This window comes from Ostrinia nubilalis, chromosome Z (genome assembly GCF_963855985.1).
Source record: "Ostrinia nubilalis chromosome Z, ilOstNubi1.1, whole genome shotgun sequence".
Taxonomy (NCBI): domain Eukaryota; kingdom Metazoa; phylum Arthropoda; class Insecta; order Lepidoptera; family Crambidae; genus Ostrinia; species Ostrinia nubilalis.
The window spans coordinates 15,092,261-15,143,076 of NC_087119.1; the positions used below are offsets into that span (position 1 = coordinate 15,092,261).

The 50,816-nt window shown below is 36.6% G+C and overlaps 1 protein-coding gene across 1 annotated transcript; it reads right to left on the minus strand.

Annotated features, from left to right (window-relative positions):
- Positions 1–18,201: 18,201 nt before the first annotated feature.
- Positions 18,202–38,639, minus strand: LOC135086477 (nuclear receptor subfamily 2 group E member 1-like). The gene is made up of 9 exons (XM_063981201.1): positions 38,614–38,639; positions 38,141–38,274; positions 35,549–35,664; positions 24,752–25,210; positions 24,517–24,678; positions 23,650–24,063; positions 23,404–23,550; positions 21,922–22,144; positions 18,202–18,490 (listed from the first exon to the last, which is right to left on the minus strand). The coding sequence occupies exons 2-9, from the start codon at positions 38,263–38,265 to the stop codon at positions 18,433–18,435; spliced, it is 1,704 nt and encodes a 567-aa protein (XP_063837271.1). The 5' UTR covers positions 38,266–38,274; positions 38,614–38,639; the 3' UTR covers positions 18,202–18,432.
- Between the last annotated feature and the right edge of the window lie 12,177 nt (positions 38,640–50,816).

Genomic DNA, 50,816 nt, shown 5'->3' on the forward strand with positions numbered 1-50,816 from the left:
AACAAAAATATTATTTGCAAATTAATAATGTAGAATTGTAGAATAAAGTCTACCGCTACAAAATTATTTTAATCCACAGTCAGACTAGCTATAAATTTAACAAAATATCAGTTTTATCGGAATTAATTAATTTTCGAATCGAGTCACACGATATCATTCGATGACTTTGCGAATGCAGTACGATGATACGATTACTTTTACGTTGCGGCAATCACTAAAATTCGCTAAAATGACACTAATGACGTTTAAAAAGTGGCACGCTCGGCTTCATACAAATTTTGACACATGCTGCATCTATCCATATCTGTGCCATAAACGGACCCTAAAGTTCTTTTTTTCTGGCCTGGATTCTCGGCTCGGTTACAATTTAATTTTGGACTACCATTTACAGCAATGTTCTAAAAATACCAATTATCTACCAAAATCTACTAAACGATTTCGCACTACTAAATCATCGTTCTCTTTGCCTCAAATCTACCAAAAAAGTAGAAATCTACTAAAAGTGGTCACGCTGCCGAAATCCCGCTTTGAGAAGAACACAGATCACTATATATAGATGACCCACGCTGAACTGTCCCGCCAAACTCAATGACCGGGGGGCGCTACCATCGTTCAACTATATGGTTTCCAACATGGCAAAAATCTGAACCAGCGGTCCGGTATTGACGGTGGCGCCCCACTGTCAATGTCATCGACAGGACAGTCCAGAGCCCCGATTACGGTAATTTTTAACGTCAACAATCCAGACACGCTTCTCGATTCTGCGATACGATTGGTCGTTCAACAGCGTACGTCAGCTGTTTTGACCAATCGTATTGCAGAATCAGAAACGCGTCTGGATTGTAGACGTTAAAAGTTACCGTAATCGGGGCTCAGTATTTTGGAACTATACCTATGTAAAGAACACAGATATGGATTAGAGTAGATACAGCAAGTTGATCGTCAAAGCGTGCCATTCCGATATGTCCAAATGGACATACATGGTCGAGTGATGTTCATGTAATCCGATTACAACAATCGGTTACGATGATTTTACGAGGACAGTAGTACGAACACGGTAGAAAGAAGAAATTATTTACGGATTGAGAATTATAATTAGCAGCACAAGTAATAAATAATTAATTAGAATAAAGTAGCAGTAGAAGAAGTATAAAGTAGCATTGTTTTTAATACATATCCTGCGATGTACTCTTCAGAGTTAAAACCATGGTCCCTGTATGTGGTGCACTCATACTGATCCCAAGGAACCGTACTTACTCATAACAATAAGACACACATTGATCCATGTATTCATGCACTTGACTTTATGTCTTAAAACGGTGGTAGGGTAAAAAAATAACGAGATTTGACGATTTGTAATAATTAATTTATTTTAAAAAGGTAAGTAAAGATGTTTTTGGTTTTGTATTTAACAAATTATCAGTTTTATCGGAATTAATTAATTTTCGAATCGAGTCACACGATATCATTCGATGACTTTGCAAATGCAGTACGATGATACGATTACTTTTACGTTGCGGCAATCACTAAAATTCGCTAAAATGACACTAATGACGTTTAAAAAGTGGCACGCTCACAGATATGGATAGATGCAGCATGTGAAAAAATTTGTATGAAGCCGAGCGTGCCACTTTTTAAACGTCATTAGTGTCATTTTAGCGAATTTTAGTGATTGCCGCAACGTAAAAATAATCGTATCATCGTACTGCATTCGCAAAGTCATCGAAAGATATCGTGTGACTCGATTCGACAATTAATTAATTCCGATAAAACTGATAATTTGTTAAATACAAAACCAAAAACATCTTTATTTACCTTTTTAAAATAAATTAATTCTAACAAATCGTCAAATTTCGTTATTTTTTTTACCCTACCAGCGTTTCAAGACATAAATTTGTCAAGTGCATGAATACATGGATCAGTGTGTGTCTTATTGTAATGAGTATGAGTAAGTATGGTTCCTTATGATCGGTATGAGTGCACCACATACAGGGACCATGGTTTTAACTCTTAAGAGTACATCGCAGGATATGTATTAAAAACAATGCTACTCTATACTTCTTCTACTGCTACTTTATTCTAATTAATTATTTGTTACTTGTACTGTTAATTACAATTCTCAATCCGTAAATAATTTCTTCTTTCTACTGTGTTCGTACTACTGTCCTCGTAAAATCATCGTAACCGATTGTTGTAATCGGATTACATGAACATCACTCGACCATGTATGTCCATTTGGACATATCGGAATGGCACGCTTTGACGATCAACTTGCTGTATAGCTACTCTAATCCATATCTGTGGGCACGCTCGGCTTCATACAATTTTTGACACATGCTGCATCTATCCATATCTGTGGTAAAGAATGTCAAAATGAATGAATGATGTTTGTGGTTTTATGTCACATTGACTTTGACAGTATCTGTCACTGCATTTTTTTAATATACAGCTTATTGTCACCTCAAAATTCAATGAGATCGTACATCTTCATTCAGCAATTTGAGTAGTAATAGAAGAGTAAACAATAATGTAGCTCCTTGTAGCTCAAGTTTAATTACATAAACGAATTTCCAAAATGGAGCCGTGTAAAACTCTACAAACAGACCACGTTACGGACAGTGTTGCCAACGAAGTATCAAGCTCCCCACCAGAATTGACCTCTAAAATCACCAGAAATCCACTAATAAAAATCGCACCATCGTAAAAATCGCTAAATTTTCCACTATTTTTTTGTCTGGCAGATTTGTGGTCATTTTGAAAGAAAACAATATTTTTAAGATATATTTATTAAGAAATAACATTAAAATTACACATTATGTAATAGAATACAAAATTATAGCAATTTTTTAAAAGATATCCTTGAAATTAAAGTATGAAGTCATCTTCAGATGATTCGTTTCCGGCCGCATCATCATCGTTAAGCTCCGATTGATACGACTCTTTGGTACCAATTAATTTTACCACACTGTTTGGGATTTCATAGTCGTTGCAGCATTTTCCTACCAACTTCATACTGCAGCGTACTCGTAATATAGCACTTAAAAGATTAAATCCCATCCTGTTTCTCTGCTTGTTTTTTATTATATTCATACTGCTAAACAGTCTTTCCACATCGGCGTTAGAGAATGCGGCAATATTAAAAGGTTTATTGTCATTTTTCTTAGGTCTCTTTACTCGCTAGCTCGAACAGTGTTGCCTGCACGATGAAATTAAACTCCAAAAACGATACGAGTGGACCATATAATCGTTGTTCAAATGTTTAAGAAAAAAAAGCCTTAATTCTTAAATTCCACTAGATAAATCCACTAGCCACTAAAACCCATATTTGTCCGCTACACAGTGTTTTATTTTGGCTTAGAAGCGGACATCCCTGTTTTATTAATTCAATCGTTAGATATTACTATTATGTATTAAATTGATGAAGGAACTAGTAGTTGTATTTGTTTAGTTTCGAAGAAATATTCGATTTTGTGATTTTATAAAAAAAACAGTTTTAGAAGCATATTTTCTAAAAAAATTACATTAAGTCAGAATTTTGTAAATAAATTTACCTATCACTATAACGTCTACCTTTATGCAAAAATAAATGGTTATTGCTGCAGTAATTTAGGAATTATTTAATAATTTATGATTTTCAGAAAACATTTTTTTCTCCGTTGTCCTAGAAAATTGGCAGCTATATTTACTTTATATTGATGCATGGTATAATTATCTATAATACCTGAAAATATTACTTGCCTATCCCGTGGAAGTTGGAAGATATTTTAATTTCTATGAGTTTAGAAAATTTATATGTAAATAGGGTTGTCATCTGAATATTTTTTAGTTTTTTAAATGCCGTCCGTAACAATACGGTTTTAATGCCTTTGTTAGATAACTATTGAAATTCATTGCTTTTACCATTATTAATTTGTCGGGTCGAGTTTGATAATTATAGAATTGGCCCTGTGGCGGCTTATTGGAAATCCTATCGTTTTCGAAACATCGATATATATGTTGCAGTCAAAACTCATAATCGATCAAAACCACTTTTGACTGCAAATTTCAGTTAATAGTGGTTTTGACTGATGGCCTTAGTCAATATTACTTTTGACAAATTTTTCTAGTCGTATCATCCAACTTCCACGGGATAGGCAAGTAATATTTTCAGGTATTATAGATAATTATATGATGCATCAATATAAAGTAAATATAGCTGCCAATTTTCTAGTGTAACGGAGAAAAAAATGTTTTCTGAAAATCATAAATTATTAAATAATTCCTAAATTACTGCAGTAATAACCATTTATTTCTGCATAAAGGTAGACGTTATAGTGATAGGTAAATTTATTTAACAAAATTCTGCCTTAATGTAATTTTTTTAGAAAATATGCTTCTAAAACTGTTTTTTTTTATAAAATCACAATATCGAATATTTCTTCGAAACTAAGCAAATACAACTACTAGTTCCTTCATCAATTTTATACATAATAGTAATATCTAACGATTGAATTAATAAAACAGGGATGTCCGCTTCTAAGGGAAAATAAAAGACTGTGCGCTAGTAGGTAAGTGAAAACCACCAGATTTAGTGGAAAATCCACTAAGTTGGCAACACTGGTTACGGAGCGTAAAATGTATGCTGTGAGCGAGCCAAAGAGCATAAAAGAGTCTGTGAGCCTGTGATTTTGTGTTTATTACAGCTAGTGCGTGCAAATAGTGGGGAACGGGATGACAGTCGTAAAACGGCAGCGATCCGGTTACGATTCGGTACGTACCACAGTTCCTTTTGTACCCTTTGCACCACCGGCCTGCACCACTGGTGGTGCAAAGGGTATTTTTAAATCCCTCTTGCACCACCAACAAATAGTGCTGTGCTACCATCGACTGTAAAACTAGTAGTAGACTGTATGTAATAATAAATTAATCAAAATCTACCTAAAAGTTTTAATTTATTTATTGCAGTGCAATAAACGCATTGAAACTTCGAGGGGAATTCTTGGCGGGAAATTGAAGCGTCATGTTTAGCAGTTTTGTTTTTTTATATTTGTGTTTAGCCTAATAATATGATAGTCCAGTCAATGAATGCTTTAACAACGGTGTAGAGAGAAATCCCTGGAACACAATTTCTGACCTCGGGTCTTTATTTAGACTAGTTAGGAGGTGAACATAGTAAAAGTCCCCGCCCTTAGCCCTTAAGCCGGCGGGGAGAGGTTGGTTTAAAGGTACCACTTTTCGGTTTTTCGCTTAATCCTCGGAAACTATACGTCCTAGTGACATGGCTACTATGAACCAAAAAAAGCTTATTCAATTTGCTACAGGTGAGACAGTCAAGTTTTTCTATATCTTGTATAGTTTTCGCGGTATCTGCTCTAGAAGGTCTGTAATATTGGAAATTTTAATTTTGTCTTACATGTTCCCATCAGGAGAAAATCGACTAAATCAACGTTAAGCAAACATTATAGACATGCGGGAGCATGTTAAGCCTAGTTCCAGGGAGGGGACTGCATCGTGCGTATATTTAGACGAACTAATTGGTGCCACTTTTGACTCCTCATCACTCAAAAAGCGCTGTGCATTAACACTTCAAATTAGGCTCATGTGTTGAGACTTGCAAGATAAACATCAGCTTCAAATTTCATAAATATACCTCAAATGGTTATTTAGGTATTGACGTTCAAAAATCGACATTTAGGACACTAAAATCTATCTATCACCTGTGAAATGTTAAAATTTACTGATTTTTTATTTGTTCCTTTGTATTTACACAATTACCTATCTGGATGCCAAAGGACATTGTCAGAAACCGCCTAAAAAACCGCCCAAAAACATTAACCCATCATAATTATTTTCTATTTTTTTTAATACATTAAGCACCCTTTCATTCTAATGGACACTTAAGCATTGAAAAATTAAATAAATAAGTCTTTTAACGTTTATTCTATAATACTATTACAACTTCCGGACGTTTTGGTGCGTGGCATGGTCTAAAACCTATCAAGTTCCATAATTTTTGCCGATAAAATCTGTACGAGGCATTACCGTACTTTATTGCTGGGAGTCCATGTATAGTGATGTTCCTGCGGCCATCATAGACAATAAAATATCGATTTTGAAAATAAAATAAATCGATTAAACTGCTTTGAAGACTAGATTTGCGTTAAAAGCTAAAAAGATATTGACAGTTTGACACTATTACAAGAAGATATCTAAAGTGTCCAACTGGTCGAAGGTCGTAAATAAAATAAAAATAATTAGGACCATAAACTGATATTCATGGTATCATAACTGTAAAAGTGTCAGAATCCGATGTTGAATCCAATGCCAGTTGAAGTGTGAGAAACATATATATATTTTTTTTATGTGACAGGAGGCAAATGAGCAGACGGATCACCTGATATCAACCTAGTATAGTTGCCAGTCTCTCATAATCTATGCCAATGAGGGTTTTCGCGATTGAAAAATCCGCCAGATGGCAATACGTAGACGTGAGGTCCAAATGCTGCATGATTGGTTATTTTTGACATGACATTGACAGATATCCACCAATCATGCAGAATTTGGACCTCGCGTCTACGTATTGCCATCTCGCGGATTTTTCAATCGCGAAAACCCTCATTCATAGCACATGTATAATAATAGACCAAATGAACTTTTATAGATTGTGAAAGAGAAGATAAAGATTTTATTATTTTATTAAAATCTTGCCACGAGGTAGTTTTTCAGTAGAAACCAGGATTGGATAATCGCTACAGGCAAGTATCAGAACATTTTATAAATATTTTTAATCGATTATATCCATGTGAATCGTTTTAATAAATTGTCATTTTACTTTTTCAATTAAAACTTTTTCAATCCCTAGTCTTGTCAAACTGTCATAATGTCAACAAATTATAAATGTCACGTCAGTTGACTCAATTTCAGTCTTCTGTGCGTTTATTGTATTTTTATTTCAATGAAATAGTGCTAAAGGGTTAGTACTAAAACTGAAAGCCTTTTTTCAGAAAGAAAACCAATGTGGTGCCCTTATTATTCATGCTGTTTGAAAGTTACAAGTCAGTGATACAGAGTTGCCGACATTATAACTCCGTAGTGATACCATACCAAAGAAGAAGTTTTCCTAAACACTTGTGTTGTTTTTATATGTGATCGAATAAAAAGGATTAATTCTACTGCTCAAATGGAATAACTTATCCCAAGAGACCGAATATAAAAAAAACCTCTCCATAGAAATTATCACCATCACGAGGATGTGAATTTTTTTGAGAATTTGATATTGGTCCTGTAAGAAAAGTAGTTGTATTTCAGTAGTAGAATCAACCCTTCTTGTTTCATCAGCAAGAGTAACTATAAAAACGCCCTGTAGGTAGGTATTATTAAGCTGAAGAGTTTGTTTAGTGTCAAAGACTGTCACACAGTGTAACTTAAATTGGCATATTATGATAATGAACATAAAAACTTAAATAAATATTTATGTTAATATTTTTTCTATTTATTTATTTTCCCAAAGCTTCACAGTGACAGCTGAAACAGCAATACTGTTAACAAAACAGTAAAACTAAACTTGGAACAAACTGTTACAAATATGAGGGGTTTAATATTTTACAAATTAAAATAAAACCGCATGTTGCTTTACTTTCTCGTATAGGTAATAAATGTAATTAATGGCTAGATTATTAATGTTACTTTGTTACCCTCAATAGTGAGGAAATCTTATAAAATGGTAACCCTGATTTTTATTGTCATTCAAGTGCTCTTTCTTCGCATAGGCTTCTGTGATTTGGCCAAGGGCCACACACATTGCGATAACATTATGCGACATTGATTTGACAGCAGCGGAGTGAAGTCTTGCGACTATGCAAAATGATACCCTGTAATCGTAGCGCATACAGACATAGACTGGGCGGGGCACATAGCTCGTAGAGCTGATGGCCGCTGGGGCAGGAAAGTTCTTGAGTGGCGACCACGAGCCGAAAGACGTAGCGTGGGCAGGCCTCCCACTAGGTGGACCGACGATCTGGTGAAGGTCGCGGGAGGTGCCTGTATGCGAGCGGTGCAGGATCGGTCTTCGTGGAAATCCTTGGGGGAGGCCTTTGTCCAGCAGTGGACGTCTTTTCGGCTGAAACGAACGAACGAACGATACGTATTACCACTATTTACCAGACATTACTATTTATTGCATACTCGCCGGATTACACGTAGGAGCACGCGCGTAACAGCTTCGGCCTTGCATTATTATAAGATCTTGTTCCGCCCTTTTACGAACTTCCTCCGTGAGGATATCCCCGCCGAATTCTATGATGAACCTATCAAAAGTCATATTCTGCAATGTCAACCCACCACAAGGTGGACCGACGACCTGATAAAGGTAGCGGGAAGGCGCTGGATGCAGGCCGCTACCAACCGTGCGATGTGGAAGTCATTGGGGGAGGCCTATGTTCAGTAGTGGACGTCCTGTGGCTGAAATGATGATGATGATGAAGAAATGAATGAAAATGACAAATCTTCGCACGTGTATAATACCGTGCCAAAGTAATCATATAATTTTGGCACCTTAATAACTATTGCCGTTTTTGTTGTAAAGATCATGCAGCGCTACTTACGGATATTATTGGAAAGAAAACTATGTGGGCTCTAGATCTGAAGCCGCTTTAACGAACACGAAGTGCTCATACAATGCGGCGTATTTTCTTCCAGTCTTTAGTCAGGACTTTAGTCGAATTAAAACCCCGGTTGAACGTGATATAGCCGCACTAGAATACGATGCTTTTTTGCATAATCGCAAGACTTCGTTCCGGTGTCGACCGAATGTTATCATGATGTATGTGGCCCAGGGGTTACCGTAGCCGCTAAGGTTTGAAACTTCTTGCTTAAAATATTGTAGTCTTTGGCATAGACTACGATGGTAGTCATGGAGATAGGAGTTTGTTATCTCGTGTCAGATGTAAATGGTGAAAAGAAAACTCATGATTCGTGGTATTTTTATGTAATATGTAGGTATTTTATAAAAGTGGAACCCCGAGTGATCTCCAAAACCCATTCTATTATTATATACGATTCGGCTTCGATATCTATAATACAATAGGAGTTTATTTCATGTGTCAGATGACAAGGGTGGAAACAACCTACGATTCATGTTGTTTATTTACGTGCAATATGTGGGCATATTGTAAAAGTGGAATGCCGAGTTGTATTTCTAAAACTTGTTCTATTATTTTATACTATTTGGCTGCGACTCGGCGTGACGACAATACAAAACATTTTTCGCGAATCGGTGTTCATACATTCACACAATACATTAGACGCCATGTTGTCATAAACGACATATTATAAAATCGCTGTGATTTAATATTCTTAATCATTAATTTTATGGCAAGTGTCCATCAGGAATCATTGTTCTTACACACAGAATCGTATTATTTCGCTTTCGGGTAGTAATATGTCAAAATTGTTGGTTCTTTAGGCGAACAATGTATGGAGAACGAACATTGTCCTTTGAACTTTCAAGGTCATCTGGAAGTGGTTAGAATTTGGTCTTATAGGTCAGCCATGTAGATTTTTAGACGATAATACCTAAAGAACCGTTTGAGGTATATTTATGAAATTTGAAGCTGATGTTTATCTTGCAAGTCTCAACCCATGAGCCAAATTTGAAGTGTTAATGCACAGTACTTTTTGAGTGATAAGGAGTCAAAAGTGGCTTCAATTGGTTCGTCTAAATATACGCACGGTGCAGTCCCCTCCCTGGAAGTAGGCTTAACATACTCCCGCATGTCTAGAATATTAGCTCAATGTTGATTTAGTCGATTTTCTCCTGATGGAAACATGTAAGACAAAAATAAAATTTCTAATATTACAGACCTTCTAGAGCAGTTGCCGCGAAAACTATACAAGATATAGAAAAACTTGACTATCTCACCTGTAGCAAATTGAATAAGCTTTTTTTGGTTCATAGTAGTCATGTCACTAGGACGCATAGTTTCCGAGGATTAAGCGAAAAACCGAAAAGTGGTACCTTTAAACCCCCCTCTCCCCGCCGGCTTAAGGGCTAAGGGCGGGGACTTTTGCTATGTTCACCTTCTAACTAGTCTAAATAAAGTCCCGAAGTCAAAAATTGTGTTCCACGGATTTCCATCTATAATGCTTTATTGACTGGACTATGATGTGTGATGCGTTGCTGTATGCATGGAACAGCGTTTAGGAGTTGTTTACCTTTCATCATCACCTCATCAACATGAAATGATGACTACAAGACACAAATACTTGAATAACTTATGAATAAAATAATATGAAAAACTTAACACGTGGCTATAAACATTTCACTTCAGACCCACGATACCCCGGGCCTACATACAACGAATAATTAGTACCAGGGCAACATAACCATAAAGGAGCTATTTTATGATACATGTTTATATCTCGGGCCTACCAAGAAGAATTTGATATAGCTCCTTTATGATTATGTTGCCCTGGTACTTTAATACATAATTTTTAGTAAATTTTTTTGAAAACATTTAACAGCCTTTGTTACTCAGAAAATTATTTGGATTTTCATAGTGAAATATAATTATGTTATCAAATCTGTCCAGTAGTTTCGGAATCTATTCAGTACAAACAAACAATCAAATATTTCTCCTCTTTATAATATTAATATTATATAAATTATAATTATAGATAATCGTTTTACAGTTAATGGTAGCGCGGCACTATTGGTGGTGTAAAGGGGATTAAAAAATACCCTTTGCACCACCAGTGGTGCAGGCCGGTGGTGCAAAGGGTACAAAAGGCCACAGTTTGGGGATGGGCTCTATTGTTGTTATGGGGTTTAATTTATAAAGCGCCATGATTATTTATTTCAACTTGCTTGTTTATTGCAATCTTACACATGCAAAATATAAATTACAACGGAGCACATCAAAACAAAACTTTTCAGTCGGCCATTTTTCCACAGAGAGTGACCATAGACTTTGAGCTAGCTTTTTAAACTCTAAACCATAAATAAATGTTTAGTGTTGTCATTACTCAACACTCTTCCTCAACATAAACATTTATTTACATATTCATACAGTCCCAAACCTTCAATTAAACTATAGAATACATTTTTACTTAAAGGCTTAGTTAAGATATCAGCTAACTGATTTTTAGAATTAACATAAACAATATTTATCAAATTTTCTTCAACCTTTTGTTTAACAAAATTAAATTTTACATCAATATGCTTTAATCGCTTTATATCACAACCTTTCAACGATTTAATTGTACTCTGGTTGTCTTCAAAAATAGTTACAGTTGGAACATCTACATTTAGGTCATTTAGTAATTTAATCATGAAACAAGCTTCCATTACAGATTCACACAAACTAACATACTCAGCTTCAGTTGTACTAAGTGCAACACTACTTTGCTTTTTAGATTTCCATACAACAGTATTGTTATAAACTTTAAATAAATATCCAGATGTTGACTTTCGATCATTATCTCTAGCAAAATCAGCATCTGCATATCCAACAAGTGGTTCACTTAAGTCATTTTTAGTATAAAGTAATACAAAGTTAATTGTCTTTTTAACATATCTCAATAATCTCTTTAAAGCACGCCAAAGTTCGGCATTAGGTTTTGATTGAAATCTACTTAAATAATAGACAGATGTAGCTAAATCTGGTCTTGATCCTACAGTTGCATACATGAGAGAACCTATGAGAGATCTACATTGTTTTTCATAAGACAAGTCAATTTCCAAGTTTTCATCAAATTTAAAGTTATGATCCATAGGTGTGTTACAGCCTTTACAATCTGACATATTAAACAGTTTTAAAATTCTTTTAAGATACTTTGACTGATCAATAAAAATTCCTTCAGAACTCTTTCTTATAGAAATACCCAAGTAAGTTAAATTATTATCCCCTAAATCTTTCATTTTAAATTGAGCTTTCAAAAAGTCTTTTACTGAATTGATATCTTTAATATTTTGTCCAAGAATTAATAGATCGTCTACGTATAAAAGTAAGTATGTTTCCCCTTTAATATATAAACAATAGTCATTATCCGAGCGTTTAAAACCATAAGAAGTAATAGTCTCATTGAATTTTTCATACCAATATTTAGGTGATTTCTTCAGTCCATATAACGATCTCTTGAGTTTGAGTACACAATTTTCTTTAACATTCATTCCTTTTGGTGGTTTTAGGTATACATCTTCGTCAATCCTCCCATACAAAAAGGCTCCTTTCACGTCCATTTGGTGTATAGTATAATCCCTCTTAGCAGCTACTGATAACAATGTCCTTAACGTTTGTAGTTTCAATACCGGTGAATAGATGTCTTCAAATTTCTCTTCCTGTTGGAAACCTCTAATGACTAATCTAGCTTTACATAATTTACCTCTTTCTGTCTCTTTCTTTGTAAATACCCATTTTCCATCTAATATCTTCTTATCTTTCGGTTCTGGTACGATTTCAAATGTCTCCGTTTCTTCTAAAACTTTAAGTTCCTCTTTTACAGCTTTTAACCAATCATTTTTGTCCTCTCTCTCTTCAATGTCCTCATATCTTACCGGTGTATCTTCATGTTGACTGCTTAATAATGCAAATAGAGCTTCATCACTTTCTTCGTCAAAATCCGCAACATAGTCCTTCTGCCATAATGGTTTCTGTCTTTTCCTTTTTTGTCTTTCTTGTTCTTCCTTTTCCAGTTCTTCACTTTCTTGCTCATTTTCATTGTTTTCAGAAGTTTGGTTCTTTTCTTCTTCATTCTCTATACTAGTTTCTCCTCCTGTTCTGTCTGGTTTCTGTTCTTCATTTTCACACTCTGTATAGTCAGGGATAAAAATTGTCTTTTCCGGTTTCTTTAGGTTTTCATCAAATATCACATTTCTTGCCGTCACTGCCATGTTATTTTCTTCATCAAATAATTTGTATCCTCCTACATTATATCCAATCATTATCATTTTCTTGCCTTTGTCATCCAATTTCTTCCTCAATTCTTTAGGAACGTGATTGTAAGCAATGGATCCAAATACTCTCAAATTCGAAACATCAGGTTTTCTTCCTTCCCATAATTCACTAGGTGTAGTATCTCTTCCTGCAACTGGACTCCTGTTTGTAACGTACGTAGAATATAATACTGCTTCTCCCCAAAATTCTTTTTTCATTCCTGCATCTATCAATATTGTTCTCGCTTTATCCATGAGGGTTCTGTTCATTCTCTCCGCCACACCATTCATCTCCGGATTATAAGGTACTGTATGCTGCATGACTATTCCATTTCTGTTACAAAAATCCCTAAACTCATTAGACAAGTATTCGCGCCCATTATCCATTCTCAATTTTAAAATGTTACTATTAAAATGTTTAGTTACCATGTTATAATAATATAAAAACTTTTTGAAAACTTCAGATTTATGTTTTATCAAAAATACCATAGTGAAATGTGTAAAGTCATCAATAAAAGTGACAAAATAATTTTTGTCATCCCAAGTGGTTGGTGAAATTGGACCACATACATCAGTATGAACTAACTCTAAAGGTTTCTTGGCTCTATAGCCTTTATGATTGAATGGCTGTCTAGTACTTTTACCCAATAAACAAGATTCACATAAATCACTCTGTGTCGTTTTATTTTTTAAGTCCGATAAACCTTTTACCATGCAATTTTTCGCCAATAAATTTAAATTACTTGAACCCAAATGACCAAAACGTCGGTGCCACAATTCATAAAGATTTACATCAGGTTTATTAATTAAATAACAAGATTTTACTGAAGTTACTAAAACATTCACTGTGTACAAAGTTCCAGAATTATTACCAATCATTAGTATGTAATCTTTTTCAAAAACTCTTACTTTACCTTGAGAAAAACTGACAGTCAAACCAGCATTTTCCATTTTTGATACAGACAATAAATTTTTTCTTAAGTCAGGGACATAGTAAACATTTTTAATTATGCATTTATATTGCCTGTTGCCTACCTTACTAATTACCTCTATGTTGCCAATTCCTATTGCTTGTAAATTAATACCATTTTTGGCAGCAGCAATGAGACGTGGTTTTGTTAATTGTATATAGTCCACAAAATGTTCTCTTGTGTTAACTAAATGATCTGAACACCCTGAGTCCACACAAAATTGTAGTTCGCAATACTTTTCTGCACACTTATATTTTTGCACACTTTCTTCACACTGATTATTTTCACTCACAAATGCACTAGGATTATTTTCCGTATAATTACTTTCCTCTCTCCGTTCTTGACTCTGGTAGTTTCTCCCTCGGCCATGGCTCCATCCTTGTCCTCGTCCTGTATTGTTGTATCCTTGTCCTCGTCCTGTATTGTATCCTTGTCCAGTATAGTATCCTCGTCCTGTATTGTAGAATCCTCTTCCTGAATTGTTATTTCCTCCTCTATATGTTTGTCCCGATCCAGTAGTATAATTTCGCCCTGTAGAATAATTGTTTCCTTGTCCTCGACCTCTGCACTGGTATTTCTTATGGCCTGGCTTCCCACAGTTGTAACAATTGAAGGCACTCGAGCTCGTCTCTTTGTTGTTTTCATTAAACTTTTTCTTCTTTTCTTCCTCTGCGAGAAGTCTTTTCATGACTGTGCTCAGTTTCAGGTCTCCCATTGTCTCTAATGCGGTGACTACGCCCTCGTAGCTTTTTGGCATAGATAAAAGTATGTAGTTAATTTTTTCCTCGTCTGACAAAACTGATTCTGCCTCCTCCAACTGAGTGCAGATTTCTTGAATTTTGGTAAAATGTTCTTTCAGTGGTTTGCTCTCTAGATACTTTATTTCGTTCAGCTGTCTTCTCAAAAACAATTTTCCTCTTGCACTTTTTTCTTTGAAGTTTTCCTCTAAGTTTTTGTACATTTTAAATGCACTTTCTTGGCGTACATATTGAAGATGACTATCAGCCACTGCGCTAATTATTAGAGCCTGTGCCCTTGCTTCGAGGCTCTTATTTTCGGCTTTCTTGGAGAAATTTTCGTCAATCACAGCGCCCAGGCAATTTGCCTCATTTAGCATACTTTTCATTCTAAAAGCCCAATTCGAAAATCCTTCCCCATTGAATTGTGCAATGTTATATCTGTTGTCTTTCGAACACGACATGATGACGATGATATTCGTAGATGTAATTTTCGGTACCATAAACCTTTCCAACAATGTCCTCCACTCGTGGATGCGATTGAACTTAATTTCTTGTGACAAATTCTTCTGGGCCCATAACTATTGTTGTTATGGGGTTTAATTTATAAAGCGCCATGATTATTTATTTCAACTTGCTTGTTTATTGCAATCTTACACATGCAAAATATAAATTACAACGGAGCACATCAAAACAAAACTTTTCAGTCGGCCATTTTTCCACAGAGAGTGACCATAGACTTTGAGCTAGCTTTTTAAACTCTAAACCATAAATAAATGTTTAGTGTTGTCATTACTCAACAGGCTCCAACAACAAAAAGGAAAATACATAGGTAGAATCATTATATTCAGAAAATATAATATTAACAGTTACAGAAAATAATTTCATTACGCTAATATAATAACTACTGTAGTTATACTTCTCCGGAATCCATTTACTACAGGAAATACGAAGAAATATAAACATAACCAATAAATAGAGACGAACACAATTAGCCCCAAACCGACAAACCAAAGATCATTTATAAAAGCCATAATACTTATAATTATTGCGAGTAGTACATCAACAAAGAAATATACGAGACAGAACCATAGATACATTAGTATTAATTTTTCGTTGTAAGTGAAGGCGGCTACTATGAGGATGATGTGTATGGCAGCCATGAGCACGCCCCCTGCCGCGTAGATGTGTATGAGATACGTCGCCGCGTCGTCGTTTATTCCGTAAGTCTCGAATACCTTGTCTCCAACGGTGAGCAGCAATATGTAGTACATGCTGGGTAAGAGCCCCAAGAAAGCAATTATGATCGTGCCGACCTTTAGCGACATGCAAAAGCAACAATGATTTGCAGTGAGGCATAACTGGTTCATAATAGTCTTCATATTGAATAATTTATATTCCTGGGGACAGAAGATCAAATCTACATGACGTTACGAATAACTTAAGTACTATGTATTTACTTACGTAATTAAACTTAAACAACAATAGGGAGAAGTGATATTTCGCGTTGTTTTCATTTAGGCACGAAATTCATTTGGTTAGTAGTTAGTTCATTTAGCTGCGAAAATCATTTTAAGTCTATTGGTGTGGATTGTTGTGTAATATGTAATTAGGAAAATTTACATACCTGTCTATATCGCACGCTGCATCTGAGTTATTATTTTTGTTAAAAGTAAAAGAAATGATAAAATTATTTACTGTATTTACTACACCTGTTCCATTAAACTCATACTAAGAAATTAACTAATTACTCGAGTAAGTATTTGTACATTTCAGAATTTACTTGCGTTGGTAATACTCAAACGAAATTTAATTAACATAGTAGCTATTTCTAGCGCTTAGAATTATTATTAATATTCTGTATAATGGCTTCAATGGTGCGAATTTATAGCACAAACAATCAATAAATTAACGTCCCACGACTTTGAAACGTCAAGTGCCAAAAAATCCAAAAATCAAAACCTTGACAACTAGTTATTCTTCTTCTTTTTTGATGATGTTGGCAATACACGTCGAGGTCGACTTGATTTGTGCCATTTTCAAGTATTTACCTATGTACTGTTTTGCTTCACTTGCCCACACTCATGTAGGTTCACGAACACTAAATGGTTACCCCATAGATACAGTTCACTCCTTCTATTAAAGAACGGCTGTAAATTAGTAATGTCGCACTGAGTTGGTCCACCATTATTACACATTAATAGTCGCCCAAACACGAATTTGAGAAAATAAAACAAAACCGCTAACATGACGCTTCAGATTCCCGCCAAGAAGTCGACAGCTAGTTCGTCTTTTATTTTGGCGACGACTTGGTATTGAGAACCATGATTTCGCCAATGTCACGTATAAGCTTTGACGTTCAAACGAAGCTGACGTAACGGGGAGCAACTGCGAACCGCCTTTGAGTAAAAGTTGACAGAAAGCAACTTTTTCTTATACGCTAGCTATAGATGACCCAAGTCCCACCAAACTCAATGACAGGGCCCAACTAGCACATTAGCAGGTTAATGGGATGATATAAGTCAAATTGCCGCCTATAGTTCAATTAAGGTTTTATAATTGATTTTGCGTAGTGTTCTAGCTGTTTTACAGAATTTATTAGATTTATAAAGGCCATTAGCTGTACTACAGTCTTTACATAAATGATATCGAGTTATGAACCCTATAAAAGTTTTAGGGAAATCAAATTTACAGATTAAAGCTGTATTTTTTACAGCTACTAACTTTTCTCAAGTGTTGTGGTCTTATAGTGTATTAAAATAAGGCTGAAGATGTAAAAGAGAATTGATCGTGTTCGTTTTAAAACTTTAAGCTTGATAAAAGATTGTCAAGATTGTTAACAAATAATAATCTGTTTAGTGGAATATTTTAAAACCTTAATAAGTACAGTTTTATAAGACTCTAGATCAAAACTTTATAACAGCTTTTGCCTACAAAAGTAAGACAACGAAGAGCGTTATTAATATCAAGGCTGTACTACGGCTAATTGTAAATCCTTATACAGAATACGCTTACAGGTTTCGCGACTGGTCTGTTAGTGTTCATAATCATGGATCGTAAATCATGGAAATACAGAAAAAGAAGTAGTGCAATTAAGAAAAAAGTATTAAAAGAATATTTAGCCATCACAAGCCAGATAATTAACGAGGAAGAATCGAACAAACGAAATAAACAAACCGATTTAGACAAACCGGAATCTGGTCAAGCGTTGACGTTAAATGTGGAGGGTTCCGTATACTTAAAATCACTCAATCTGATAATAATTTTCAACAACACCAGTCCGATTCGGAAAGTTCAAGCGAAACTGAGTTTGCTCTTTCTAGCTATACAGTTTATTACATTTATACTGTCGACTAAACCGCAAGATAAATAAATACTTTCTTCCAAAAAATTACCATGTAATTGAAATAAAAAACATATCTATTACATCAAACAGTGTTATTCATATTCATGGGTATAAAATTACTGGCTTGACGGATATGTTCATATATCCTGTAAAATCATCTAGATTAAATATATTCAAGACTTATCTGCCTAGATTCGTAGGTACTGAAATAATCTTTGGTCCTCAAGATGTAAAGTTGAAACTAGTTTGCTCTGAATATAAGTCTCGACTTTATTTATTGCCTCTGTTGCACACGTTATAGAGATTAGGTACAAGAAAAGACTTGATCAATATTATCATCAATAAAAATGTAAATGAAAGGAAAGCTACATTGTCATGACATATTAATAAATAAAATCGCATCCTATATTTTATTCTTAGCATTTTCATTTTCACTACGAGGCAAGTTTGCAATATTTTCAACGCTTTCTAAAACATTTTCATCTCTTGATAAATTAGCAGAATTTTCATTTTGTTCGCGTACAACCTGTAATGAGATCAGATTTAAATTTAGTTTGTCACATATCGTCATAAATTATAGCCTATACATACGTTATTCTGGGTTAAAAAATAATACTAAAAAGTTTCATCAAAATTCGTTCAGTAGTTTTTGCGGGAAAGAGTAACAAAAATACAACCATTTAGACATCCAAACTTTCGCATTTATAATATTAGTAGGATTAGTAGGAAGTAGGATCTAAGTACATACCTATACATGTATTATTTTCGTATTGCATTGTATTATGATTACACTCGGTTGTGTGATTGTGTGTGATCCTACGTATGTAAATGTTTGCAACTCAGTTTTCGATCGTGGTTCACCCTAAATATACCTAATAACTGTTGCAACATGGACCTATGTAGCGTTTTTCTATTTTATGTATTGTACCCTAAAACGCTGCACTATTAGGCTTAAAATGTAATCTTGAAAGATCTTCATACAGCCAAAACCTTACTAAAATCTCTCTTCTAAACATACACCACACATTGCCCTTATGAAATATTGTTTAAGATTTTTGACAAGCTTGTGGCTTTAAAAGCCCTGTTTTTAAGTATTAAGGCTGTCTAAAATTTTACGCCATTTTTTTACTTCACATGGATTCACAATTCCTATTTTTACGAAAATTATGTACAAGAACAGCTTTGAAAATGACTAAAAACTTTCCTGTTAGCTATTTTATGTAACTTATACTTACGAAAAACCCAAATTTTGGGTAAATAATCGCAAACATAGTAAAACCTTTAATTACTTATTTAATAAGTAAATATTTTTTTCCCCAAAACAACTCTATTTAAGAGCGCTTGAAAATTTTAACTATAATACATATATAATTTCACAATAAATTGACCCTCGCACTAGTTCACTGCTTAATGCAGATGAACAAACACAAAATACTTACCAATATTTTATAAAACTTCACGAGTTTTTATTACATGTCACATGTATTTATTTGTCAATACAAGTATTGCTTTTTTTAAAACTTTTATTCTTTATACGTATGAATAGATTAATTTAAGTAAGATATCAAACTAAAACCAGTATAGGAGACGTACAGCGGCACAAGCGTAACGTTTAGCTTAATAATAAGCCATTAACCAGCCTTAGTACAGCTAATAATCAACTCTCATAAATACTTTAACCAGCCTTTCTTAGGAATAAAGCTGTTTAATATGGTCCTCTTTTACACTTAAAACAGCTGCATAAGCGCTTAGCCAGCACTTTAAACAGCATCTTAAACCAGCTTAAGGAACCGGAAAAATCTATTTATCAGCTATTTTACAGCTATTTTGTGCTAGTTGGGGGGGCGCTACCATCGTTCAACTATATGGTTTCCAACATGGCAAAAATCGGAACCAGCGATCCGGTATTGACGGTGGCGCCCCGCTGTCAATGTCATGGATAGGACAGTTCAGTATTTTGGAACTACATATATGATGAACGCATAAATGGCTAAGATGAACGCTAGTTATGACGCTAGTCAAACGCTTTAGTAATATCAGTTTAAAAAATTGGCCAAGTGCATGTCGTGCCACGCGCATTGTAGGGTTCCGTAGTTGTCCGTCGTTACCACAATATATATTTCAGAAGCAAGCAATTACTTCATCTAAAGTCACTTTTCATAATTTCTTCTAAGGAATTTTTACTGGTTAAGAAATTGTATAATACATGAGTTAAATTACTATTACTCTAAAACTAACTGATGTATCTTAACCGTTATAGTTTTCCTTGAAAGTTCATGAAAAGCAGTATTATTACGAATTTTTCCACATTTTTCAAGACAACAGTTTAGTTTTTACGGGGGGGGGGGGGGGGGGGGGGGACACGCCCTACTCGAACAAAAATTGGCACTTAAACTATAATAATTTGCTAACATCCCTAAATGGAAAAATAGTTTTAGAAACCCCTAAGCCATTTTAAAAGACCTATCCAACGATTCCCCACATGATGGGGTAGACGACGAAAAAAAAATTCATCCCCACTTTACACGTAGGGGAGCAACCCTAAAAAAATTTTTTTTTCAAAATTTTATTCTACCGTTTTGTCGGCGTGATTAATATGTATGTATATTAATCATGCCGACAAAATTACAGCTCCCTACCCCTAGTGCCAATAGTTTCCAAGCAAAACCTCGGACAGACAGACAGATTGAAACTATAAGGGTTCCTTTTTAGGACTACGGAACCCTAAAAATAAGGTGTCTGATTAAAAAATCCGTTGTTTCGTTTCGAACTTTACCGGTATGAAAATGGAGCGTAACTGGAGTGTGGACTAGAGTTGAAACGCGAATGAATTGGAGACATTACGAGCCGATTCCTATACTGCACTAGAAGTGGGCGCCGATATAAAATTGGCCGGCGGCGCCGCACCGACTTTTTGACTTCGGCGGCGGCGGCGTCGGCGACGTCGGTGTGTTTAACTATTCATTATTTAAAAAAATCTGCTCGTTTAGAATCTGTCTTGAGATTTGATTGACCCGGTAGAACCACTGAAGTAGTGATTTATTAGTAGATTTATTACCCTTTTTTTCATTACGAAAATGCATTTATTTGCATACCCACCCACCCCCTTCACTGTTCGGCTATCGTGGCCGTTTCGCTCTCTTGATCATACCTAGATAGTTTGATATAAATTTGGATCGTGGGTTAGGCTGAGTTGACTTGGCATACATTTTAAAACATAAATTATACGAGGCACACACTTTCACTAATTATTTATTAAATTACATAATTTACAGTTGATTTGTGAAATAAATTAAGACATCAATCGTCATACTGTAGATTAGAAAGAATATATTCTATGAATTTGAGCAAGTTCCATGACATTACTAAAGTAAGTAATTGTACTTAATTGCATTTATTTATTTCAATAATTAATTCTACCTACAAGTATGATAAAGCATCACTTTAGTACAGGTAAAATAACATACAAAGGTGTTTTTACATGGTAGCTGTTTACAAGTGTCTACACCCGAGGTTTTGTTGTTTGTAATTTTTAGGGCAAGGGTTTTTTTATAGAATTTTAGGCACATTGAGACTTTCCACATTGATTGTTAAATAAAAATAAACCTTACAGCTATTAAGAAAATTGGAATAAGCTACCTTGATTCTATGATAGACAAGGAGTAGTTACTTAATTCTTTTTTTTGCAATGATATCAAAATTACTTTTAAAATGTCGCTTATTCGGTTTGTTACTGGTACACCCACCTATCTAATTTTTCCTCCAATGCTTTACTTTTTTTTATGTGACGAAAATGCAAAGAAAAGTTTAATTAACTATTTATTACCTATATCTGTTGCCGATTTATAACCGTTTTATTATTTCGGATTAAAAATTAACAAATAGTAAAGGCCTGCTAAAGCAAGTGATATCAACAATTCTACATAGGTACAACGAATGTGTTAGGGAGAAGTGTACATGAAAATTCTGGACAGCGTCATGTGGATTTCTTCAACAGGGGTTGAAGGGAAGAGCAAGTTTTCTAGGAGCCCTTGGCTGGCCAGCGAGCATATGCTGGGCAATAGTAGCATGATACGCCCCAGGCGGCGCGCGTCCTTTGCTGAGCAGTGCTTTTGGAGAAGAAGTAAAGTTTGCTCTTGCAGCATTTCAATTTGAGGCGAGGTAGGGCTATCCACGTTATCTAGAAGTAAAATGCTAATATAAGTGTTCACATGTTATATACAGTGCCCGGACAGCATGTAGAGATCAAACTTTAGTGGCGTAATCTATGGACAATTTTATCGATGAAAATTACTAAGTACTTGGAGCTTGACCCATTTCTCGCAAAATTGCAAGGATTTATTTTTTTAATTTTTAGTATTCACTTCTTCCTTTTAAAAAACAAGTGATAGCGTGGGCACGTTAATGGTGCGTCCACATTGGGCGAACTGGCTCGCACGGCAAACTCGACATCCTGCTCACTCAAGAGCAGGGTGAGCAGGATGACCAGCGTGCCGCGCGAGCCCTTTCGCTCAGTGTGGACGCACCATTACACTAATAAGGGAATTAATATTTTATATCATGCGATAGCTAATAAAATTATCTATTGGTAGAAGTAGAAAACAGACACAAGTTTCATACATTTTAAGGGAGTAAGAATGGATTTAAGTAGAAAAAAACATGAGTTTTTTCACTTCTTTTCAGTTATTTTCCAACAGAAGAAAAACCAGGTCGTTAAAGCATGTTTTATTTGCATTGTACTCGTATTATTAGTACCTATTTGAGCTATTCTACAAAACGAATGTAAATTTATTAGTCTACTGCCCGTTTTCACCATCAATCCCTAATTTTTAAGTGACCCCTATGGTAACAAATAACATGAATTTTGTTTACATAGGGGTCACTTAAAAATTAGGGATTGATGGTGAAAACGGGCATACGTCTATTAGTTTTAACATTATTGTTGAACAAAGATACCCCTTCCCAGCGGTTCCAGAGCGCGGCTAGTCTGTATGTTAATGTATTATGTAATATGTTGTGGGATTCTCTTCAAGTATTTGCGCCTGGAAATCATCATCTCATGATCTCATATTGAGGAGCTGATGAAGAAGGTAAAACTCCTCAATGCTTATGAGTTACGCCCTTAAAGTTTGATCACTACGTCATGTCCGGACACACTGTCTAATATTGATGACTTATTAGGGACACAGATTAGTTCATTAGTGTATTGTTGATGATTTATTAATAGCTTATTGTAGGTATACCTACTCAATCGTTTATGTAAGTTTTTAAATGTACCTGCGCTTGTGTTAATTTTTTATGCTTGTCTCATTGTTTAGATTTGTCATATTTCTTGTAAAATGAACCCAATGGCTGTTTATTTAGCATTTGAGTAAAAATTACTTAAACGTACCTGTATTGAGAAATAAATGTTCCTTAAACCTTAAGAAAAATGTTTACCTGTGCGAAAGAGCAGAGCAGATTTCAGCCAGTCATATTCTGATTTGTCTAATTTGCAATGCGATATTCGTTTTAATAGAGTAGTTAATTTCTTAAAATCATCTTGAGTGTTTTGGCGTTTATAGTGTACATGCAGAGCCATTATATCTGGAAGGAGAAAATGTATTGAAATCTACGTACCTTACACTTATTTTGGTAAACAAAATACGAGTATTTGTACCATTATTATGACCTTTCCTGTCTTACCTTCATCAAGGCGGAAGGAATGTTGTGCTGCCGTAAGGATGAACAATTCTTTCCAATAATTATGTAACAAACATAACTGTTCCGTGTTCTTCATTTGCACAAAAGACGAAACTCCGTGCAACCATTTTATTGTGAGCACCAACACTTTCGCTGCTGGGTCGTACACATCGTCGGACGTGTAACACAAATAGTCTAGGTTTGTTTTTCGCATTTTCCCTTCAAAGTTATCGATTTCTTCAGATGATTTTTGCATGCTTTCTGCTAAGCGAACTATATTCTGGCGGTCTCTGGGATTATGTTCCGAACGGTTTTTGTAGCTTGTCGCCTGTGAGCTGTGCTTTTCCAAATTTCTTGGCACTACATACACCGGCGGTTCAAAATTATTTGGAGAATGTAAAGGGTGGTTCCTGGAATCTAAAGATAAGTAGAATTAAGAGATTATTAAAAGAAAGTAATCGATTCAATACACAATTCGAGATATTCGCTATGCTCTATGTTTAAATTCGCTGGAATTCGAATTTCTTAATTTATAGGTCGATTCATTCGCTGAGCAATATTTTTATTAAATGTATAGGTTCCGTTCGCCAAACCAACGCGTTCAGTAATGCGTGCGCGATTGCGATGGTTATCGCCATCGCGAGCGCAGGCTGATCGCGTTGGTTTGGCCGAACCTTTAATTATTTATTTTATTTATTAGGACAACCAACAAGACAAAAACGCATACATGGAATTACTAATCTAAAAGTGCTTAGTTTTATTGGGATAGATGCAGGAAAATACTTAAAAGTTTCACTCTTTCTTCTTCCCGTGCAAAAGCTGTCATAAGTTAGTAACCTATTTAACTAACTACTTAATCATTAGTATTACCAGCTTTACTGATGTCGTCAGTGGAGCATTCTGTTCTACACGCTTCCTCTGAACTAGACACTTCATCTTCTTTAATTCGTTCTTGTAGTTGTGAATCGGGTTTATTTGTATTTTCTATGCGTGATGAGTATTTAGATGGGCTCAATACATCTTGTAACGGATCTAGAAATAAAATCATAAGATAAAAGTTATAAAAAAATATTTAAAAAAGAATACTTAGTAGAATAATACTTACTACTAGAAGTCTGGGCTTCGATTGTTGAGCCTTCCGACGTCACAACGGGAGGATAAAATATGTTGGATTGGAAGTAGCCTGGATGGGGTACCGGGTAGTGTAGTGGCGTGGAGAATAGCGGCATCTTGAACGGATTGAGAGCCGTTAGCGGGCCGATTTGAGTTCCGAGAAGCGGGTGCATTTGTGGCATAGCCTCTGCGACGGCATCAGGTTGTCGGGAGGAAAAGTCTTGGAATGTCGGGCTTTCTAGAAAAGATCCGTGTAAGTGGGTAGGGGGGAGTGAATCGGGTGCGTGTGGAATGCTGCTGTACGCGAGATGGGGGAAGCCGGCGAAGGTGAGAGGGGTGGGGGAGGGGAAGAAGGCTTGCTGGCGGTTGAAGCTGTAGCCCAACTTCTGAAGGGTCAACTGGTGGTGCGATGAAGGCATGGCCGGTCGCGGGGCTCGCTCGTGTTGTACCGCTGAAAATTGTTGGAAGTGTGAGTAAATTAGTTTCTTGATTTTTTTAAAGAATTATTAAGGGCAATTTTTTTAGTTTGTTGTACATTAAAAGTTTCATTGTTTTTAAAGTTTTATTAATATTTAAAAAGTTCAAGTTTATTTAAATAACTAGGTTTTGTATGTTAATATCTAAATTATGTTATAATTAAGAGAATCTATACATTAGGTAATGTATAGAATGCCTGGGGCGTCTAGGCAATGTATAAAAGGATGGTGTCAGGGGCTGGACCAAGTGCTGCCCAGAATTAACCCATAGTACATTTTGTTCCTCAGGCCAATACTAATGTGCTAACCGGATCGCACTGAAATCTATCCCTGGAGTTAAGAGAAAAAGGAGTTTTGTTTTGAATTATTTACATGCAAATTAACATCGATTATACGTACTACGCATAAGATTTCGCGATTGTGGCATTAAATAACACTCGCTATGTTGAACTTAAACGTACTGCATCCGTACACGTTACTTTAGTGCGATTTAGACATTCTTTATAAACGATCTAGCGCTGTTTTAATAGTATTTGGCTAGTTGACAGAAATTCATTATTTCCAAAATGAAGCAAGAAGTTCATTTTGGAAATAATGAATAAGTCTTCTCACCTTTAGCTTGTCCAGCTGCTTGTGAATGACTCTTGTCTTCTCACCTTCAGCTTGTCCAGTTACTTGTGCATTATTCTTGTCAACTCATCTTCAGTTTTTCCAGCTACTTGTGCATGACTCTTGTCTTCCACTTCAGCTTGTCCAGCTGCTTGTGCATTGTTCTTATCATCTCATCTTCATCTTGTCCAGCTTCTAGTGCATGGTTATTGTCAATTTCGCCTTAGCTTGTCCAGCTGCTTGTGCATGATTCTGGTCTTCTCACCTTCAGCTTGTCCAGCTTCGAGTGCATGGTTATTGTCAATTTCGCCTTAGCTTGTCCAGCTGCTTGTGCATGATTTTGGTCTTCTCACCTTCAGCTTGTCCAGCTTCTAGTGCATGGTTATTGTCAATTTCACCTTAGCTTGTCCAGCTGCTTGTGCATGATTCTGGTCTTCTCACTTTCAGCTTGACCAGCTTCTAGTGCATGGTTATTGTCAATTTCACCTTAGCTTGTCCAGCTGCTTGTGCATGATTCTGGTCTTCTCACATTCAGCTTGACTGCTTGTGCATGACTTGTCTTCTCACCTTCAGCTTGTCAAGCTGCTTGTGCATGATTCTGGTCTTTCACCTTCAGCTTGTCCAGCTGCTTGTGCATGATTTGCCTTCGCACCTTCAGCTTGTCCAGCTTCTAGTGCACGGTTATTGTCAATTTCGCCTTAGCTTGTCCAGCTGCTTGTGCATGATTCTGGTCTTTCACCTTCAGCTTGTCTAGCTGCTTGTGTATGATTTGTCTTCGCACCTTCAGCTTGTCCAGCTTCTAGTGCATGGTTATTGTCAAACTTACCTCAGCTTGTCCAGCTGCTTGTGCATGATTCTGGCCTTCTCACCTTCAGCTTGTCCAGCTGCTTGTGCATGATTTGTCTTCGCACTTCAGCTTGTCCAGCTGCTTGTGCATGATTTTGGTCTTCTCACCTTCAGCTTGTCCAGCTTCTAGTGCATTGTTATTGTCAATTTCGCGTTAGCTTGTCCAGCTGCTTGTGCATGATTCTGGTCTTTCGCCTTCAGCTTGTCCAGCTGCTTGTGCATGATTTGTCTTCGCACCTTCAGCTTGTCCAGCTTCTAGTGCATGGTTATTGTCAAACTCACCTCAGCTTGTCCAGCTGCTTGTGCATGATTCTGGTCTTCTCACCTTCAGCTTGTCCGGCTGCTTGTGCATGATTTGTCTTCGCACCTTCAGCTTGTCCAGCTTCTAGTGCATGGTTATTGTCAATTTCGCCTTAGCTTGTCCAGCTGCTTGTGCATGATTTTGGTCTTCTCATCTTCAGCTTGTCCAGCTGCTTGTGCATGATTTGTCTTCGCACCTTCAGCTTGTCCAGCTTCTAGTGCACGGTTATTGTCAATTTCGCCTTAGCTTGTCCAGCTGCTTGTGCATGATTCTGGTCTTCTCACCTTCAGCTTGTCCAGCTGCTTGTGCATGATTCTGGTCTTCTTACCTTCAGCTTGTCCAGCTGCTCGTCGCACTAAAGTAAGGTGTACGGATGCAGTATGGTTAAGTTCAACATAATATCGAGTGTTATTTAATGCCACAATCGCGAAATCTTATGCGTAGTACGTATATATCGATGATATTTTAAATGTAAATAATTCAAAACAAAACTCTTTTTTTCTCTTAACTCCAGGGATAGATTTCAGTGCGCTCCGGTTTACACATTAGTATTGGCCTGAGGCAGTGGCGGGGCAAGACCTAAATTTGATGTGGGCAAGACAGATTTCGCGAGGCCTTGTTCTGTGGCGACCTGAAGACGGATTTTATGAAATAATAAAAAAAAAACGGGTCAATGGTCTATTCATTGACAGTTTCTGATTTCTTGATTCAGTGATTATTTTTAAAGGAATTTTGCGCCAAAGAATAATGTTAGTCACTTAAAACCGTGTTGTTGCTTAATTTTGTGTCTGATTATGGCTGAATTTGTTTGGAAAAAAAAAATTTTTTAACTACATTGTTTAGCTATCAATAATTTATATTTAATAGTCAATGTCTATTCGCGCATCGCTTGCAGATGGACGTGCCATCTGCTATTATTGTTTAATAATTAATTACAATGCAGACAACAAAATCTGTGTTAAAATAAAACTGTGCCGGCGCATGCACTGTCTTGCACTTATGTGACACACTTACCTAGTGCAGTGTTGTTAATTGAATTTTAATTAAAAATGGAAAGTCCCTTTAATCGAAGTACAATGACCAGCCGAAGCCCGCCTCCACCACAGAGAAGACCAACTGAAGAAGATTCTACTCCCGCGACATCAATAATTGAAGTTGTATCGACCGAAGAAATCCAGAAATGGATATCCTCCATTGAGAAATGCCTTAACGACATAATTATGCTATACATCAGGAGAAGGTAAACTGAACACAGAACAGAAGCTGAGAATCAGCAACACAAGCAGAAACGTGTTGGGTGGTGTCTCTCAATTGGCTGTGCAATATCAGTCACTAAAACAGAAATATATCTCAGCCCAATCAATGATCAAAACATTAATTGATCAAAAGGAGTCATCTACCGCACTAGGAGATCAGATCGAGGACCTAAAAGTATCTATTCGCTCTACCCCAAAGGTTGAACAACCGAATGTATCTTTTGCCGACGTGCTGAGAACCAGTAAGAGCTCTATAGTAAGACCACCAAGCACCAGTAACATTCCTATTTACCCAGCTAGCAAAGATAAGACCAGTGAAGAGACTAAGAAACTTATTCAGACCATCATCAAGCCGGAAGAATTAAAACTGCATATCCGAGGGATGAGAAAAACCAGAGGTGGGGGTATTATAATCAGCGCTGAAGGCAAAGATGACTTTGAAAAATTGAAAAAATCAGAACTGCTGAAAACATCAGGTCTCAACGTAGAAGAGACCACAAAACGAAGGCCCAAAGTGATTTTGTTAGGAGTGCCCACCAACACATCTGAGAAGGATGTTTTTGAATGTCTCTACGAGCAAAACATCTCGGGTAAATATCAACACATTGACCGCAATAAGTTCTTAAGTTCTATTAAACTAAGCCACAAAACTGGCAAAAAAGACGGGCCCTACTGCAACTATGTGCTAGAACTTACTTCAGAACTGCGAAAAATTTTCATAGACCAGGAGAGAGCATACATTAATTGGACCTCCTGTCCAGTTAGAGACTATACACTTGTTACAAGGTGTTACAAGTGTCATCAATATGGTCACTCAGCAAAATTCCGCAGAGAAACTGAATCCACTTGTGGACACTGTGGCTGCGCTGGACACACAATCAAGGAATGCTCAAAATTACTAGCACCTTCGACCTGTGCCACGTGCCGGCGCTTCAATAAACCAAGCCAGCACAATACGGGAGCAGAGAGCTGATGTTATATGTTACAGTCAAAACTCATAAACAGTCAAAACGATGAATTATTCTTAATTTGGACTTTGCATAGTTTGTGACTAAATCGCGCAGTGTAAAAATGTCCAAGGATAAACAATAGTTTATCTTAACTAGACTCACGATGTTTTTTTGTTCATTGAAATTAAACAATAGATCTTCAGTTATTAAAATGGGAAATTGACATAGCACTGTAATCTGAGAAACTTTTATTTAATGGAGTACCTAGTCGGTACATGAAGTTTTAATTTATTCATATTCATTTATTTATTATTGGATGGAATTATGCATAGCTGGGCACCGTTAATCAAATAGTTAACTTCGTTAATCGTTAAACCGTTAATAAAAAAATTAACTTCGTTAAACGTTAAAACGTTACATTTCGCAAGATTTAACGCAAGTTAACGTTAATCGTTAATCCGTTAACACATGATAATAAAACGAAAAAAATAATTGTATGCAAGGTTCAAATAATTTCGAAAGCTTATATCGCGCGTGGAATTTATTCCTCTTTTATGTTTGCGCTCTACAAGCTTTCGAAATTATTTGAACCTTGCATAAGTACAATTATTTTTAGGGTTCCGTAGTCCTGACAAGGAACTGACTGTAATTTTGTGGAGATATGCATATTAATCACGCCGACAAAACGGAAAAATAAAATTTGGAAAAAAAATTTTTTTTAGGGTAGCTCCCCTACATGTAAAGTGGGGATGAATTTTTTTTTCATCTTCTACCCCATCGTGTGGGGTATCGTTGGATAGGTCTTTTAAAATGGCTTAGAGGTTTCTAAGACTATTTTTCGATTTAGAGATCCGTTAGCAAAATGTTAAAGTTTAAAGTGAAAATTTTTGTTCGAGTAGGACTAAAAACTAAACTGTTGGTTTTAAAAATTCGAAAAAATCATGATAATAGTGTTCTTTATGAACTTTCAAGGAAAACTATAGCGGTTAGGATAGATCAATTAGTTTAGGAGTAATAGTCGTTTTACTCATGTATTATAAAATTTCATACCTAATAAAAATTCCTAAGAAGAAAATATTAAAAGTGACTTTAGATGAAGTAATTGCTTGCTCCTGAAATATACATATTGTGGTAACGACGGATAACTACGGAACCCTACACTGCGCGTGGTACGACACACACTTGGTCAATTTTTTTTTTCGTTTTAGTACAACTGCATTTCAGAATAAAAGCTTGTTTTTAAAAAAGTTTTTTAATTATTATAATTTTATTTTACACTTTTTAGTAGTATCTCAATCTCAGAGCCTTGGTTCAATTACAATATAATTTAGCACCGAAGTGCTCGAAAAGTCAAATCCAGCAAACCCAAACTCGATAAGTTTCCACCGTTTCGTTTAGGAATTCCTATGGCCACCTTCTGAATCCATCATCAGGACCCTGGACCAGGGCCGGATCGTGAATTTGTGGGGCCCTGGGCTGAAACTTCTTATGACGTTGTCACCTAAAAATATCGTCCGTAAACCGATTTTACAGACAACTTTTTTTATTTTTATTATGGCCTACTTTTTAGCGGGATCTGGGGGCCCCTTGTAACCCCGGGGCCCTGGGCTGCAGCCCAATCAGCCCATAGGTAGATCCGGCCCTGCCCTGGACATCATCTAGTACTAAAGTGCTCGAAAAGACAAATCCAACGAACCCAAATTCGATGCGATGCCGCCGTTTCATTTAGGAGTTCCTTTGGCCACCTCATGACTCCATCATCAGACCAGCTCAATAGTACCATAACATTGCATTGTCATCGTACTTATATAAGTATACCAAATTTCAGCTCAATCGGTTGAGGAAAACTGGTCTTAAATTCAGTTGCAAGAGTGTCCCACACATACCTACTAACAAATGTGTCGTTAGTGATCGGGTGGAAGCCCGAACGTACTTGTCAGAACGCGTTTTTCAGCGTGCCTGCTGTATCTTTTTGGTAAATAGTAGGTACTGGATTAACGATTAACGGACTTAGGATAATGTAACGGAAGTTAACGAGTCCGTTAACATTTTTTAAAGTTAACTTAAAAGTTAATCCGTTAATAGAAATGTTAACTTCGTTAATTAACGATTAACGGATTAACGAGTTAATGCCCAGCTATGGAATTATGTATGTATGGAATTAATGGAAAATTCAAAGATAAACATCTCATTGATACGAATGATGTGTTAGTAAAAATATGCGAAGTTAAGGCCATTTATATTAATAAATATCAGTTAAATAAAATCAAATGCACAACCCCAACCCAACATGCCATAGCATAGAGATACTGATTAAGCAATATTTAGGTTTTCATTCACGAGGATTTTCAGTGGATACTTACATCGAAGAAGCGAATACAGAGTCGGAGACATCAGTTCAATAAAGTCTGGAAAATAATTAAAAACCCAACAGAAACATACTGTGATAAATGGAAAGTATTTTCCATTTAGGCACCTACCAGAAAAGTAGATAAACTGAATTTAGAGTTGAGTCTATTAGCGTACTTAGATTTTCCTACATACTCATGGCTACGTATGTGTTAACCAAGACTTGATTGTATTAATTAATGGTTTAATTATTATTATCTTCTTCTAAATTGTATATAAGGCTAAGAACTCATGGCGCGATTTTAACACGCGCCCGCGGTGGTTGTGGAATTGCGGTTTCATTTCAAAACTCACGGGACCGGTTATTTAAACGGTTACGCAGCCGCCGATCATCGCCCGCAAACGTGACGGGCGATAATCGCAAGACGGCAAGCCGGGCGGTTGCCAGCACTGCTGCACTGGTACAAAATGTTCGCCCGCCAATCAATTGCAGAGCGCGCAGGCGAAAACCGCAGAGGCTGCGGTTACCGCGGCCCGCGCGATTCTTTTAGTTGTCCGCCGGTGCAGCGGGACCCGCATACAACCGCACACACTGCGGGCGCAAACCGCGTCGTGAGTTGTGCATTAATTTTTACATAAGTATCTACACTCTATAATTATGTAGATAGAATCTGCGGGCCTGCAACCGCGGGCGCGGGTGAAAATCGCGCCGTGAGTTTCAGATAGCGTCTTTCTGCTGATAGTTGGATAATTGTTACTGAACGATGCGCTATTTTCTTTATCAAGTTAGTTAGTTATATTCTTACTCGTTTTTTGTGGTGTAATAGCAAACAAATTGATCTCAGCCCTGGAGTCTCGCTTTCGCAATCAAAGCGATGAGTAAATAAATATTGGTGTGAATAGCGGCTGCTGGCGACAGCCCGCGCCCCGCCATGTTTACTTTCGCGCCAAACGCACACACCGCGCGTTGAAAGGGTCAAGAAAACAACAAACCGCGCTACCTCGACTTTTCAACCGGGAGTCTTACGAATAATATTACACATCGTATAGCATGAAGTGTAAAAACCAACAAAATTTATGGACTTGTCTACGAAGATTTATCTCAAAACTATGAAATTGAAGTTGAAACCGCAACGTAAACAAGAACTATTAGACTATGAGGTAAGGTCGTAATGGTATGGTACCTACCTAAAACCTTTAAGTAATGAACTGTAAATAGACGCACCCTCGCAGTGCTAAAATATCTATATAAAGTATTTTTTTTAGATAAAAAAGAACATTGATATTAGCTTAAAGCTGAATAGAAATTTTATAACATCTGTATTTTTGCTTAATTGCAATTTATTTTAACACCTACAAAAACAAGCTAAAGAATAAAAAAACTACCGACCGAGACATCTTCCAAACTTATAAACTGAACTGATTACTATGCGTAATCTGTAGCACTGTAGCCTACTAACGTGCTAGATCGTATACATGGGTCATTCCATAAAAATCTGTATATTTTCGACGTCATTTTGTCCGTAACTTTTTTAAGATGCTTTTGAATACTTTATTAGTGTAAATTATAGTTTATTAATTAATTATGTTATGTCTAAAAGGGCCAGTCACTTTATGCTTTATTTTAGGAGAAATTATAATTTTAAATTTTTTCATACTACATTACTCCTATATGACTTCTAATAAAGTATAAAACTTATAACCTTATCATTTATAGATAAGTTAATATACATAATGTAGTTGTTTTGTTATTATCACCATATAAAAAACATCATTCCCTAACTAGTAATTTAGTCCCAAGTGCCGTTTAAAGCTAGGGCCTGACGCTCTAGGGACTGACGATTTGGAGTAAAACTTAACACAAATGCAGATTAACTTTATATTATAAGATGCTTAATACGATGTGCCGAAAATAGCCAAAAAACCACACGTAAATACTAATTAAATTATATACAATTTCTTATTGTAATCAATAAAGCTACTCGACTAGGGACTGACGAAGTGACTGGATAAACACATGTTTCCGCAACAACTGGCACGTTTGCACTAATTCAAAAAACGGCTACCGCAAAGCCAGTATGGTCTGAGGATAACTTCGTAACGTACTTTAAACTCAACTAAATGTCATTCACTCTAAATACATATTAAAGCGCAAAATTATAAAATCAGTGCGTGGCGAGGGAATGACGCTAAAAGCTGTAGACTCTTTTTCAACTAAAGAAAATCAAATTATTGTTTATTGAAACCGCAAAATATTAATAGAATTTGGTGTAATATACATTTAAATAGATTATTCGTTAATTAAAACAAAGGATAAAGTTGATGTTTTTATAAATGTGGGTCCCAAAACACAAACTTTTGGAGTACGGACATGCCTAGGGAATGACGTTTTGGGTCATTCAAAAGGAATTTAAGATGTTTTAAAAATAATTTCAAAAAATATAAATGGGTGATGAATAAAGCACATTGCGAGCTGTTTTTTAACAATTTTGGAATAAAATATTAACAAATATTTCATGTGAAATGTGGCGCGGACTAAGAGTTGACATATTTTTGTGGAATGACCCATATACAGTGTGTTGATTTTTATACTTGATCAAACGGAAAGGGTTGATTCTGCTGCTCAAACAACAACTTTTCCCAAGAGACCGAAATTAACCTTTCCACGTGGGTTATTTAGTATGAGGATGTAATTGTTTTGGACGTTTATTCCCGATGTCCCCCACTATTTGTCCACCACTGGTGGACATCGAGAAAAAAAGTTGCAATGTCCACCAGTGGGGGACAGCGCTACTGAAATCTTCCCGTTGGGCCCTACTGGTGGACACTGAGAAGAAATGAGTTGCTCTGTCCCTCAGTGGTGGACATCGAAACCAAAAAAGTTCCGTTGTCCTCCACTAGGGCCCACCATCAGTAGGGCCCAACGGGAAGATTTCAGTAGCGCTGTCCCCCACTGGTGGACATTGCAACTTTTTTTTCTCGATGTCCACCAGTGGTGGACAAATAGTGGGGGACATCGGGAATAAACGGTTTTGCGTTTTGGATGTAACGCAAAGTAGTGAGTATAATCAACATCTTTCGTTTACCAAGTATAAAAAACACCCTGTATGATAGAAATACCGAATGCGATATTTGTGGACAACAAACGTGGAAGTAAAAATATGATTTTTCGTACGAACAATTTGTTGAATGCATTCACCCAGAAGAATACACGTCCGTGTGAACAGCGCGGAGGGCTCGCGAGTCGCACAAGCCCCCTCGGCGGCGCCACTTACTGACACTTGTACACCACAAATACTCTACCGCGTCCTAATGGAAAAGACATGCTGCGATGAGCGCCCTGGATAAATACTTTATTGAGACAAGTGCTTGGCCGTGTTCGCTATTGATTAAAGTTCTATGTCTAGCGAAAAATGCCGAAAATAAGTGCTATACAAATTATATTTACGTGCGACGTGTATTCTCGAAAGTATCTACTCACTCCGCTGTAAGACGTAATATTCTATTCATGAATAAATAAATAAATAAAAGTAATGTAGAATTACTCAAAACTGTTTGGTAGTGCATACCATCATTCGCCTATTCGAAGGTGTCTCTCATGGCGTACATCTTTGCGTATCAACTATCACTTAATGTAGTAAATAAAGTATTAATAAAAATACAAAAAAATGTCTAATAGAAAAAGTTGCTATCGTTTTTGTTTTTCTCTATCAAGCCGCCTAGCTGATGCCATTAAATGCCGTGTGTGCAATCTATGCCTATCGAAGTGGCGAAAAATTACGAATCAATTAGAAAGTGTCGTATCTGTAGCCGCAGGGTCTTGTTACCGATATATTGTAAAATATTCTACAATGAGACTGAGTTGCCACCTAACTTTAGCAGTACCTAACTATAACGATAACCGGTGTTTTTTATGGAGTTTGACAGATTTTTGACGTTTGTTAAAGTTTAAGATGGTGCAACCCAGCCTGAATGAGTATATTAAGTTAAAGTGAACCTCACCGTCTTTCTTCATGTTGACCCGCAGGCACTTGGAGAAGCGGCACGCCTGGCACTGGTTGCGGCGCGTCACGTCCACCACGCACCGCCCGTTCTCTTTGCACACATAATCCAAGTTCCTATAACACATAGTTAATTATCCACTATTTGTGATTTCTGCTGAGAAGAGACGGTATTCACTCACGCGAAAAATATTACACTCTTCACAGTCATAGACCACGTCATGAATGAGTAACCTTATAATATGGGAAAAGTTGGAAAAAACTATGTAAGAAGAAAGAAGATAATTATGTGTAATACTAATTTTACAGGAGTGCAAATCAGACAAAACAAATACCTACATACCTACTTAAAAATTCGGCAAAACGAACACCTATAGCTCTGTGCTACTACGACGAAGGCACGGTATGAGTTGATCAGTTTTGATACCAAATATTGACTTCACTCTTAGCAATTCAAGATACTAGGCATACTTAGATTAAGATTTTTAAAATTATTTAATAACAGTAAGGCGTTTGGAAAATTTATAAGTTAGGCAAATTAGCGCGGTCTACAAAACGGTGCTACGAGCTTTCTACGACATGCAAGACTACGCTCTGGCTCTGGTCGTTTTGTAGTCAGTTGCGACGCGACGCCGTAGATCTACGACGTAGATTCTACGTGATTTATGTGAAACGTCTTCAGTGGCGGATTTACCAGCAGGCTGAGTAGGCTGAAGCCTAGGGCGGCAAATTTTATGGGGCGGCAGACTCACTTCTATACTAATATTATAAATGAGAAAGTAACTCTGTCTGTCTACATATCTTGCTTTCACGCCTAAACCACTGAACTGATTTTGATGAAAGGACATTGTCAGAAACGGCCTCAGATTCCTGGGCACAGCAGTAAAGTATCAAAATTGATCTCTTACTTTTTGAATACATAAATATTAATTAGATTGTAATGGACACTTGAGGATTAGAAAATGAAATAATAAAAGTCTTTTATATGTATTCCATAATACTATGACGACATCCGGACATTTTAGGGCGTGGCCTGCTCCATATCCTATGAAGTTCCATAATTTGTGTCGATAAAATCTATGTAAAATCGGCACAAGGCAATGCCGTACTTCATTGTTAGGAATCCACGTAATAGTGATGTTGATTGCGGTCATCATAGACAATAAGATACCGATCTTGTAAATAAAATAAATCGTCCAAATTGCTACAGTATGACTAGATTTTAATTAAAAGTTAAAAATATATTGCATGATACTACAAGAAGCTATCTAATGTGTCCAACTGGTCTAAAAGGTCATGAATAAAATAAAAAGAATTGTGATCATAATACTGATATTGACAATGACATAAATATGGGATCATCTTTAATATATCTGTAACAGTTTCAAAATCCGATGAAAAATCCAATGCCGCTTAAAGTGAGAGAAAAGTCTAAAGTTCTAATAGAATTGAAAGTTTTATTCACTCAAAATGCTTATAACAATAATTGGTAATACATTTCAAATATTAAGTACCTACCTTTATAATGTATCGATAGAACCAAAATGATGTCCTCTCAGTTTGGAAAGGGAAAACCCAGGATTGGGGGAGCGCTCCAGGCAATTTTCAGAACATTTCATAGGTGGTAGTAAATAATATTTATTTTATTATTAAAATTGAATATTTTGATATTGATAAAATTGAATATACCTTTCGATTCAAATACCGAATATTTTTCAATCGATAAAAATTATCGAGAATTGTTAATAATATTCAATTAAAAGTTGTTCAATCCCTAGTCATGCATAGACTAAGACGGTAACCATGGAGATAGTTAGTTTGGTAAGTCACGTGTTAAATGTCAAGAGTGGAAAGTAAACATAGGATTCATATTATTTATTTACGTGCAAAATGTAAGTAAGTAAATGATAAAAGTGGAACGCCGAGCTATTTCCAAAACCCGTCCAATATTATAATACAATTTGGCTGCGACAACTACAATACAGAACATCTCCCAAATCGATGTGCATACAATATTATAATACAATACTAGTAAGTAAGAGGTTATGATAACAATATTGCTATCAATAAGTTTATAGAATTGGTCCGCCAGGAATAATTGTTCTTACATAAAGATTTGTGTCATTTAGAACCTAGAAAGTATTTTTTCGGCACTGTTGATCTAACGGCGAACAATGTATGGAGAACGAACATTGTCCTTTGGAATAGAGATAGTTTGAGTCCCGGGAAAGGACATAGGATAGATTTTATCCCGGTTTTTGAAACAGGGACGCGCCCGACATTTTTCTGTGACAGACAACATTCCATGCAAGCGTAGCCGCGGGCTGAAAGCTAGTACTGAATATTTCAACATCCCTACGTGAACAAATGCTAAACTCTTAGTAAAACATACTTTAATGGGGACAAAAGTATGTTTAACGGGTTACCTAGCCTAGCGGCAAATCTGTAAATCCGCCACTGAACGTCTTGTAATAAAATTCTTGTTTCTGAGGGTGGATTGTCAGAAAGCAAACAGAACTTTTACTATCTGAGAAGCTGGCGCACACGTGACAAAAGCGAACAGAATCGTGTATTGTCCGAGTACAGCTGATACCGTCTGATGCTCCTCTTGAAGAAGCCGCGGCAGCCGTCGCAGGAGGGCACGCCGTAGTGCTTCCCGGAGGCCTTGTCTCCGCACACCCGGCACAGCGCCTCCGGCTTGCCGCCACTCGCCTCCATCGCCACCTGCTTAAAACAGAAAACGATTTGTTTAGAAAAAACCGGCCAAATGCGTGTCGTGTCGTGCCATACGCAGTGTAGGGTTTCGTAGTTGCCCGTCGTTACCACAATATATTTCAGAAGCTAGCAATTACTTCATCTAAAGTCACTTTTAATATTTTCTTCTAAGGATTTTTTATTAGGTAAGAAATTTTAAGAGAATTAATCGCGGGAAGAGCCTGGATGCGGGCAGCGCAGGACCGTTCATTGTGGAAAACCTTGGGGGAGGCCTTTGTCCAGCAGTGGACGTCATTTGGCTGAAACGAAAGAAGAAATTTTAAACTAATTTAACTTTACTATAATACATACTTTTATTTTTCCTTGTCAGGACTACGGAACCCTAAATTACTTAGGCTGAGTTGCACCACTTAACTTTGACGGTAACTTTATCGATATCCGATGTTTTTCCTGTGGATTTTGACAGATTTTTGACGTTTGTCAAAGTTAAAGTAAAATGGTGCAGCCCAGCCTTACTAATCGTGCCGTTAACCCCTCGTGGTAAGCAAACTAAACTAAACGACTAAAATTATGTTTTCGAAAGCTCGGTGATGGTTACTGTGGGGATAAATGCAAGAAATGGTCGGACGAAACAGTCACCTATCATTGCCGTCTGTGGAACCTACAAGCACCTAACAAACATTTAACATTATTGTTAACTAAAAATATAGGAACTTCCTTTGTGAGTTACGATGCTCAGTATGGCGATGGCCAGTCCTTTAGTTAGAGAAATATTAATAGTCCATGCTAACTACTAAATGAATAATCTAGAGATGCAAAAATAGAGTGCTACGACGCATGGAGTTTACTTACTACGATGTTCACTTCAAACATATCAAGAACATAAAAAATCGAATTCGCACCATTTACTTACACTGAGCCATACCAAGATATCTCTTCTTTTGAATGTTTGCAAAATCATAAACGCACTATCAAAAAAATATAATGTTATTCTTATGCAATTGTGGTGAGCGTAAAATATGCGCATAAAGTATTTTTTTTTTATACAATAGCTCAATCAAACTTTCGCAAATCCTTTTGGGATAGGTAATTGTGAAAGGATACCGCCGCGTCACCGACATCAAGTATTAATAAGCGATTGATTATTCAACGCCGCCCCGATGCTTCACCGCAAAATATAAAAATATGAGTTGGCGACAGATAAATGGGTGTTTGATAGGAGCGTGAAATTGCGACGTGTCACGTGCCGTTGTGGGCTAATAATATTCCTTTCCTTTCCCTGTGCCAGTGTTCAGGTCATTACCTCGCACTTGCCATGACACAGTGGTTTTTCATAGTCGGTCTCAGAAGAACTTAGATGTTAGGGCGACTTTAACTATATTAACAGCTGCCCTACAATGCTCTTAGAAGAGATTTTTTGACGCGTGTTTTGATTCTACGAGTGATCTTTAAGAAAAGTTGTATCCATAAAAGAGAATGTAAGTAGTGCAATTTAAAAGTCGATGAAAATACATCGACTTTCAAATGACTGATTCTGTAAATCAGATCAACGGGATTGGCCATGGGACTGACATCAATATTTTCTTCTAACTACACCCGCGCTAACCACCGGTTATATCGCTATGTTGTTATGTGAAAAGCCAGCATTATAATTAATAGAAAAACGTACCAATAACATAACATTGACAAAACACTCTGCGTAGTCCATTCAAAACTGTACGTAAAGTAGGGATTCTTCCTAATGTAGTTTTTCAAAATGACAACAGAACGTTCATTTAAAGTTAACTATCGATGAAATCAATGAGCAATCAAAGTATAATTCGAGTTATATCTAGTGACGTACCTATACTGCAATTATGTCGCGATAGGCAGGAATTATTCTGTGGTGGTTTGTTGTTGGGTGCCTCGATAATTGGACCGGCTGCAGTGTCTCCCACGGACGTCACGGCGGAGGGGGAGTGACTTCGTCGAATGGTGTCAGAGTTGCCAACACGGCCCTCCGATTTGTCTAAAGTCATATCTCTATCCTATAGCGACATCTTTATCGCAACAAAAAGACATTATTGGAAATTAATTACAAAGAAAAAAATGCTAGAGATTGAACAATTTCTCATGGTAAAAAAGTTGGTTTGCTGTGCAAACAATAGAAACCTAAAATCTGGTGATTAGCAGCACATTACCCACGACGAAACGATGGCACTTGTTAGGCACCTACTTGCTGAAGTATCTACCTACACGGACGTAGACTAATATTTAGAATTGAATTTTAGGTTTAAGGGTAAAGGTTGGCAAATAATATCCCATATTAGCAAAGGGCAAGAAAATGAGGCGAAAAGTACAAAAAATATTTCGTCAGTTCTACAGCTTACCAACATACACCATTTATAAAGTGGGTAGATGATAACAGTTGCTGGAAAATTGACTTAGGAGGTACTACATAAATCTCATAGTTACAAATGCAATTAATCACCTCGCGTTACGTAACTTGTAAGTTAGCAAACGGTCGTCAATTAATAAAACAAAAGAGGACGACCGTGGTTCCGGCAAGCCGGCAAGTGGCGTGGACGTGGTATCAATGTTTTGGTAGCGCGTGCCGCGGCCCGCCCACAAACAATTACGCCGTATGCCGACAATCTCGGCAGGCCGCCAGGCCGCCGCTAAACGGTGGGGGCCGATAATGACGATAAATCGTGTTACGTATAAGTTTTGACTTTACGCACGATTGGTACTTTAGGGCCATTTGTTTTGCCTACACCATGTCGAACCTGTCTGACTGAAAACCAACACAAAGTAAATTCCCTATACAGAGTGTTGATTTCAATCCTTGCTATGTTTATTTAGGTGATCTATTATGACTTATACAATAAAGTAAACGCATTATCCACCAAAAAAAAATTACAAACGAAAGTGGAATTTTTAGCGAATATTTTTCGTGCGATATCAACTGTACTGTGGCTCGCATTACTGCAATAAGTTTACACTGCGGCACCAACGAACTACGCGGATCGCTTGCTTATCATGTCGGATAGCCTACTGAAGGAAGCCACGTAAAATAGGTAGTGTAAATAGGTATTTTTCTTTGACTAACTAAAGTTGAAGTTCGTTTTAATTTTTTTTCAAAGTCAATTTTTTTACTGATTCATGATCAGAATAAGCTAATACTTAATCAACTCCCTAAATATGGCGAGGATTGAAATCAACACCCTGTATAAGAAGTATACCAACTGCGTGACGCATAGAAACGTACTTGAATGTAGGTATCTTATAAATGTATGTTAATATTGAAGAATTACGAGGTAATAAAATCATCCCTTTTACTCGTAGTCATCTTAAAAAATGTTTGGTTTTGTCAGTGAAAAAGAACTAAGTACGAAATTGTGCCCGTCGGGTCAGTTTAAATCGTCCAGCAACCAACTCCCACAGGTCGTAGGTTCAAGTCCCATTAACTCAAATAAATATTTTAGATGTTTTTTTTCTCATCATCGTTACAGTCACATGACATACACTGCTGAACATAGGCCCCCCAATGATTTTCAAAATGACCCGTTGGTAGCGGCCTGCATCCAGCGCCTTCCTGCTACTTTTGTCTGGACGTCCACGCTTTTTGTTCTACTTATTGAAACTATATTGACTGTTTATCAAATGGATACAAATATTATACAGGGTGGCCAAAACAGTGAGGTCTAAAATAAAAATTTAGATTCCTTACATCAAGGTGTACCTAAATCACCCCCATGTATATTATACGATTGTGCTTAGTTTAGGAGATAGAGTTAATTTTGTGATATTTTAAAATTTTATGACCTAGTAGGCTTTAAATTCCCTTTTATCTTTTTTTTGGGTTGACTATTTTCAGATTTCTTTTTTTCGACAGATTTGTTATGAATTGCAGATGTTTGAAAAAAATAATCACCTTTCTATCTTTGATTCAAGATACAAAAGTTTTGCTAGAAACATTAAAATTATGCTTTTAACAGAACACTATCAAATTTTCAACTTAAAAGTTTAAGTGAAAAAAAGAACTTCCATAGGTCCAAAACCATTTTAGAAACTGCGCCGTTTCGTGAACATTCATAATAATACAAAAAAAGATCTACTTAATAGGCCACTATTTCCTGTAATCGGTCCACTAAAGTGGTAAGTCGGAGATTCCGTTACATGTTTTTGACTTTCTTAGAGTGAATTAATATTGGGAATCCTCTAAGTTTACATTACGTAGAACAGATTTAGAGCAGTAACTGGACCGAACATGTTTTTATTCTCAACGAGGAAGCTCTTGCCCTTCATCACACCTGGTGGAAACTGATGATTATGCTGAAGGTGGAAGGGAACTTCAACTACAAAGGAACTATGGCTTCCTACCTCCAAATTCCGGAACACATTGTTATTTTAAGTAAGTTTTGATGAACATAAACCAAATATCCCTCCTTCTTCTTCTCACTGTACTTAGTAGGTATTTCAAGGGTAATAGTAAAATGTAAAACTGCCTCTGTCTTCAAGTGGTAAGAGGTAAGCTTCAGAGGTCCCGGGTTTGATTCCCAGTGGAGGTGAAATTTTCTGCTCGGTTTGGTTGGTGGTAGGGTTTGATCTAAGTCTGCCTGGCTAGCAACTCTATTTTCCTAAGTCTGTCACTATAACAATAATGTTAAAAGCATTACTGTATTCCGGCATTTGGAGGTAGGAAGCCATAGTTCCTCTGTAGTTGAAGTTCCCTTCCACCTTCAGCCTAATCATCAGTTTCCACCAGGTGTGATGAAGGGCAAGAGCTTCCTCGTTGAGAATAAAAACATGTTCTGTCCAGTTACTGCTTTAAATCTGTTCTACGTAATGTAAACTTAGAGGATTCCCAATATTAATTCACTCTAAGAAAATCAAAAACATGTAACGGAATCTCCGACTTACCACTTTAGTGGACCGATTACAGGAAATAGTGGCCTATTAAGTACATGTTTTTTTGTATTATTATGAAAGTTCAGGAAACGGCGCAGTTTTTAAAATGGTTTTGGACCTATGGAAGTTCTTTTTTTTACTTAAACTTTTAAGTGTTCTGATAAAAGCATAATTTTAATGTTTCTAGCAAAACTTTTGTATCTTGAATCAAAGATAGGAAGGTGATTATTTTTTTCAAACAGATGTTTGTCAATTGCAGATGCAATTCATAACAAATCTGTCGAAAAAAAAAAAACTGAAAATAGTCAACCCAAAAAAAAGATAAAAATGTTTAAAGCCTACTAGGTCATAAAATTTTAAAATATCACAAAATTAACTCTATCTCCTAAACTAAGCACAATCGTATAATATACATGGGGGTGATTTAGGTACACCTTGATGTAAGGAATCTAAATTTTTCTTTTAGACCTCACTGTTTTGGCCACCCTGTATAGAAATATACTCTGGGCAAAAGAGAACTCAAATATGTACGAAGTATCTACTTTGGTTAGCAAAAGTGACTGAAAGCAGTGATTTCGGCCCAAACTATAATTTGGGGCGAGACAAGTGGCTTGTGTGCATGTAAACATATTGCCGGAATTATTAAACCGGGTAATTATGAAATCGGCCTCGCGTGCCCGCGCCAAAGGGCGGTAGGTATGCCATATGACATTTAAACTCTAACCCCGAGGCTTGAGCGTAAATACTTACGGATTAGCTGGGTAAACAGATATATTATTTATCAAGAGAGAAAGAAGCAAAGGAAAATAGTCTGTTATTTGATTCATCAGACAACACAGTTTCATGAAGAAGTTAGAAAATTACTTTGTTAGCACACACCAGAAGACAGACAGATCTCTGTATACGAGTAACGTAGTTAAAAATTGATGGATCTATCTAATTATTTGAATAAAAAAAGCTAGTCTTGTGTGTATGAGAACACGCTTGAGCGCGCTGGAGCGTTCTTTCAGAATGTAGGTCCTGACTTCAAAGATGCGGATGTATTGTAGATTGTAGAGCCAGAACTCTACTGGGTAGGTGCGACTCTCCCGTGTGTTTTGTACCTATGACAAAGAGAACCACGAAGGAAATAGACTATTTTGATTTCAAAGCTTTTCAGGGGTAGAATAAAGTGCTAGAAAGGAAGTGATAAAGGTCTATAATTTCATCGTCATATCGGTTAATAAAGGTGTCAACTACCCGGTTGGCAAAATTCAACGTAAGTAGGTATAACAGGCAAAAAAGCGAATTTCATAAAAAAAATCGTAAAAATAAAATTATTTCCAAAAATTGGCCAAGCGCATGTTGTGGCACGCGCAGTGTAGGGTTCCGTACTTAGTTTTCCGTCGTTAACAAAATATACTTCAGAAGCAAGCAATTACTTCATAAGTAATTTTCAATATTTTCTTCTAATGAATTTTTATTAGGTAAATATACATGAGTTAAAATACAATCTATTTTAACCGTTATAGTTTTCCTTGAAAGTTGAAAAAAAGCACTATTATTACGAACTAGCGGCCGCCCGCGACTTCGTACGCGTGGATCCCGTTTTACCCCCTTCATCTATCTTACGCGGTTTAGATTTTTTCATACAAATGTTTTTTCCCGCTAACTCCCGTTCCCGTTGGAATTTCGCAATTTCGCAATATCCTGTTGTAACTAAGCTTTAAGTTTACTAAGGGACCTGCATGCCAAATTTCAAGCGTCTAACTTAAGCGGTTTAGATTTTTCATACAAAAGGATTTTCCCGGTAATTCCTGTTCCTGTGGGAATTTCGGGAATTCCTTTCTTAGTGCACCTCTACGGTACCTAAGCTACGTCCCTTATAAATTTCAAGTGCCTACGTTTAGCCGTTTAGGCTGTGCGTGGGTATGTCAGTGAGTCAGTCATACAAAAGGAATTTCCCGCTAATTCCAGTTCCCGTGGGAATTTTGCAATATCCTGTTGCAACTAAGCTTTAAGTTTACTAAGGTACCTGCATGCCAAATTTTAAGCGTCTAACTTACGCGGTTTAGATTTTTTCATACAAATGGTTTTTCCCGCTAACTCCCGTTCCCGTGAGAATTTTGCAATATCCTGTTGTAACTAAGCTTTGAATTTACTAAGGTACCTGCATGCCAAATTCAAGCGTCTATCTTACGTGGCTTAGATTTTTTCATACAAATGTTTTTTCTCGCTAATTCCCGTTCCCGTAGGAATTTTGCAATATCCTGTTATAACTAAGCTTTAAGTTTACTAAGGTACCTGCTTGCCAAATTTCAAGCGTCTAACTTAAGCGGTTTAGATTTTTCATACAAAAGGATTTTCCCGCTAATGCCCGTTCCCGTGGGAATTCCTAAGTATCCTATAACCTGCCCAGGAGTATGAAGAATAATTGTACCAAGTTTCGTTAAAATCCGTCGAGTAGTTTTTGTTTCTATAAGGAACATACAGACAGACAGACAGACAGACAGACAAAAATTTTACTGATTGCATTTTTGGCATCAGTATCGATCACTAATCACCCCCTGATAGTTATTTTGAAAATATATTTCATGTACAGAATTGACCTCTCTACAGATTTATTATAAGTATAGATTTTTAAAGATTTTTTAAGCCAACAGTTTAGTTTTTAGAGGGGGCGGGGGAAGTGTGGCCAGAAACTCAATTATGCCACAAACCTCTTGAATCACTTTATCTATTAAAAAACCGCATCAAACGCAAATACCTAGTTTTAAAGATCTAAGCATACAATATAGGGACAGACAGCGGAAAGCGCACTGTTTCATACAAAGGGCACCTACTAATAAAAACAACCTTTTATTCTACAGTAAATGGTTGCCAACTAAGCAAAATAAGCCCTACTTTAACAAATAACTGGGTAACAAAGACTACGAAGAGCCGCTCAACGGTAATCACCCGTATTCATATTCCTACTAGGTACCTACTTAAGTTACCAGCTGCTCTAGATTGAAATGTTTCCACAATTTTACTGTGGATTTTTGAACCTTATTTAGAAGTGAATTAAAGAGCTACGAGTATTTCCATTAATTTGAAGGTGCCAAAATAATAGGTATATTAGGTACGTTATCCATAAACTTTAGAAAAAACCGGCCAAGTGCGTGTCGGACTCACGCACAAAGGGTTCCGTACCATTGATTTATGAAATTAATTTTTTAAGTTATTTGTATGAAAGATTACGCGGTAATAAGCGGTTTACGATTTACGAGGTATTAAAAAAAACTACTTACTAGATCTCGTTCAAAACAATTTTCGTTGGTAGTTTTTATAGTAATGTACATCATATTATTATGTTTTTTTTAGATTTTTCATTTTCTTATTTTAGAAGTTAGAGGGGGGGGGGGGGGACCTACTTTTTTCCACTTTGGAAGCGTCTGTCACGCAAACTATTCGGTTTAGAAAAAAAGTATTTTAGAAACCTCGATATCATTTTTGAAGACCTATCCATAGATACCCCCCACACGTATGTGTTTGACGAAAAAAATATTTTTGAGTTTCTGTTCTAAATATGGGGAGCCCCCAATATTTATTATTATTTTTTTATTTTTGCATCAAAATCTTAATGCGGTTCACAGAATACATCTACTTACCAAGTTTCAACAGTATAGCTCTTATAGTTTCGGAAAAAAATGGCTGTGACATACGGACGGACAGACGGATGGACGGACAGACAGACAGACATGACGAATCTATAAGGGTTCCGTTTTTTGCCATTTGGCTACGGAACCCTAAAAACGAATCGATTAACTTAGTTCTGAAGTTATTACGTAAGTTAAATCATTTAAATGACCGTTAAGTAATATATTCTTGAATGTTTTTTTCAACCCCGATCGTGTAGGTACTCGTACATTTAAATTCAAGATAGGTAGGTACCTATTTTTTCATTTGTAAATACATAACACGCAAGATTGACGAAAGGATTAAGTAAATAGATAAAATAAGCATAAAAATAAAAATATATAGACAAAAAATCAGTGTAAATACTGCCCTAAAAAGGGTGGAACACTAATTTTAGCACTTGCCCGAAAATGCATTGACTGAAGGCTTAGCCCGATTAAGTTAGCACAAAAGTAGGGGTAAGGGTTAAATTAATTAATTCACAGGTACAGCAGAAAATATTTAGTAATTTTTGGAACACCTTTATAAATGTGGAAACTCGTATTTTTCAGCATTATGCGAATTTTATAGTAACTCTGCATGCCAACTTGACCGGCGCCATTCATGGCAGTCTTGAACTCTTGATCAGTGTGTATTACCAATTACCTACCACAGAATAATAATAAGTACTAGTATTACTACGTAGTACTTATTATTATTCTGTGGTATTACTTAGAACGTAGAAGTGTAAAGCTTAGTAGAAAAGTAGAAAGGAATATTTTGCAAGTTGCTTCGTTCGCCAATACCTCACAATTACTTCTGCTACGGAGTGCTACGAAGAGGTAACTAGGCCGTTTGTACAACATCCGTTTTTATCCAAGACGGACCGCCAAAAATCGGATATATCCTTTGTTTGCTGTCAATTTTCACGCCGGACCTATGTCCGATGCATATCATTATAAACCATACATCACTGCAAAATCAGGAGAAAAATCGGGCCGTAGGCCGGTCTAAAAAACGGATGTTTACAAGTGGTAGAAAATACGCTACGGAGTGCTACGAAGAGGTAACGTAGCAAAAGTATATTTACTAAAGCTTTGTTTTGTCACCTGAGAAAATAATACGTGTTTTCGTTGATTTCCGGATGTTAATCAGTAATTTTTCTCCCAATGGGTAACAGCGTAGCATAAAATGATGTAACTGAACGGGAAAAAGAGGTATTCGTTTTTTTCACAGACAGAAAGCGACACTCGGACTTTTCTGAAGGATACTTTATTAGTCCTCCTTTTCATGAAAAATAACGCATGGAATTGGAGAGTCACAGAAAAGGTAAGTTACTATTAATTTAGTAAGAAAAAACCTTTAAAAGGTGAGAGAAAAGGGCATGGTATGCACCTATGTACGAGTATGATTGGTTATTTTAATCCAATGATTTAATCTATGTTCAAAATATAAGCTTTTCCGAAAAAGATATTTCAACGCAAACTTATTACATTAGGTACATAAGGCAGGCAGGTACCTGCCTGTGTGAATTCTATTTATTTTAATTGACCTTAATAAACGTCAAAAAGTACGAATATCAAGTACCTATACTACTTCGCGTTATTTTTATTATTATAAATAAAACAATAAAATATAATAGGAATTATTTTACCGAAATCGAACCTCGATCTGACACACTAATCTCAAAACGTTTATGGCGCATAAGATAGATAAAATAAAATGCAGTTGACCTAAGATATTTAAAAATCACGGAATATTAATTGGGCTGTGATAATTAAAAAATAAGGAACTCACCGCTCACAGCTTCGAAGCCCGGCAAGCACGGGGCACAAAAAAGCTTTGGGGTATTTCTTCGCTGCGGCATCGGGGCGGCCGCGGTGGGAGGACTTCAGCAGGGCGGGGCGAAGAACAGCCCCAACGCTGCGCGCCCCCATTGGGCGAAGAAAGAGGCGTACCGCACCGATTTCTACCCAGAGCACTTACTTTTCAACACTGGCATTAGTTTCTTTTGTTCCAAACTATCACTTATTTCACTGAAACAGCATATTTACCACGATAATATTTTCAAAAGTGTGTTTTAACGGACAATTGAAAGGTAGGACAAGTTCAAATGTGTCCATTAAGTGACTTATCGTGGGAGTGACGTAACTGAAGAATAACAAGTTGTGTTTTATTTATTTATTACACAATCATTATCTACCTTGACCCACTCCGTTTGAAGAGCTTTTGATAAGCTTGATAACGTACAATCTTTGTTACGTACTCGTATATCAGCAGCGTGCTTAGGTACCAAAACATGTTTTATCATAATTACATAGTATTCAGTTGAAATCAATGACTTCCACATGCTCCGAGTTGAAAATTTTGCGTCCCAAAAACGTTTAATTAAAAATGTATTATAGTTTTCAAGCACCCGCCCTTTGATAATATGTTCCAACTTACTTCCAAAGAAAGAATCTAGAGTCGTGTCATGGGCTATCTGATCTTTCCGTACCGATAGGTGCGGTATTAACTGAAACTTCGTACATGCGATTGTATCTTTCAGTGACCTGTACCTGTATAGGTAATTAGCTTTCCGCCCGCGGCTTCGTCCCCGTGGAATTTTGTTTGTCGCAGAACTTTATCGCGCGCGCCCCTGTTTCAAAAACCGGGATAAAAACTATCCTATATCCTTTCCCGGGACTTAAACTACTCGTAATATCTATACCAAATAGTTTCAGTGGTTTAGGCGTAAAAGCGACACAGACAGACAGGCAGAGTTACTTTCGCATTTATAATATTACTTAGTAGGTATTTCATAATCGGTACTTTTTACTTCCGTAATATTCTATGCTTCCAGCGAAACCGGATTAGACTTTACTTTGTGTTGATTAGGTATTATTCACTTCAAGCGCCCACAGCCGTGTCCGCGACATTTTGTATTCTCAATTGCCCCCTTACCGCTGATTGAGTACCTATTTATTCCCGAGTCCGATTTTCATGAAAACAAAATGAACTAACATTTAAGGGTTACACAAAAGTGCGTTGCATGCCAAAAGATGTTAACTGTGATAGTAAATTTAAAATGTGATAAAAATTAATAAACAACAAAGTTGTATCAACGTTAGTAAAAATAGTAACTACGCTAAAGATTAATGAAATTATTATGTAATTCGTGTTTCAGAAACGAAAACTTTTTTTGTATGCTAATTTATGAAAATTATTTTAATTATTTTTTTTTGTTTAAATTGATTTTCCGTATCCGTAAAAGAACTAAAGTCGCTGACATAGCCCGACGGATCAGCAAGCTGAAGTGGCAGTGGGCTGGGCACATAGTACGCAGAACTGACGGCCGATGGGGCAGCAAGGTTCTGGAATGGAGGCCACGTACCGGAAAACGCAGCGTGGGACGTCCACCCACAAGGTGGACCGACGACCTGATAAAGGTAGCGGGAAGGCGCTGGATGCAGGCCGCTACCAACCGTGCGATGTGGAAGTCATTGGGGGAGGCCTATGTTCAGCAGTGGACGTCCTGTGGCTGAAATGATGATGATGATGATGAAATTGATTTTATTGATATCTTGTGTATGAGCAATTTATGCGTACCTACCTATTTTCTGCTGTAAGTAATGGACAAGTATCGTGATGTTGAAAACATTAGATTTCACTGAATGGGATTAAAATATATACCAAAATTAAAAAGCCGGTGAAGTTATTTTTGAAATCCATCAAGAAATGGCTGAGAAATTAATTATTTAAATTACCTACATATTTTCGCGTGGATTTTAGTGCAGTACAGTGCGCATACATTTTTCCATTAATTCCGTCTTTTCATGCCAAAGTGGGTAATATGGACCAATTAAAATGAAATCATTAGATCGTATTTGTTATGCTCGGGCCACACTAACGGGAAATGCCATTAATTATTGCGATAATGGACGTTAACCGTAGGAGTAGGTGATAGGTGTAATAGCCACGACTTTACGCGATAATTTGACAACGGCATTAAAGTTGCCGTTTGGCGTTGGCTATAGCTAAAAGAGATC

Bases quoted from the DNA above. Each gene is read 5' to 3' on its own strand.
- LOC135086477 (XM_063981201.1), bottom strand. From the start codon at position 38,265: ATGGAGGCGAGTGGCGGCAAGCCGGAGGCGCTGTGCCGGGTGTGCGGA. The intron at 24,679-24,751 runs GTAAGTATTATT...TTTTATTTCTAG, and splicing joins CGAAGCCCAGACTTCTAGTA to ATCCGTTACAAGATGTATTG. The intron at 18,491-21,921 runs GTACACTTCTCC...ATCTCATTACAG, and splicing joins ACGCTGTCCAGAATTTTCAT to GTTGTACGCGAACAAAATGA.